We start from the raw sequence: 72,089 nt of genomic DNA, 5'->3' as shown, positions 1-72,089 counted from the left end.
TTTTATCAATGACTTTCAATGAGTGTTCTCTGTATTACAGGAGCCGACAATTCATAATAGCTGCGAGTGATTTTAAAGGACTTTTTTTCCTGCATAAATGACACTTTGTGCAGGGACAGTTCTAAGCACCAGAAACATGCGCCCCCTCACAGGCATACTATAGACACCCCCCCCCCCCCCTCTCCCTACGAAATTTAAAGGAATATTACACTTTTATTATTTCACTTTAATCATTATTAAAATCACTGCTCCCGAAAAAACTGCCGTTTTTAAAACTTTTTTTTGCATTGATACATGTCCCCTGGGGCAGGACCCGGGTCCCCAAACACTTTTTAGGACAGTAACTTGCAAATTAGTCTTTAAAATTAGCACTTTAGATTTTAAACGTTTGAGTCCCATAGACTTTAATAGGGTTCTAAAGTATGCTATATACTAGCTCCGTCGAATCTTCTTTATACATTCGACAGACACCATAAGCCTTCAAAGACAGATTCGACCGTAATTCATGTGGATTTTCGGACGAATGCAATTTTTGAACGAAAAACGAGTAACTAAATAAATTAAGTTTTCGGACAAAAACGAAATTCCGAAACGAAATATTTTACTCTGCACATGTCTACCTTAAACTACATAGAGGGTTCTTTACTGTAAGAGCGGCAAGAATGTGGAATTCCCTTCCACAGGTGGTGATATCAGCGGGGAGTAGGGATGAGCTTCGTGTTCGAGTCGAACGTATCGGCTGTTCGTCCGTTCGGCGAAGTCTGAACATTTTGGTTCGTTCGCGCCAAATTCGTGTGGCGCTCACGGCCCACAATGCACTGCGATGGCGCAGTGCATTGCTGGCTCATGATTGGCCAAGCATGCACTGTGACCCCGCATGCTTGGCCAATCACAGCGCCAGCAGCGAGGAGAGCCATGATTGGCCACAGGCAGGATGCCTGTGGCCAATCATAGCTCAGGCTGTGTAGTGCACGCCCCACACTATATAAGGCCGCCAGCACGGCGGCCTTGTGTAGTGTGTTGGCGTCTGAAGCAGTGGGTGTTCTGTGTACCTTCAACACAGTACACACCGATCGTTTTCGGCCGATTTTCGATCTTGCTGTTGTGTAGTGGTTATTGTCTGCGTGCCCTGACCGCAGTATACACCGCTATATTCACCTCACCTATATAGCTAGTGATCTATCTTTTATAATAGAGCTTGCAGTCAGTAGTGTTAGGAACTAGTGCGTGCTGTCTGCGTGCTCTGTACCCAGTACATACCGCTATATCCACCTACATAGCTCTTCTCTATTTGAGCCCACTTGCCATCTGCAGGAGTTATTGGAAGTTGTGTGTGCCTCCAGCACAGCACAGTATACATCTGTATATACCCCTTTATCTCTGGTGTTCTATAATAAAGGCATCTGCAGGAGTTAGTGGGTGTTCTGTGTACCTTCAACACAGTACACACAGATCGTTTTCGGACGATTTTCGATCTTGCTGTTGTGTAGTGGTTGTTGTCTGCGTGCCCTGACCGCAGTATACACCGCTATATTCATCTCACCTATATAGCTAGTGATCTATCTTTTATAATAGAGCTTGCAGTCAGTAGTGTTAGGAGCTAGTGCGTGCTGTCTGCGTGCTCTGTACCCAGTACATACCGCTATATCCACCTACATAGCTCTTCTCTATTTGAGACCACTTGCCATCTGCAGGAGTTATTGGAAGTTGTGTGTGCCTCCAGCACAGCACAGTATACATCTGTATATACCCCTTTATCTCTGGTGTTCTATAATAAAGGCATCTGCAGGAGTTAGTGGGTGTTGTGTGCCTCTAGCACAATATACACTACCCAACTGCTTTTTTACCCAACTCCCTTCCAGGCCATTACCATGTCTAGAAGGCCAGCAAGGAGAGGCAGACAGGCGCGAGCCGATAAAAGAGGGCAAGCAGGCTCTGTGTCTAGAGACAACAGTGCTGGTTGTGGACGCGGTGCATTGTCATCAGCACGTGGCCATGGGACACGCTTGTCCTTCTTTTCGGCAGCTGGACATGTTGAGCCGCAACATGCCAACGACTTGGTAGAGTGGATGACCAAGCCCTCTTCATCCTCCTCATCCTCTCTCACCCATGCTCAGGGTACTAGCAAAGCAGCTGCCAACATATCGTCTTCCCTCCTCTCAATGTCATCATCAGTGACTCCTTCCCTAGACCCACCACGTCCTCCTGAGGAGTCTCCTGAACTCTTTGAGCACAGTGTTGGGTACATGCTCCAGGAGGATGCCCAGTGTTTTGTGGGCTCTGATGATGACACTCAGCTAGAGGAAGGCAGTAGCGTGAGCGCAGAGAGAGGGGATGCTCAAGAAGGACAGCAATCTGGCAGTCATGTTCCACAAGCTGCAGCATACTGCCAGGTTTGCTACAGCGATGAAGAGGGAGGGGATGAGGAGGGCACTGACTCCATGTGGGTGCCTGGAAGGAGAGAGGAGGAGGAGAAGGAGGAGGAGGAGGCACATGTCCAACGAGGCAGGATGCCCTCCGGGGGCCAGCTTAGGGGCAGCACACCGACTGAATCACACCGCAGAGCTCCGCCTGTGCAGAGCGCAGCCTCTGCGCGTTATTCTAAAGGTTCTTTGGTGTGGGCCTTTTTTGAGACGAGTGCATCAGATCGCACCGCTGCTATTTGCAACATATGTCTCAAGCGTATCTCATGTGGCCAAAACATCAGCCGCTTGGGCACCACATGCTTGACCAGACATATGTTGACCTGCCATGCAGCTCGTTGGCAAGCGTACCTCAAAGACCCACACCAAAGAACAAAGCGGACCTCTCCTTGCTCCTCATCAGCTGGCATCTCCAACCCCACTAGACCTTCAGTCCTCTCTGAAACCTGCTCTGAGAGGAATGAAGGTGTAGAATTAGGTGTGTCACAGCCAAGTGCTTCCGGGAACTCTGCTAGCGGTACACCCACGTCCGATTATAGCAGGCAAATGTCCCTGCCCCAGCTGCTGGACCGGCGAAAGAAGTTCACTCCCAGCCATCCACATGCCCAGCGGTTGAATGCTAGCTTGGCTAAATTGCTAGCACTTCAACTGCTGCCTTTTCAGTTGGTAGACTCGGCCCCCTTCCGTGAGTTTGTGCGGTTCCTCAGTGGCAGGTCCCCAAACGCCACTTTTTCTCACGGAAGGCGATTCCGGCTCTCTACCGGCATGTGGAAGGCAATGCCCTTGCCTCGCTGGACAGGGCGGTCAGCGGTAAGGTGCATATTACCGCTGACTCATGGTCCAGCAGGCATGGACAGGGACGTTACCTGTCTTTCACGGCCCATTGGGTCACTCTTCTGGCAGCTGGGAAGGATGCAGGACAAGGTGCAGTAGTGCTGGAGGTTGTTCCGCCACCACGCCTCCAAAATGCTACTATTGGTTGTGACACACCTCTCTCCTCCACCCCCTCCTCTTCTTCTTCCTCCATGGCCTCTTCCAGTGCTCTGTCCTCAGAACCAGCGGTGCTCCGTAGGCGTTCCAGGGGCTACGCAAGTACGCAGGCAAAACGATGCCATGCCGTGCTTGCGCTGGTTTGTTTGGGGGACAGGAGCCACACTGGGGCGGATGTTTTGTCAGCTCTGCAGGGGCAGGCCGAGAGGTGGTTGACGCCATGCCAGCTTAAGCCAGGAATGGTGGTTTGCGACAATGGCACCAACCTCCTCTCCGCCATCCGACAGGGACAACTGACCCATGTGCCCTGTGTAGCTCACGTCCTTAACCTGGTGGTGCAGCGGTTCTTGGGCAGGTACCCCGGCTTACAGGATGTCCTGAAGCAGGCCAGGAAAGTCAGTGTGCATTTTCTCACCATGCCAGTGGGGCATGATCAGGGATGTATGCACTGTCCTGTCACTGTTTGAGGAGGCCACAAGGATGGTGAGCAGTGACAGTGCATGCATCAGTGACACTGTACCTCTTGTCCACCTCTTGGAGCATACCCTGCGTGGAATAATGGACAGGGCACTTGAGGCAGAACAGAGGCAGGAAGAGGAGGACTTCCTTGCCTCTCAAGGCCCCCTTTATCCAGACAGTGTTCCTGCTGTGCCACTCATCACACAGGAAGAGGATGAGGAGGAGGAAGAGGAGGAGGAGGATGATTGTGTCAGCATAGAGGTGGAGGCTGGCACTCAGCATCAGCAGCAGCAGCAGCAGCAGCAGCAGCAGCAGCAGTCTTGTAGGGATGATTTACAGTCCCAAGAAACACGTGGACTTGTACGTGGCTGGGAGGAGGTAGCTGCGGATCATGTTGTCCTTAGTGACCCAGAGGACTCCGGACCGAATGCCTCAGCTAACCTACGCTGCATGGCCTCCCTGATCCTGCAAAGCCTGCGGAAGGATCCTCGTATTCTTCGAATCAAGAAGAGGGACCATTACTGGCTGGCCACTCTCCTTGATCCACGGTACAAGGGTAAGGTTGCCGACCTTATCTTGCCATCGCAGAGGGAGCAGAGGATGAGACATCTCCGGGAGGCCTTGCAGAAAGGTCTGTGCAACGCGTTCCCAGAGACTGGGAGGTTACAAACTCCTGGTCCTGGACAACGTGTTGCTGAGGCATCGGTCAGAAGGAGCGGTGGAGAAGGTGGCCTTCTGACTGATGCCTTCAGACAATTTTTTAGTCCGCAGCCCCAAGGTATGATCGGTTCCAGCACCCATCGCCAGCGTCTGATTTACATGGTGCAGGAATACCTAGGGGCAAGGTCAGACTTGGACACCTTTCCTACCGAAAATCCTCTGGCTTACTGGGTCTTGAGGATGGATCACTGGCCAGAGCTTGCACAGTATGCAATTGAGCTACTGCCCTGTCCTGCATCCAGCGTTCTTTCGGAACGCACCTTCAGTGCTGCTGGTGGCTTTGTTACCGATCACAGGGTGCGCCTGTCCACCGAATCAGTTGATCGACTGACCTTCATCAAGATGAATCAGTCTTGGATCACCCACAGCTACCAAGCACCTGAAGCTGATGTAACAGAATAATTTTTTTTGAAATATCACATCCCTTCAAGACTGCCTATGCTGATGCTGAGTGACTGTCCTGTTATGTTGATTGTCTATCCTCTTCCTCCTCCGCTGATATGTTGGAAGAACATTTCTGGTTCTGGTTGATGCCATCAGCCCAATTTTTCTGCCCCTGTTTAACAGGGGCGTTTAAGTACAATTTTTGATGCAATGCTTTGCAGCAGGGCTAATTCCTGCAATCAAACAAGAGTATATGGGAGAGGTTGCAGTGTGGTGGCACCAGCACCAGTGCCTAAGGCCCAATTTTTCTGCCCCTGTTTAACAGGGGCGTTTAATTACAATTTTTGATGCAATGCTTTGCAGCAGGGCTAATTCCTGCAATAAAACTAGAGTATATGGCAGAGGTTGCAGTGTGGTGGCACCAGTGCCTAAGGCCCAATTTTTCTGCCCCTGTTTAACAGGGGCGTTTAATTACAATTTTTGATGCAATGCTTTGCAGCAGGGCTAATTCCTGCAATAAAACTAGAGTATATGGCAGAGGTTGCAGTGTGGTGGCACCAGCACCAGTGCCTAAGGCCCAATTTTTCTGCCCCTGTTTAACAGGGGCGTTTAATTACAATTTTTGATGCAATGCTTTGCAGCAGGGCTAATTCCTGCAATAAAACTAGAGTATATGGCAGAGGTTGCAGTGTGGTGGCACCAGCACCAGTGCCTAAGGCCCAATTTTTCTGCCCCTGTTTAACAGGGGCGTTTAATTACAATTTTTGATGCAATGCTTTGCAGCAGGGCTAATTCCTGCAATAAAACTAGAGTATATGGCAGAGGTTGCAGTGTGGTGGCACCAGCACCAGTGCCTAAGGCCCATTTTTTCTGCCCCTGTTTAACAGGGGCGTTTAATTACAATTTTTGATGCAATGCTTTGCAGCAGGGCTAATTCCTGCAATAAAACTAGAGTATATGGGAGAGGTTGCAGTGTGGTGGCACCAGCACCAGTGCCTAAGGCCAAATTTTTCTGCCCCTGTTTAACAGGGACATGTAATTACAATTCTTGATATAATATTTCACAGGAGGGCCCCTTCCTGTGCCCACCCAGAGTAACGGTGAGGACTTATAGTGTTGTGGCACCAGCACCACAACCACCAAAGGTCAATTTTTCTACCACTGTTCAACAATGGCATGTAATTACAATTCTTGATATAATCGTTCACAGCAGAGTCACTTTGAGGGCTTACAATGTTGTGGCAAAACCAACACCTTGTTCCGCCATTTCTGCAGAGCATATAGGGCAGGCCCCTACTTTCAAACATCCAATTTACAAACATCTCCTACTTGCAAACGGAAGGAGACAACAGCAAGTGAGATGAAAAAAGATGGATGACAAAACAAATTATACAGGGGTGATAACCCTTCCCTATGTTTTCCAAAAAGCTTAAAAATATTTTTTTTGACTGGAGCTACACTTTAAAAATGTACCAGTTGAAAATTACAAACAGATTCAACTTAACACAACAAACCTACACAGTCCCTGTCTTGTTTGTACCGCCTGTATACTGCTGTTCTGAGTATATAGGGCCTGGGGGCCACACGCATTTCCTTTTTTTAATATGGGTACGGGGTTCCCCTTAATATGCGTACAAGACCTAAAGGGGCTGGTAATGGGCAGGGAGGGCTACCCATGCCATTTTTCTCAATGATTTTCAACCATATTGCAGGAACCAGATATAACATTAAAACCGCAAGCAGTTTTAAATGGTGTTATTTCCGTTTAATGTCATTTTGTGCAGGGACTGTTCTAAACACGGGAAACACGTGGCACTTCACAGGCATACTACAGACACCCCCCAGGCACCATATTTAAAGGAATATTTCACTTTTTTTCACTTTAATCGTCATTAAAATCAGTGCTCCCGCCAAAACGGCCATTTTTAAAAACATTTTAGGCATTGACCCATGTCCCCTGGGGCAGGAGCCAGGTCCCCAAACCCTTTTTAGGACAATATCTTGCATATTAGCCGTTAAAATTAGCACTTTTCATTTCGAACGTTCGAGTCCCATAGACTTCAATGGGGTTCTAAAGTTCGTTCGAATTTGGGGTCCGTTCGAAAGTTCTGGTGCGAACCGAACCGGGGGGTGTTCGGCTCATCCCTAGCGGGGAGCATTGATAGTTTAATAAAATATTAGACAAGCACCTGAACGACCATAACATACAGGGATATACAATTAAATACTGACATATAAGTGTCTTTTTTCAACCTCACCTACTATGTAATTATGTACTTTATGTAACACTTTCCAAAAAAAGTTTTGAAAAAAATGACATGTTATAGTATATACGTTGGGGTGTTTACTTTCTAAAATGGGGTAATTTTTGGACATTTCCATTGTCATGGTGCTCCAGGGCCTTCAAAATGTAATATGTAGTCAATAAAATTTAGGTGTAATTTATGTCCCTAGAACACCTGGTGGTGCTCCCTGCATGTCGAGCCTCTGAATGTGGCCAGGCTGTGTAAAAGTCTCATACATAATCAGGAGGAGTAGCAAAATATATTTTGGAGTGTAGCTGCAAACATGTATATGCTGTGTGTGAGAAATAACTTACTATGACAATTTTGTGAAAAAAAAATCTTAATTTTTCAAAGAATTGTGGGAAAAAATTACAACTTCAAAAAACTCACCATGCCTCTTACTAAATACCCTGGAATGTCTACTTTCCAAAAAGGGGTCATTTGGGGGTTACTTGTACTTTCCCGGCTTGTTAGTGTCTCAAGAAATGAGATAGGCCATCAGTACATCAGGTGTTACCAATTTTCAGTGATTAGGACCATAGCTTACTTTCCCAAATAATGTACACTGATTTAGGTTATTTTTTTTACCAAAGATATGTAGCAGTATACCCCCATACAAATAACACAATTTCTACTGTAAAGTACAGTAGATGACACCTGTGAGCCCCGTTGTGGGAGCCAGCGCCAAGCTCTGTCGCTCCTCCTGCTCGCCGCCCCCAATGGATTCCTATGGATTTGCGGCATCTTGTGGGGGTGGCAAGCGTGAGAAGCACAGCCTCTATGTCAGGATCGAAGAAAAATGGATGGGGAAAAATACCATCAAACTATTGAGGAAAATCTGTTGCCCTCTGCCAGAAAGTTGTCAATGGGAAAAAGTTTTATCTTCCAATATGACAATGACCCAAATCACACAGCAAAAATGACCACACCGTGGATGAAGGAGAAAATGTGAATGTTCTTGCATGGGTTAGTCAAAGCCCAGACTTAAACCACATTGAAAATCTGTGGAACGACTTGAAGACTGCCGTCTACAAATGGTCAACATAAAATTTAAATGACCTTGAGCAGTTCTGCAAAGAAGAGTGGGAAAAGTCCAGATATGCAAAGTTAGTAGAGACATATCTCAATGGACTAAAGGCTGGAACAGGGGCAGACTGACCATTGGGCCACTCAGGCACTGCCCGAGGGCCCCATGCCACTAGGGGGCCCCATCAGGGTTGCCAGCCTTAGTAAAACCAGGGACAGTATGTAAAAATTAGTGTTTTTTTTTTTTACATCTGTCTCTGAAATGTCCCTTACTGACATCCTTTTGGCCTAAAAATCCTGAGAGTATAGCTGCCCCACCTCTTCAGTACCTTCCCAGCCAATAGAAACATGTCTGTGTATACTGTGTGATTTTATAATGTGTGTGTGTTTGTGTCTACTGTGGCCCCATAATCTCTGATTGCCTGGGGCCCCATAATCTCCTATTGCCCGGGGGCCCCATGAATTGTCAGTCCGTCCCTGGGCTGGAATTAAAGCAAAAGGTGGTTCAACAAAATGCTGACATGGGGGGGGGGGGGGGTGATCCTTTTTCTAGCTCAGTGATTCTGTTTTTTTTATTTTTATTTTTCTGGCATATTGTATTGGTGTTATATCTTTCACTTGCATGTTATAAATTGCACTAGTAAACACAGCTGGGTAAAACAAAAACTGTACCTGTCTTCATTTCAGGCTGCAAAGCAACAACATGCTAGTTTCTTTAAAGGGGTTGATTCTTTTCTATACCCACTGTATATGCTTCCAGCCTTCCATGAAGGAAGAAAGGAAAAAGGGAAGAAAGTTAAAGGTATTGTCAGAAAGAGTACTGTAAGACTTTTTTGAGAGGTAATAAATACCTGACAGTGTTAAACATACAATGTTTAAAGAAGTGACTTCTATTCTGGATGGAAAGTAGCTAAGCTTCATTTAAACACATGGGAATTGCCAGCAAATATGTGGTCATGTGTTGGGGGGCAGCAGCAAGGGAGAGGGACTGGGTGTGCTGCACATGGCCTGTGTATTTTGATGCATTTCTTTGAACAAATGTAGCACGCTCACAGCTAGTTAAATATTGCAGCTGATCAGATTTCTTTTTTTCACCCAGGCCTAAAACTGTATTGAAGCCAACACACTGGTAGTCTGGTAACTGCAATTAATGAGCCATGAAAATGTGCAGCCAGGTGTTTCCAACTCTAATAACTTCCATAAACTTTCACATTTACAAAAAAACATTGCATACATTGCACATTATAAACAAACCACAGACTTAAACTTGTTCACTGGCCTACCACACAGTAAATAATAGAAAAAGAAGACAGTCCAGAGTCTCTGCCATTTTGTGTCTACTATATTTCCTTATAAATGTATATTGTCTTATTGTAATTTAAAAAAAAAGTGTCCCATAACTGTGTAAGTTACAGTCATTGCTTCTGTTATAGAAGCACAGCACAGTATCTGTTCTTGGAGGCTTGTGTCATATGGGGTAAGCCATTCAAGGTTATCACCATCTACAAATGGTTTTAAAAAGCTAACATTACTCCCAATTTCAAGCATTTCCTGTGATGATCAGGCCATTTCTGTTGACCTAGGGGCAAATGCTTCTCTTCATGTTGTACACAAAGATGTCCCCATTTATTGGAAAAGCTCCCAGTGAGCAAGCCTGAATGTAAATGAAAATATGGACTGCTTCTATATTTATTAGATGTGTACTGATTACCCATGTATCTAGATCAGCTACTGGCATCCCAGAACAATAAATGTAGGTTAAAATTCCAAAACAATTTTTTTTCTCAAGAAACATCAGAACAACATACTCAAAGAGGCACTAGGTTTGAGACTTGCTTGTGCATTCAGATTTGGGAATACTTCATACATAGCTCTGACGAGGATGCTCCACACACCAGGTTTCCCTCAATGGGCAGAAAAAAGTGACCCAAACCTCAGAAATATAGAAATGAGCACCAGACAAAAACTGCATAAAAGTGTTCAAGATCATTTTAATTGTCTGTAAAAAAAAAGTCATATAAAACAGCAAACACTTTTCAGGAGCTGAAACACTCCTCCTTCATCAGGGCTCAATACAGGATAAAAACATGGATGCAATTAGAGAAAACAGTGACTATATTAGAAACAGTATTGAAGTTCTGCTCCATTGTTGCTCAGCAACCGCTGTTAACTTGTTACTCTGTGTAAAGTGTTCAATGTTGGTTCTAATATAGAACTGTAAAGTCACTGTTCTAAATGTTATTATTAGTCGAGTCATGATGAAGTGAGAGTGCAATTGCTCCAGGAAACGTGCTGGCTATTTTTATAAGACTTTATTTTTTTTACCAACAATTAAAATCATTAAGGATTCTGAAGGCATGTCAGTCTATTGTTATTTTGGGAAACATTATTCTGTGCTTCAATCTGCTATGAAAAGAAGGATTATAGAAAGTGTCTACTACTGTATTTTTTTAAGCAAAAAAATATTTATTTCATTTAGCATCTACACAAAAGAGCAGTTGGCATTTAGTAAATATACATAGGAATGAGACTGCATACACAGCATTAACACAATTTCCTTAAATCCTTACTGCTGCCACAACTTGGCCCATTAAGTGGATCTAAATGCTGTGAGGTGGAAGTGGGCATTCCAATCATGTGAGCGCTGTGATTGGCACTCACAATGATCACAGGATCGGAAAGCTCCTAATCGCAAGTATGCATCAGGCGCTTTCTGGTACCCGTTTGTTACTGTGCAGGGAGGACACAGGGAGTGCGCTCTCAGCACAGTAAAGTGTTTACTTAGGGTTCAATATATGTGGCCATTCTGCATTAAAGCCCACCCACGGAGAGACCACATACAGTATCTCACAAAAGTGAGTACAACCCTTACATTTTTGTAAATATTTTATTATTTCTTTTCATGTGACAACACTGAAGAAATTAAACTTTGCTACAATGTGTAATAGTGAGTGTACAGATTGTATAACAGTGTAAATTTGCTGTCCCCTCAAAATAACTCAACACACAGCCATTAATGTCTAAACCGCTGGCAACAAAAGTGAGTACACCCCTAAGTAAAAATGTCCACAGGTGTGAACGGAGAGAAGGTGTCTTAAATTTGGTGTTATCGTTCTCACGATTTCATATTTGTCATTGGAAGTTCAACGTGGCCCCCTCATGGCAAAGAACTCTCTGAGGATCTGGAAAAAGAACAGTTGCTCTAAATAAAGATGGCCTAGGCTATAAGAGGTTTGCCAAGACCCTGAAACTGAGCTGCAGCACAGTGGCCAAGACTATACAGTGGTTTAACAGGACAGGTTCCACTCAGAACAGGCCTTGCCATGGTCGACCAAAGAAGTTGAGGGCATGTGCTCAGCGCCATATCCAGAGGTTGTCTTTGGGAATAGACTTATAAGTGCTGCAAGCATTGCTGCAGAGGTTGAAGGGGTAGGGGGTCAGCCTGTCAGTCTTCAGACCATACGCCGCACACTGCATCAAATTGGTCTGCATGGCTGTCATCCCAGAAGGAAGCCTCTTCTAAAGATGATTCACAAGAAAGCCCACAAACAGTTTGCTGATGACAAACAGACTAAGGACATGGATTACTGGAACCACATGTCCTGTAGTCTGATAAGACCAAGAAAAACTTATTTGGTTCAGATGGTGTCAAGCATGTGTGGCAGTAACCAGGTGAGGAGTACAAAGACAAGTGTGTCTTGCCTACAGTCAAGCATAGTGGTAGGAGTGTCATGGTCTGGGGCTGCATGAGTGCTGCCAGAACTGGGGAGCTACAGTTCACTGAGGGAACCATGAATGCAAACATGTACTGTGACATACTGAAGCAGAGCATGATCCCCTCCCTTCGGAGACTGGGCCGCAGGGCAGTATTCCAACATGATAACAACCCCAAACACACCTCTAAGATGACTGCTGCCTTGCTAAAGAAGCATGTGTAAAGTGCAAAGGTGATGGACTGGCCAAGCATGTCCCCAATCCTAAACCCTATTGAGCATCTGTGGGTATCCTCAAACAGAAGGTGGAGGAGCACAAGGTCTCTAACATCTACCAGCTCCGTGATGTCGTCACGGAGGAGGAGTGGAAGAGGACTGCAGTGACAACCTGTGAAGCTCTGGTGAACTCCATACCCAAGAGGGTTAAGGCAGTGCTGGAAAATAATGGCGGTCACACAAAATATTTACACTTTGGACCCAATTGGGACATTTTCACTTGAAGGGTATACTCATTTTGTTGTCAGCTGTTTAAACAATAATGGCTGTGTGTTGAGTTAATTTGAGAGGACAGAAAATTGACACTGTTATACAAGCTGCACACTCACTACTTTACATTGTAGCAAAGTGTAATTTCTTCAGTGTTGTCACATGAAAAGATATAATAAAATATTTGCAAAAATGTGAGGAGTGTACTCACTTTTGTGAGATATTGTATATGCATCAGGTTGGCGGGAAGAGGTTAAATAACAGCCTTAAATAACAGCGAGATGAATCAACATTTGTTTTAAAACAATTGCCTTAGCTGACCATTGGCTGCAGGAAGGTGACATGGATCGCCTGTCTTTTGCCTTTCACAAGATATGCTTGTAGGTGTCTGGACTTGTTGCCAATTTTAAAGAAATCTGCATCCTTCCAGGGCCTTATGTAAATATAATATTGTAAGACAATTGTAACAAACTGTTTTGCCTAAAGCCAGCTCTTTCATTTCATCTCAGATGAATATTGTTAAACCATTTACGTACCATAGTACCACAGTGCATCTTTCAGTGGTAGATCTGTGACCCTTTATTTACGCAGTACCGTTTATGAACAACACTGGATAAATAGCCCTTGGGTGGCAAATCTGCTGGGTGATCACTGTGTATCCAGCCATCATTATATGACTGGGCCTCAGTTGAAGACCTTTAAGTGTCGAAACATGTCGGTTTAGCATTTACTGTACCCCGCATTACTTTTTATATATTGTTTTACATTTTTTGTGATCACTTTTATTGTGTCATTGTTAATACATGACAATGAATAAACCTTCTGGTTTGACCTGCACTCTGGAGCCCTCCTTCTTTTTCCTCACATGTTTTTTGGAGTCTGCTTGGGGCAACATTCTTTTCTGTGTCTTTGGAGCCTCAGGACCGAAAGTCGGGGACCCCGTATTGGACCAGCTTGACCAACATTTGTGTGCAGCATCTGATCCAGACCCCATAGGATCTTGAGCCTTTCTGACCCACTGTCGTATGCCATGTGTGTCCATTCCAGTCGGTAAGTGTATTAATTTACTTACCTTCGAAGTGTGCCTGAGAGTGACTACAATTTTTTTCCTGTCCCCATTGGTTTGGTGTCACCTCATCAGGAAGAACTCCTTCCCTTCACAATTGTGTGGACTATTATTTTTTGATTTACACACTTGTGTTTTAGCACATTTATTAATGTTTTCTATTCACAATTTGTTTCTTTATATACATATTGTATATAGACATATGTATTTTTTCACTTCCCTCTGTATATTAGCGCTACACTGTTGTTTCACTATTCACGTTAAACTTTGTTTGAGTGTTAGCAGCTCTTCTCACTTTTATTTATTTGTTTTGTGTTGTAGCGCAGTCTTTTCCCCACATCATAAAGTGGTTGTAAAAGCAACATGTTTTTGCATAAAGGTCAACAACCCTTTATGTGTAGCAGCCCCCCCCCCTTCAGCTCCACCTAATATTTACCTGAGCCCCCTCTCGATGTCCATGAGATCCTTGGCTTTCCAGCAACTTGCACTCCTGATTGGCTTTTGGCAGTAGCGGGAGCCATTGGCTTCCCATGCTGTCAATCAAAGCCAGAGGGCCAATCATGAGACAGTGGGTGGGAGAAAGCCATGAGTGAATGGATTCACAGAGCTATGGCTTGGGAGCATGCCTGCTTGGGTGCCCCTGTAGCAAGCTGGCACCCAGCAGGAGGGGGGGTCCAGGGGCGCCGGTGAGGGACCTGAGAAGAGTAGGATCCAGGCTGCTCTGTGCAAAACCATTACACGGAGCAGGTAAGTATAACATGTTTGTTATTTAAAAAAAAAAAACAACAAGACTTTAATTTCACTTTGAGGTTAGCTGTGTAGAGTAAAGGATATGCAATAGAGCAGTTTTATGTTAATAAAATGAGTGTACTGAGGTATGTCTGTTACATACTTGTTTGTGGCACAGTCATTGAAGCTTATGACCCTTTAATCCCCTTTGATGCAATCTGACCACACCCACAGTTTTCGGCGCGGCGCCACTATATAGCCACATACCATTTTTCTTGGGGTGGGGGGTGCTCATCATTCCTTGGGGTCTTCTCTGTGATTGTACCATGAGGGCTGTTTCGTGGTTTGTGAACAAAATATTTTCTCTAAATAAATGCATTTTTTATGATACATGAGTTTCTTTCTGTCTGCCCATAAAGTCCCAATTTACCGGGGGGGGGGGGGGGGTATTTGTGTGCCTTCTGTAGGGTCCTCATCTATCAAATGTCTGGGATGTTGACAACACTCTAGTGAGAATAAGAACAATTCCCCTTGTGATTCACCACTTATACTCAAAAACATGACCAGCCCCTGGTGCCAGACTATGCCACTGGAGAGGTCAGCATCTTCAGTCAATATATTTACAGTAGCTCAGTGGTTTAAGCAGAGGATGTGTCCTAAGTGGCTTTTGGGTTTGGGATTTAGTCTTCTTGTGGTGAGAGAAAATCACTTAAATACCTTCCTATGATTATACTATCTCTAACTTAATTAGATAATGTGAGTTGGAGATTCTGTTGGAAGAAGAGCTTTTTGTTGAAGTTACTGCCACATGAATCATAGACAGCGATCTCCATTTTCCCCACATCCAAGGTTAGGTACACTCATCTTCTCTTTTGTAGGTCAGTGCCTTGATTTAATATATGATTTCGAACTTAAAAGGAAATTTTTTATTGTGAAGTATGTGTGCTATCTTTATGGCATGGGGGGGGGGACATACCAACACAGGATTTCTTTATTAATTACATTTCCTACCTTTTTCAGATGGGATTTTTGAAATAATGCCTTGCCTTCCTTTAGACTTTTCAGATGCATCAGTATCTGCATGCAATTGTGTAGGGTATTGTGGAGGGTTTTGAAATTCTAATTGACAAATCTCATATATACCAATGAATAAAAATAGTAAGGTTGGCTTGGGGTCCCTAGATCACTGACAGTTGTTAGCATCTCAGCAAAGCACCACACTCTCCACAGACGGATATAAAATCCAGCTGGGAGTTGCCACCAGAAAGTCGGGAATTGCCTGTGATCATCACAGTTTAACATGGATGGAGGTACACTGTGGTGTAAATTCAAAGCAAAGCTGAAAAATGGTAATAGGAACAATGAAATACATTGAAAAAAGAACTGTTGAGCCTCATCAGGGTCTACTTTTTTTCTCAGATGGAGGGGAAATAGAATTAAGCCCCATACACACTATCTGATTTTCTGCTGAGTTTTTCCTTCAGATTTACCAAAACCATGTAGTAGAAGGGTCTGCCTGATTGCATACACATTGAAACTCCTAAGGTTTGACCTCATATTATAAGGTTTTGGTAAATCTGAAGGAAAAACTCAGTAGAAAATCTGATAGTGTGTATGGGGCTTTAAGCAAAGTGGTCAGGTATTGCCATTTGCAGTGTTCGCCTCATGACTTCAACAGTTTGAAGTCATGGAGTATTGCACCCGACTGCACATGGAGGGAACTTATAGTATTACAAATATATATAATCTGGACTTAATGTGTATGGACTTGAGTGATGTTATCCCCCAAAATATGCCCATAATACCCTTTTGTCAGAAAATACTGCAATATATACCAGGTTCAGGTCTCTGCATGCCTCAGTGGAAGATGGAAAGTTGCTATTCTGGCTTCTTGGTGGGCACATCTAATACCTTCTGTGCCACTTATTGAGAAGCAAAAGATCTCATTGAGCCATGTGGTATGTGTACTCATAACAATGAAAAGTACACCAGAGCAAAATGGACTTGCTTGTGGACGAGCCATTGGCATATCCAGTTAAAAAAATTTGTTGGTCTTCATGAGGTCATGAGGTCTTCCATGGAGTAATCTGAGAATAGTAACAACTTACACCAATCAGTTAAAATGTTTTATTGTGCTCTGTAAACCCATACAATCTGCACATCATCAATGAAATCTGGGTATCACAGTTCTGGGCTGAGTTAAAGAGGAGCTCCAATCTGGGCAAAAAAATGAAATGTCAGCAGCTACAAATACTGTAGCTGCTGCCTTTTAACATAAGGACACTTACCTTTTCAGGGACCGGCGATGTAGGCACCCAAACCAATTCTTCAATCAGCTTTGGGTGCAGGCGCCATTATTTTAGGTAAAGGAAATGGTTAGTGAAGCCTTCCCGCTTAAAAAACAGTTTCCTAATGTGCAGCCTTGAGTTGCACTGCGCTTTGTGAATGGTCCTGCAGTCTTTTGGGACCTGTGTGTGTCCCAGAAGGCTTCCGGGGTGAAGGAAAAGGGGCTGGATATACTGGTAGATCTGACCCGGAAATGGTAACAGGTCAAAACGAAGTACTGGTTCCTCCCCAAAAAGTGCCAAATGTGGCAGTGGAGAAGAGGAGGGTGCAAACAAGTGGAGCTTCCCCTTGGTGAAGTTGCGCTTTAACTCCTTGAGTAAGGGTATAAGGCTGTTTTCTCTTCCACTCTGAAGTTCACAAATAAGCCTAGTGCTTGGGGGATGGTGTCTGTACAGAAGCCACAGAGTTATATATTTAGACAGGCTGAAAAAAGACACAAGCCCATCTGGTTCAAACAAGAGGCATGCCAGATGGGCCAGGTGGATGACATCTGGCAGTCTCACTAGTCTAAGGTTATTTCAGTGCGAAATATTTTCAAGGTCAACAAATATTTTGAGTTGGGTAAGGCTCAAGTATATAGCTGTAACTGATAAAATATTTGGCTGTTATACTGAGTCATCTACTTAGTCAACCGATTCCACAAGTTGCTTGGCAGATGTTGGTAAGTTAGCCTTAAGAATTCCTAGTTCTATATGTGCCATGTACTGTGGTTAGTGCATGACTGGTACTAACTGCATCTTATAGCAGGACAATGATTCAAAGTAAAATAATAAGGCATGCAAATTTGAAAAACGAAGTAGTCAATGTATATAAGGGTTACGACCTGTCTCAGCCTGGAACTATACACCAAATAAGCCTCCATCCCTGCATATATATGTATAAAAACGAAGGGGGATAGGAATGGGACTTTAAATAAGGCATGTAGGTGTGTATAATAATATAGATGTGTCACAATCCCCTAGGGGCAGTTCATGGTAGTGATATTAAGAGAACATAATTAAGCAATATAATAAAGCATTTATGATGTAAAAATTCAATCATAAAAATTCAACATAAGTTGACGTAATCATAAAACATTTAATAGTTGAGGATTAATCACTGGTACATGATTTGTGACAGACAGTAAAATTCATGAGAATACAATTCAAACAAAGATAATGTTTATAAAATTCACATGATTAGTACAAAGAACATGATACGTTGGGGTTGATTAGAACAAGCATAACTTTGCAACACTAGATGAACACTCTACTAGACATGGGCGCCGTCAATAAATTAATTTCGTTCTGTTCCGTTATGGTTCGTATTAAAATTAATTCGTACTTCGTATTTCGTGTCCAAAATTTTGTTTCAATTCATACGAAATACGAATTGTCGTTAGGTTCGTTAACTTGTACAAACGTTCGTTACAATGAATTTAACGGCAAAAATATACCTCAACATGACAGTCGATGCTGATGGAAGTTTGGTTTTTATCCGAAATACGAAATTCCGTCGAAGAATTTCCTATACGAAATACGAATTTTCGTTAGATGAGGGACTCCCACCATCCCTGTGCTGTGCTGACTTCCTCCTTCGGATTTGTAAACAAAAGTTTGTATTTCGTACAGAATTCGGACGCATGGCAATTCGTATTTCGGATCCTCCCAAACCTACGAATTTATGGAAATTCGTACGAATTTGAGATTTGTACGAAACGAATCGCACATGTCTACACTCTACATGTGTCATGGCCTTGCTCCAATCTTCAGGTGTTGGATGCATGCATTGTACTATAAAGTAATGAGATGTGGAATTCTTTTAATGGTTAGCTAGGTATTAGGCCCAAGAGATGAAAAATAGACAAATAATTACTTTGTTACTTACAAAGTGGCCCATAGATGGAAGGCAGTTCCTGGGGTGGAGTTATGCGGGGGTCTGTTAAGAGTGCTCTTAACCGGGACTGAGGCGGGGAATAACCAGATGAAATCCAAAGGGGGTGCAGCTACAGGGGCAAGTCAACGGTCACTAAATATACAGTATGTGTATATTGCATGCTGAATGCAAGATTAACATTGGAGGAAATCTGTGTGACAACAAGGAGAAAAATATATTAAAGAAAATAAAAGGTTTAATTGAAAAAAAGGAAAAAAAAAAAAGAGAGAAAGAAAAAAAAATGTAAAAGGGATGTGTGTGTAAGGGGAATCTATGTTGAATGGATAAGTGAGATAGAAGAGTGAATGAAGGGTCTAGGTAAATGTGTGGCGTAAAAAAGTAAAAATACCAATATGATGGAATACAATTATATATGCACCTATGAATAGGTGTAGGTTATCAGGAGTGATCTGGTAGTAGTGTTAGTGATAATAATAAATAGAAAATGGTGAAAGTAAAAATAAATAAAAATATAAATGAATAACACTAAATATTACAGTGATGGGAAAGTGTTTATATGTGATTGAAAATAAAAATAGTGTATAATAGTAAATAAACAAATGGTAAATGTTTTGAGCTATAAATGAGTCAATGAGTGTGTATTGAATGTCTGTGTATGTATGCATTGAATAGAGATCAGTGTATTGAGGGATAAATGAAAATAACTGTGAGTGTATGTCAGTATTGGAAGGAGAATGAAGGAGAGGACAGATAAAGAAAGTCCTTAATTACCTGTATGGTTGAATGAAAGTTAAATGGTCTGCTCCTCAGATGGAGTAGGGGTAGAGTGAAACCATCGGGCCGCTCCCGTTCTGGGAACACCCCAACTCTGGAGGTGTATCCCCGCCAGCGTCATATATACCACATGAATTGGCATGTGGGAGGGACGGCGGGGCTCCACAGGTGTTTGGGAACACACCAAAGGATACCCGCCTCCTTCTGCCAGAACGGGAGATGATTACAGTGTGTTTCCGTCCACAGGTGTCTCTGACACCGAGGACAGGATACATGCATATGACCCCGATGCGTCAAGGTCAAGCTCCACCCCCCCTATGTTGTTGGGTGGGCGGAGAGAGAACTGGGCGCAGAATGAGGACAAAACCATACACAGTCTGTCACTCCTCCCCATGGACTGAAAGGGTGACCAAGTATTAATAATGTGAATTTTATTTACATTACCTTTGTTTGAATTGTATTACATCAACTTATGTTGAATTTTTATGATTGTATTTTTACATTATAAATGCTTTATTATATTGCTTAATTATGTTCTCTTAATATCATAACCATGAACTGCCCCTAAGGGATTGTGACACTCAGGTTTTTTTCATGCGATGCATCTATTATTATACACACCTACAGGCCTCATTTAAAGTATTAGTATCATTTGCAGACTACTTTACTACGAGTGTAAGGAGAAACGTGCCCCAAACTTTTGCTTTTAGTGCCAGTTTAAACAGGGCCTTAGGGAATGAAAGGTACAAGTGCCAGATCTCAACCCAAATGATCTTTTGTGGCAAGAGGTTTACCATAAGGTCAGAGATAAAGTGCACATTTGCAAAGAGCTTCAGAAGGCTAGGTTGAAATGGGCTAAAATTCTGAACATATTCAAGAAGTGAACTAGAGTGGGAAAGGTCTGAAAAGCTGAGATTGTTGCAAATGGGGGATTATTTGATTAATTTATAGTTTAATAAATAGAGCAGTTATGTCAAATAAAAATAATTTTATGACACACTCAGTGTATTGACTATAATTTCTGAACATAAACATAGAAGTCATAATGTTGGCTACCATGATTTGTAGACCACTTTTTGTCTTTTCTACTGAACTTTACCAATAACAACTTAAAAAATAATGTTCTTTAGCAAGAAACATACATTCCACATTAATAATCATGAGTCAAAAATTAGTGTGTGCTGTAAATTGCCTCCAACATAGCTCCTGTTTCCTCTTTCTGGAGGCTGTCATTTTGCTGAAGCCCAGAGCCCCTGAACAGCAGTAAGTCTTTAGACTTCCAGCTGATCAGCCTATAATGGCTCTGATTTTCTGCACAGTGCCAAAAAGTAGAGAGCAATGAGCATGTGAAAAGTGGGATTAGACAGCATATTACTGGATTTTAAACAGTATAGGCACTTTTTTCATGTTTTACATAGCTATATCTGCAAAGGGGGCCAGCCTGAACTGATCTAGTAGAATTTTCTGACTAAAGTTCCATTTTAAGAAGTGGTTCTCACATTTGTCTTTAGGCCTTACCATTAGTACATAGGCCGTTTGGATCCCCTCATAGAACTCCTGAAAATATACTATATAAACACAGAAGAAATTAGCTCAAGGTCTGGATTTGTCATGGGTCCCAGTGACATCAGTGACCCTATATTGTCATGTCCATATAGGGTCAATGTCCAATGACAATGACCTGTCATTCAGTAAGAAGCAAGAAAATAGACCGGAAATAGACCAGATGTGTCTCGTAGCATGGTTTTTTTGTATTTAGGCATTGGATGTTGTGATAGATGTCGATCTACATCACTGGGTGAAGAGATTGATGGTGAATTCATATTGTCTGTCTTTTTTTTTTAGTTTTTTTTTTATCAACCACTTCAATATAGGGCACTTATACAACTTCCTGCCCACACCAATTTTCCCGCTTTCCGAAAGGTGCATGGATGGGCATGGATAGGCACTGATAGGTGGCACTGATGTACACTAATGGATGGTACTGATGGGCATCAAGAATTGGCAGGCATTATTGTTTGGCACTGATTGGCATCCATTGTGGGCACTCATTGGCATCCCTCGTGGCCATGGGTGGCATACCTGGTGGTTACTAGTGGTGGGCATCCCTGGTGGTTCTGGTGGCATCCCTGGTGGTCCAGTGTGGGCAACCTTGGGGTTGCTGCACTGATAATCAATCAGCATAGACCCCCCATCAGAAGAGCAGCCAAAATGCTTTCCTCTACTTGCATCTGACAGACCCGAGTGAGGAAAAGCTGATCAATGGCTCTTCCTCTTTACACTGTGATCAGCCGTGATTGGACATGGCTGATCACTTGGTAAAGAGTCTCCGTCAAAAAAATATAATAATAAAAATGCCATAAATCTATCCCCTATTTTGTAAACACTATAACTTTTGTGCAAACCAATCAATATACACTTTTTGTGAATTTTTTTTAACAAAAATATGTAGAAGAATACATATCAGCCTAAACTGAAAAATACTTTTTTTGGGGATATTTATTAAAGCAAAAAGAATTGCTTATTTTTCAAAATGTTCGCTCTTTTTTTGTTTATAGCGCAAAAAAAAAAACACCTCAGAGGTGATTAAATACTACCAAAAGAAAGCTATATTTGTGGGAAAAAAGGACATACATTTTGTTTGGGTACAACGTCGCATGACCATGTCAGTTAAAGCGACGCAGTGCAGTATCGCAAAAAATGGCCTGGTCATTAGGGGGGTAAATCCTTATGGCCCTTAAGGGGTTAATGTTTAAAAAAAATTGTGAATGAGTAGAGGTATAATGTATTCCATACTCATTCAGTTAGGGGGGCCCTGGGTGCCCCCTTATTGATAATGGGTGCTTTCATATTCTTTTTTTTTTAAATTGTAATTTTTATTGAGAGAAATTTTACAGAATATAAAGATATACAGAACTGACAATAGACAAGGAATGTCTGGAGCATACCGTATTGGAGAGACTGAAATAACCTCATGGTGACTACAGGTATACAGTAGCAGTCAAAAAATAAAAATAAATAAATAAAAGAAAACAAAGCGAGACAAAGCACATAAAGGAAAAAAAAAAAAAAACAACAGAAAAATAGTATGTAAAACAATATTAAAATAAAAAGAAAGACTGAGAGCCATCATATATTTTGTAATGCAGAGGTTTTGGGTCTTGAACTGGTGCTTCAATAACATGACTAAAATCTGACAGAAGAGGGCTTCCTACCACTATAAATTTCTTCAAGAGATAAGGTAAGCTTCGAGTGGCTGTTGGGCCAGTAGAAAAAGACTTAAAGTACCGACCCGATACCAAACACTGGGGATCGAGAAGGTTAGGGAACACTAGGGGATAGCTAATGACTGGGTGGCTAGGGGTACCAAGGGCACCTGCGGGAGCCCAAAGGTCGAGGTGTCCCAGGGGGCCCAAATCACGCCAAACCGGTCAGTCCCATCTTCCACCATAGCCATCAGATGTTCCATTCTGCGTATGTCCTTGATGGTTTGTATCAGCTAAGTCTGGCTTGGGGGCTGAGTAGATAACCAATTAGAGGGAATAGCTCTTTTAGCAGCAAGCAGAACATAGGCTAATTTATTAGCTGCCTTCCCCAACCCCAGGAAGGGAAGGCCTAGGAGAAGGTGGACAGGATCCAATGGAATGGAGGAGTCAAAAATCTGCTGGAGCATGTGAGATGGGTGCTTTCATATTCTGATAAACCCCTTCCTGCAGACCCCCAGAACCACTGGGTCAGGATTGTGGGACAGAGGTTCTCGCCCTCCTCAGCAAGGTACCTCCCCATGTTGAAGACATGTGGCCTGATCTGGTTCATGAGGGGTATGCTGCATGCTTGCCCCCCGCACCCCCCCATTCTGGCCAGTCAAACTGCATACTTGGATTAAGGGTCTGAGATTTTTTTTTTTATGGAATTTCATTTAAAATCTGTACAGAATTGAAAGGTCATCAGGGGCCTCACATTTTTTTGCATGAGATGGACATTTTTGAATTTACAGATATTGTTCCTATTGATTTCAATTGGGTAAGAGTTCAATTTTGAGCAGGGTTCAGTGAACTTTAAATAAGTTCAGATGCCAAACCCAAACACCCTTGAAATCAATTAGAGCTGACTCTGGGGAAAAGGCAGTGAAAAAAAATAACATGGAAGGCAGTGAGCACTGTCTTGGGGAACATGTACCAAAGCAAAAAATTGGCAAGGGGGCAACATTTCTAAGGAAGAAGTGCACAAAATCTGCAAAGCCTGAAAGACAGATTTGAGAACCTTTACCATGAGGCAAAATTTTGACTTGCATCTCAATCTGATGCTATTGTGAAGAATGATCTGCATTCGGACTGATCTTCAGAGGCAACTGACAGGAGGCAACAATGATGAATAAACATTGCACGCAGTTGTGGGGCATTTGTGGCAGCATTTGTGGCACTTCCTCATTCACTTGAAGGAGTCGCATTTGGCGATCACAACATGTTGGATAGTTTTTGCCATTGTTGCAGAGTATAGCAACTGTGACATGTAAACACCCCTGTCCACCGCCATTGCATTTAATTCAGCTTAGAGTGGAAGTCCATGCTAAAACTAAATTCCCTGCATCTATAGACATCCATGATGTAACACTAACTTATCTAGCCCAAAGAAAAAATTAGTATATATACCTTTTCTGAAGTCAATCCGACCTAATCTCCAGTGGTGGAACCTCTGCAGAGGACACGGCCAACAACGGCTGTGAAATGAATGGAACGTGACGTCACCCATAGACTTACTATGGGGCTTCCATTGTTGGACACTTCCTCTGCACCCACCTACACAGCGAAGCCGCTGTTGACAGCTCAGCGTGGGATCAAATATGATTAGAAAAGGTATTTATATTAAATGTATTTATCACAGGGCTAGATAGGTTAGTGTTGGATCGTGGGTATCTATAGATTTTAGTTTTTGCATGGGATTCCACTTTAACCAGTTCAGCTCTTTGCTCTAGTGCATACATAGTCCAAAGAGTAAAGAGTTAAGCACACACCAATGGCTGCACAGTGTGTGCGGCGTTGTTCCCCCCCAGACCTCCCTTCCCCCAATATTTGAAAAAACCCTTGTTATGCCAATAAAGTTAAATAAAATATAAAAACATCAATATGTTTAAAAAACATAAAACTATAATGCAATATATTAAAAAACAAAAACATTTAATGTAGCACCCATTGCCCTTCACACAAATATAAACACAGCCCAAGGTGCTCACATATACTTAAACCACAATTAAAACAGACACATTGCCCCCAACTGTCCCTGATTTCGAGGGACTGTCCCTGATTTTGAACAAAGTCCCTCTGTCCCTCTTCCCTCCTCATTTGTCCCTCATTTTGGTCTGATCTATATAGTTGCATATAAAATGCACACTATTTTTTAAAAAGTGTTTCCCAGTGCTAAACCTTTATCCCAATTTCTAAATTGCTGCATTTGTAAATTTTAAAGGCCAGTATAAAGAAAAAATAGTGGTATAAAAAAGCACTTGTGGGTTTAACTAATCACTTTTTCTGTAGAATTCTCATTTAAGGGGGCGTGGCGGGGGTGTATGTCCTATGCCTACATTCTTTTGCTAATAGGTGTCCCTCTTTCGAACCTCAAAATTTGGGAAGTATGTAGTTCTATATAAAATGCACTACTTATCTATCAAAAAGTCTTTCCCAGTGCTAAACCTTTCATCCAATTTCTAAATTGCTGCATTTGTAAATTTCAAGAGCCAGTATAAAGAAATTGCATTAGTATAAAAGCACTTGTGGGTTTAACCAGTCTTTTTTTTGTACAATTTTCCTTTAAGGGAGCGTGGCAGGGGGCATATCCTATACCTACATACTTTCGCTAATAGGTGTCCCTCATTCCCATCTCAGAAGGTTGGGAGGTACGCACACATGTGAGGTATCACTGTGGATTCTGAAGCAAGATCAATAATTCTAGCACCAGAGCACACAGTTAACTTTAAACGGATGAGCTGTGAAGGATTTTAAAGCATTGCTTATGGAGTTTTTTGTGTACCATTGATTTTCACAATATTACGGGTGCACACAGTTTTAAGATTTGCCATGTTTGATATCTATTTACTAGCCGCAACCCCGTCTTTTATATTTTTATAAACCAATTGGGTATTATATGGTGTTTGTGTGTACTAAAATAATGTCATTATATTTTGTCCTGCAAACATGTAGTTGTGCAAATATTGTGCAACATAAAAAAATGCAATAGCTATGGTTTTATTCTACAGGTAATGGCCAACTATAAGCTGACTCTGGGCTACAGAAGTACAAAATGAAGTGCACGCCTGTGACCGACAAGAGAAGTATGGCCATACTTTTTTTTAATGCATTTACCAAATTGGGTTCCTCAGTTGAGAAGGAGTAATGCACTGATAGAATTTTATGTTTTAGATCTAAATGTGTTAGGGCCTGCATTTGTACAACGGCTTTAACAAAAACGAGTTTCTCTTAGAACTGGCCAAAAATATGTCTGATCCTAGGAAAACACATTGGAAAAAATATCTATTTTGAATTAACATTTGTTACAAAGTCTTAAAAACAGCACAGGGGGTGGAACCATTTTAGCATGATTAGGGTAATTCTGGTTAAGGCTTGGGGAATGACAAGTTGAAATACTGTATAACAAAGCATCAAGTACCATTTCCACATCAGATAGCTATATGACATTAAGGTATTCGGGGAGGAGTAATAGGTCACAAATTATAGCTGAATGAAGCAATTTCTTGGGTAGCAATTACTCTATAAAATGTTCTACATAGGTAACCCAAAGAAAGCAAGACAAAAATGTATCAAAACAAAATGCTTCCATATAAGGATAAGTATTTCTGTCAAAACAAAATATGGATAGGCAAGACATTGGACAGCAAGAAAGACTTAGGCAGGTATCTACCTAAGAATTACAAGGAAGGAAGGAAGGAAGGAAGGCGTCTGCCTCTAGTAAGTAGTGGTACTGTCTTCTAAGTGATGCATGCATGGTTAACATCTTCCTTCCTACTCTTCATTGAAAAGTAGGTAGGATTGTTAAAAAAAATAGAAAAATCACTGTGAGTGGCCATAAGCTCTTCTTTATTAACTTAGGAGTGTCAATTACTAATGAGGAGTTATTCTCAAGCAAGTTCCTTAGGTTGGCTCCCTATGTTGGCTGGTACCAACAGTTTCATTTTGTTTCTTGCAAGGAAAAATGTCCTGAGGATCTGTAAAGTAATTTGACAGTGTCAAACAAGCTTAAAGGTTACCTAAATTCTTAGTTAACCTACTTTTATAATACTTGCTACAGGGGTCATATAGAATTAAGAAGGTAGAACATGGCATGCAAACATGGGAAGCAGCTAGACCTGAGCAGGGCGGCACAGTGGTGTAGTGGTTATCACTCTTGCCTAGCAGTAAAAAGAGTCACTGGTTCAAAACCCAACCACGACACTACCTGCCTGGAGTTTGCATGTTCTCCCTGTGCCTTTGTGGGTTTCCTACAGGCACTCCAGTTTCCTCCCACACTCCAAAGACATGCAGATAGGTTAATCGGCTTCTGCACAAAATTAGCCCTAGTATATGAATGGGGACCTTGGATTGTGGGCTCCTTGAGTGTAGGGACAGATGTGAGTATGCAATGTACAGGGATAGGGACAATTGTAGACACTCACTCAGATTGGAATGGTGACTTTATTCAACCTTACTTTTTATGTAACAATCTTGAGTCCAAAGGATTAATATTTGTGGACATTTTCTAAAGGTGTGTCTCTACATGCAATAAAGTTGAAGTAAATAGGTTTAAAATGGGTAATATGACATGGGCTATCTGCAGTGTTGTTTTAACAGAAGCCATTCTGTAGCTGCCACCTTAGGAGTCTCTATTGCATTTAGTGGATTGGTAGGTAACCAAAAATGCCAAATTTCATCCAAAATTATTAACAGAATTATATAAAAACATTTACAGTTGAAATATATTATATACTAATACACTGTCTTTCATTTTTTTAGCGATAAATATTGCAGTGACATATATGCCATTTGAAACCATTAAGATATAGAAAATACCAAAATATAACATGAAAAATAAAATGCAGAGTTTGTGATTTTAAAAAGTGTAAATTTAAAATTATGCTCTTAAAGATAAGACGAAGCCATCAGTCATGTCTGTGGGCAAATTAAGCTGTTACATATTACACTCATCTCATTTTAGTATGGTAAGGCTCTTCTCATTTGCATTTTGTTGTGTTACTATTTTGCTGCAGGCCTGTCTCCACAGTGAATAAGGTGGCTGTGCATGGCAGCTTCTGGTTGGCATAAAGTGTATGTCAGAGTCAAGCTGCTTCACTAATCAGCTTGCTGGGCTGGATACATGATAGGCCATGTGAAGACATTTAAACGGCGCTCTCAGTTAAAGAATATATGGAACTAGTGATGGCCGAACGGTTCGCCCGGCGGTCGTTTCGCGGCGAATTTCCGACTTTCGCCGTCCGCGGGTTCGAACGCCTTTTTCCGTCGTTCGCCCCGGCGGACTTACGTGTTTAATGTATACAAGAACTTTAACCTTTCGTGACACGTTTATCATGTGTTACAGGACAACCAATTGAGACATGACAGCTCATGGACACTTGGACATTCCCCCTAACCTATAAATACACCCGATCCGGTGGCCATTTTACATTCTTTCTTCTGTCACTGTAGGGAAAGGATCCTGTGTGGAGTAGGGACAGAGAAAACGCTAGCTATTTGGTACACAAAAGTTCTTTTCAGGACTGGTATAGGTGTTAGGTCAGCAGCCTGAGTTTCTTTTGTCAGTTTAGATAAAGGGACAGAGCGCTGTATGCTGCTATTTTAGGGACAGCTCAGCCAGATTAGTCTTTCTTCATCATCATCATCATCATCATCATTAGCTGTTACTATCAGGTCCACAAAAGAGCTGTTCCAGCTAATCGTTCCAGCCTACTCTTTTTTGCCAATTTGTATAGGGACAGGCAGGAAGCAGTGTTGTCAGGCAGTGAGGATAATTTTAAAGACTTGCTGTTACTATTAGTTCCACAAAGGTTCTTTTCAGGACTGGTATCAGTGGTACGGTAATAGGCTTGTACACGTATAATATTCTTTCTTCCAAATATAGAAAGAATATTATACTTGACTGCTGCCCTTCTGCTGCAGTCTGCTAATCATTCACAACTCACTTGTTCCACAAAAGTTCTTATAAGGACTGGTAACTTGGTCTGTCTAGGGTGCTACGGTACATAGGCTTGGGTGCGGTACAGTCTGCTGTTCTGTAAGGACCGCTATCGGTCCACAATAGATAGGGTTGCCGTGCACTACTGCTGACCGCTGCCCTATACTGCAGCAGTCCTTCAGCGGTATAGGGACTGACGCACAGTCTGCTAAACACTAATACACAACCTGCTTGGTCCACAAAAGTTCTTATAAGGACTGGTAACTTGGTATAGGGTGCTACGGTACATAGGCCTGAGTGCGTTACAGTCTGCTGTTCTGTAAGGACCGCTATCGGTCCACAATACATAGGGTTGCCGTGCACTACTGCTGACCGCTGCCCTATACTGCAGCAGTCCTTCATTGGTATAGGGACTGACGTACAGTCTGCTAATCACTAACACACAACCTGCTTGGTCCACAAAAGTTCTTATAAGGACTGGTAACTTGGTATAGGGTGCTACGGTACATAGGCCTGAGTGCGTTACAGTCTGCTGTTCTGTAAGGACCGCTATCGGTCCACAATACATAGGGTTGCCGTGCACTACTGCTGACCGCTGCCCTATACTGCAGCAGTCCTTCAGCGGTATAGGGACTGACGCACAGTCTGCTAAACACTAACACACAACCTGCTTGGTCCACAAAAGTTCTTATAAGGACTGGTAACTTGGTATAGGGTGCTACGGTACATAGGCCTGAGTGCGTTACAGTCTGCTGTTCTGTAAGGACCGCTATCGGTCCACAATACATAGGGTTGCCGTGCACTACTGCTGACCGCTGCCCTATACTGCAGCAGTCCTTCATTGGTATAGGGACTGACGTACAGTCTGCTAATCACTAACACACAACCTGCTTGGTCCACAAAAGTTCTTATAAGGACTGGTAACTTGGTATAGGGTGCTACGGTACATAGGCCTGAGTGCGTTACAGTCTGCTGTTCTGTAAGGACCGCTATCGGTCCACAATACATAGGGTTGCCGTGCACTACTGCTGACCGCTGCCCTATACTGCAGCAGTCCTTCATTGGTATAGGGACTGACGTACAGTCTGCTAATCACTAACACACAACCTGCTTGGTCCACAAAAGTTCTTATAAGGACTGGTAACTTGGTATAGGGTGCTACGGTACATAGGCCTGAGTGCGTTACAGTCTGCTGTTCTGTAAGGACCGCTATCGGTCCACAATACATAGGGTTGCCGTGCACTACTGCTGACCGCTGCCCTATACTGCAGCAGTCCTTCAGCGGTATAGGGACTGACGCACAGTCTGCTAAACACTAACACACAACCTGCTTGGTCCACAAAAGTTCTTATAAGGACTGGTAACTTGGTATAGGGTGCTACGGTACATAGGCCTGAGTGCGTTACAGTCTGCTGTTCTGTAAGGACCGCTATCGGTCCACAATACATAGGGTTGCCGTGCACTACTGCTGACCGCTGCCCTATACTGCAGCAGTCCTTCATTGGTATAGGGACTGACGTACAGTCTGCTAATCACTAACACACAACCTGCTTGGTCCACAAAAGTTCTTATAAGGACTGGTAACTTGGTATAGGGTGCTACGGTACATAGGCCTGAGTGCGTTACAGTCTGCTGTTCTGTAAGGACCGCTATCGGTCCACAATACATAGGGTTGCCGTGCACTACTGCTGACCGCTGCCCTATACTGCAGCAGTCCTTCATTGGTATAGGGACTGACGTACAGTCTGCTAATCACTAACACACAACCTGCTTGGTCCACAAAAGTTCTTATAAGGACTGGTAACTTGGTATAGGGTGCTACGGTACATAGGCCTGAGTGCGTTACAGTCTGCTGTTCTGTAAGGACCGCTATCGGTCCACAATACATAGGGTTGCCGTGCACTACTGCTGACCGCTGCCCTATACTGCAGCAGTCCTTCATTGGTATAGGGACTGACGTACAGTCTGCTAAACACTAACACACAACCTGCTTGGTCCACAAAAGTTCTTATAAGGACTGGTAACTTGGTATAGGGTGCTACGGTACATAGGCCTGAGTGCAGTACAGTCTGCTGTTCTGTAAGGACCGCTATCGGTCCACAATACATAGGGTTGCCGTGCACTACTGCTGACCGCTGCCCTATACTGCAGCAGTCCTTCATTGGTATAGGGACTGACGTACAGTCTGCTAATCACTAACACACAACCTGCTTGGTCCACAAAAGTTCTTATAAGGACTGGTAACTTGGTATAGGGTGCTACGGTACATAGGCCTGAGTGCGTTACAGTCTGCTGTTCTGTAAGGACCGCTATCGGTCCACAATACATAGGGTTGCCGTGCACTACTGCTGACCGCTGCCCTATACTGCAGCAGTCCTTCAGCGGTATAGGGACTGACGCACAGTCTGCTAAACACTAATACACAACCTGCTTGGTCCACAAAAGTTCTTATAAGGACTGGTAACTTGGTATAGGGTGCTACGGTACATAGGCCTGAGTGCGTTACAGTCTGCTGTTCTGTAAGGACCGCTATCGGTCCACAATACATAGGGTTGCCGTGCACTACTGCTGACCGCTGCCCTATACTGCAGCAGTCCTTCATTGGTATAGGGACTGACGTACAGTCTGCTAATCACTAACACACAACCTGCTTGGTCCACAAAAGTTCTTATAAGGACTGGTAACTTGGTATAGGGTGCTACGGTACATAGGCCTGAGTGCGTTACAGTCTGCTGTTCTGTAAGGACCGCTATCGGTCCACAATACATAGGGTTGCCGTGCACTACTGCTGACCGCTGCCCTATACTGCAGCAGTCCTTCAGCGGTATAGGGACTGACGCACAGTCTGCTAAACACTAACACACAACCTGCTTGGTCCACAAAAGTTCTTATAAGGACTGGTAACTTGGTATAGGGTGCTACGGTACATAGGCCTGAGTGCAGTACAGTCTGCTGTTCTGTAAGGACCGCTATCGGTCCACAATACATAGGGTTGCCGTGCACTACTGCTGACCGCTGCCCTATACTGCAGCAGTCCTTCATTGGTATAGGGACTGACGTACAGTCTGCTAATCACTAACACACAACCTGCTTGGTCCACAAAAGTTCTTATAAGGACTGGTAACTTGGTATAGGGTGCTACGGTACATAGGCCTGAGTGCGTTACAGTCTGCTGTTCTGTAAGGACCGCTATCGGTCCACAATACATAGGGTTGCCGTGCACTACTGCTGACCGCTGCCCTATACTGCAGCAGTCCTTCATTGGTATAGGGACTGACGTACAGTCTGCTAATCACTAACACACAACCTGCTTGGTCCACAAAAGTTCTTATAAGGACTGGTAACTTGGTATAGGGTGCTACGGTACATAGGCCTGAGTGCAGTACAGTCTGCTGTTCTGTAAGGACCGCTATCGGTCCACAATACATAGGGTTGCCGTGCACTACTGCTGACCGCTGCCCTATACTGCAGCAGTCCTTCATTGGTATAGGGACTGACGTACAGTCTGCTAATCACTAACACACAACCTGCTTGGTCCACAAAAGTTTTTATAAGGACTGGTAACTTGGTATAGGGTGCTACGGTACATAGGCCTGAGTGCAGTACAGTCTGCTGTTCTGTAAGGACCGCTATCGGTCCACAATACATAGGGTTGACGTGCACTACTGCTGACCGCTGCCCTATACTGCAGCAGTCCTTCAGCGGTATAGGGACTAAGAGTTTTGTCACAGGGTGATTTAAAAAATGACAGGCAGAGGAAGAGGCAGGCCCTTCCGCAGGGGTGGTAGGGGTAGGGCAGGAGCAACAGCCTTGAGCCAAAGTGGGAAGTTGCAGAAGGTGCGTTCAATTACTTTAAAGGACGCACCAGACTTGGTTGAGTGGCTCACTCAGCCTTATTCTTCTGCACCCTCCTCATCCTCTCGATCTGCACCCTCTTCTTCACTCTCTGCTATGTGCACCCCCAAAGACACTACCACCAACAACACGACCACCACCACCACCACCACATACCTTCCGCTTGAGTCACTGGAATTATTTTCCGATCCATATCAAGAGGACATTTCTGATGCGCAGCCACTCTTGGTATTGGATCAGGAAGAGGAGGCAGCAACAAGCGCTACTCAGCAGTCTGACGCCAGTACCCAGATCAGCCCAAGGAGGAGGTTGGTCCCCGGTGTTGCTGCCTACTCTACTTATAGCGGTGGGGAAGGTGACGTTGATGATGACGTGTCTAGTGATGTCACGTGGGTGCCCACAAGAGAGGAAGAGGAGGGGAGTTCAGAGGGAGATATGGACCAGCAGATAGGGAGGAGAAGCAGCAATGACTTACATTGCACAGCAGGGACAAAGCAGACTGCAAATGTATCAGGAGCGAGTCATCGACCATGTACGGTCACATCTGGCGCTCCCAGGACACCGGCACATGGCTCCGCAGTGTGGGCTTTTTTTAACGTGTCCGCTGCTGACAATAGCGTTGCCATCTGCAATCTTTGCAGTCAACGCGTTAGTCGCGGTAAGCCCAATACTCACCTAGGGACGACCGCCTTAAGAAGGCACATGAGCAGCCATCACCGAGCCCAGTGGGAGCAACGGAACACACAAAGCCACACTGCAGGCTCTCACCGTCCAGCCTCGTCTTCTACTTCTCCTTCTCCTCTCTCCTCACAATTGTCCTCCACTCCACCTTCCATCACGCCAAGCTCACATTTTTCTGCAAAAAGGCAGGCTTCCGTGGGCCTAATGTTTGAGCGTAAAAAAATGATGACGCCGGATAACCCTCTTGCCCAACGGTTGGCGGCTGGCTTGTCAGAACTCATAGCCCGCCAACTACTGCCATATAAACTGGTGGACTCGGAGGCCTTTCGCAAATTTGTGGCCATTGGAACACCACAATGGAAGGTCCCAGGAAGGAAGTATTTCTCAGAGAAGGGCATCCCAGAGCTATATGGCCATGTTCAGCGGCAAGTGAATGTATCTCTGGCACACAGTGTCGGTGCCAAGATACATCTGACCACAGACACGTGGTCTAGCAAACACGGGCAGGGAAGGTATATCAGTTTTACTGCCCACTGGGTGAACCTTCTGACGGCCGTCAAGCATGTAACCCGTGGCACCCGTGTAGATTTGGTTTTACCGCCACGGATTGCATGCAGGCCTGACTCTTCTTCTCCTCCTCCTACTCCATCCTCCTCCCTCTCCTCCTCAGCTGCCTCCTCCTTTTCCGCTGCTAGCGTCTCTTCCACTGCACCGCCCAAGCTCCCCAGAACCTATTCCACATGCCAGGTGAGACGTTGCCATGCCGTGCTGCGTCTGTTGTGCCTGGAAGCAAAGAGCCACACTGGCCCGGCACTCCTTTCAGCTTTGCGTTCACAGGCAGATGAGTGGCTAACACCGCTCAATTTGACAGTTGGTAAAGTGGTGTGTGACAACGGTGCCAATCTGCTTAGCGCATTGAAACAGGGCAAAATCACGCACGTGCCGTGCATGGCACACGTCTTAAACTTGGTCGTGCAGCGATTCCTTGTCAAATACCCTGGGGTCCAGGACATCTTGCGGCAGGCAAGGAAAATCTCGGCCCATTTCAGAAGATCTTACACGGCCATGGCTCGCCTTGCTGACATTCAGCGGCGACACCATCTGCCGGTCAGACGTCTTATTTGCGATTGCCCGACGCGATGGAACTCAACCTTCTATATGCTTGATAGGCTGCTCCAGCAGAAACGTGCAGTTAACGTCTACCTGTATGAACTCTGCGAAAGAAACGGTTCTGGGGAGCTGGGTTTTTTTTCACCGCGCCAGTGGCTGCTCATGCGCGACACATGCAGACTTCTGCGGCCATTTGAGGAGATCACCAAACTGGTCAGTCGCAGCCATGGCGCCATCAGTGACATGGTACCTTATGCCTTCTTTCTGGAGCGTGCATTGCGTCGTGTCATTGATCAGGCTGTGGAGGAGCAGGAGCGGGAAGATGAGGAAGTCGCAATGCTGGATGAATTCCCAGGGGGGGCTACTCTATCTGAGACAAGTCAACAACAGGAGTCTGATGAGGAGTCAGAGGAGGATGGTGCCGGGGCGGATGAGCAGGAGCAAGAAGAGCATGCTTTAAACCTTTCTGGGATCCCTGTTGTGCGAGGATGGGGAGAGGAGAATGAAGAGGACGACATTATCCTGGATGATGAGCAGGAGCCAGGCCACCACACCGCTTCCACTTTAGTGCAAATGGGGGCCTTCATGCTCCAGTGTTTTAATAGGGACCCCCGTATAAAAAGCATGAGGGTCAAGGACCAGTACTGGGTGGCAACGTACTTAGACCCCCGGTACAAACACAAAATGGCGGAAATGTTACCGCCGTCGCAGAGGGCTGTCAGAATGCAGCACTTCCAGGCCTTGCTTCGAGAAATGCTGCATTCTGCTTTTGCGTGCGCTGGCAGAGGAGCAATTCCCACTCCCAGAGAAGGATTTGCGGGTACCAATCCAACAGCGCCTGCAAGAAGAGGCCGGTTTGAAGATGTGTTGGTGACTTCGGATATGAGGTCATTCTTTCAGCCGACCCATCGACAGGTGTCATCCGGATCCAGCATCAGGGAACGCCTAGACCGTCAGGTGTCCGACTACATTGGGTTAACGGCCGATGTGGACGCTCTGAGGAGTGATGAACCCCTAGACTACTGGGTGGGCAGGCTTGACCTCTGGCCAGAGCTTGCCCAATTTGCAATCGAACTGTTGGCTTGCCCCTCATCCAGTGTCCTGTCCGAAAGGACGTTCAGCGCAGCAGGGGGGATTGTGACCGATAAGCGTACTCGCCTAGCTCACCACAGTGTTAACTACCTCACATTTCTAAAAATGAATGAGGCATGGATCTCGGAGGAATTCAACACATGTGATCAGTAGACCATGTATATGTCTATAAACAATTTTTGGAATCAAGCACACAGACCTTCTTAATTCATTTGGCTCACTTCCCTGACCCAAAAAAGCACACCGTACTATATGCCCCTACCCTCCTCTTTGAAGAGGTTGAGCAGTGTCATATTTCTACTGGGGCTGCTTATTATGAGGGGTTCCCACCATCCCTGTGCTGTGCTGACTTCCTCCTGGGTGTTCTTATTATGAGGGGCTCCCACCATCCCTGTGCTGTGCTGACTTCCTCCTGGGGGTTCTTATTATGAGGGGATCACACCATCCCTGTGCTGTGCTGACTTCCTCCTGGGGGTTCTTATTATGAGGGGATCACACCATCCCTGTGCTGTGCTGACTTCCTCCTGGGGCTGCTTACGGTGCTGCTGTCAGCGCTGTATGTCACGGAGCTGCTGTCAGCGCTGTATGTCACGGAGCTGCTGTCAGCGCTGTATGTCACGGAGCTGCTGTCAGCGCTGTATGTCACGGAGCTGCTGTCAGCGCTGTATGTCACGGAGCTGCTGTCAGCGCTGTATGTCACGGAGCTGCTGTCAGCGCTGTATGTCACGGAGCTGCTGTCAGCGCTGTATGTCACGGAGCTGCTGTCAGCGCTGTATGTCACGGTGCTGCTGTCAGCGCTGTATGTCACGGAGCTGCTGTCAGCGCTGTATGTCACGGAGCTGCTGTCAGTGCTGTATGTCACGGAGCTGCTGTCAGCGCTGTATGTCACGGAGCTGCTGTCAGCGCTGTATGTCACGGAGCTGCTGTCAGCGCTGTATGTCACGGTGCTGCTGTCAGCGCTGTATGTCACGGAGCTGCTGTCAGCGCTGTATGTCACGGAGCTGCTGTCAGTGCTGTATGTCACGGAGCTGCTGTCAGCGCTGTATGTCACGGAGCTGCTGTCAGCGCTGTATGTCACGGAGCTGCTGTCAGCGCTGTATGTCACGGTGCTGCTGTCAGCGCTGTATGTCACGGAGCTGCTGTCAGCGCTGTATGTCACGGAGCTGCTGTCAGCGCTGTATGTCACGGTGCTGCTGTCAGCGCTGTATGTCACGGAGCTGCTGTCAGCGCTGTATGTCACGGTGCTGATGTCAGTGCTCTGTATTACGGTGCTGCTGTCAGTGCTCTGTATCTCCTGCACCCTCTTGTTTGCCTACCCTGGTCCCTGACCTTCCCTCTCCTCCATTGCCTTCATTAGCTCCATAGTCCTGAATTGTCAGAACAATTTCCCAAATAAAAAAAAAATGCTTGTAGTTATCGATCCCAAATTCACCTCATACATGTATTATGCTATTGTCCAGGTGGTGGGACTACGTGCTACCCCCTAATAATTACCACGTGGCCGCAAATTCGACCTAAAGGTTTGCGAAATTCGCCTCCCATTGAAGTCAATGGAGCCCGCGGCGAACGGTCGTTTTCGCGAACGTTTGTGCCCGTTCGCGTTTCGCGTTCGCGAAACGTCCCGTCGGAAGTTCGTCCATCACTATATGGAACCATCCAGCTATCACATTCTCTATGAAAAGTCTGTGCAGTGAGCTTCTAGTGACCTCTAAAGGCAGATGACATAAGATCTGCAAACTGTACTATGCAAGTTTTTACAGATGTTTCTGATTATCATAATTTGCATATTCTGGATTTATTTTATTATTACCAGTCTTCGTCGTTTAATTTCAATCCTAGTGTAAGAATTTTAGGTTTCTTATCAGAAACACATGTGTATTCATTTTATAAATTATATGAATAGTATTAATATATATATATATATATATATATATATATATATGTATATATATATATATATATATATATATATATATATATATATATGTATGTATATATATATATGGATATATATATGGATATATATATATATATATATATATATATATATATATATATATATATATATATATATATATATATATACAACATATATGGATAATATATAATAATATATAATATAGCATTGTGGTTTAAGTGCCTTTCTTAATTTATATGTGTATATATATTTACACATATTTGTATATTTGCTTACATATGTGTTCATAATATATATCTGGAGCGAGAACATCTTATTTTATTTTATTTCCCATGGAGGAGGCGAATTTTAAACTTGCCCAATACAAGACCTATAAAGTTGAATAGTGGTAGAGATAATAACTAGAATAGTAAAGGCCCTTGCATATGTATACCACCCTGCCTCTGGCACTAATCCTGGCTTTAGGGATCTGAAATTTCCTAAAGATGTATTAGTGTCTTATACACATGTGCTCTTGTGCACTCATAATCCCTTTCACTAGGTTCTTAGCTGCATGCTTTGTATTTAAATTTTCCTTCTGACCAAGTAAATCCCTTTGGATGAAGTGACAGGAGCTTTTCAGCACCCATAGCTGGGTGACAGCTGGTGTAGAGGCTCTGAAAGACTGCAAAGTGTTCCTTACTAGCTTTTTTCAAGACCAGTGTCAGCCACCAGCTGAGCGATTTGTTAGTTCCCCTTTGGGCATCAGTCAGCTGAAGAGCCTCACACTAATGCTAAAAATCCACAATACATATATAAAAGACAATATCTGAGCTACAGCTTAGCTGTGCCTTTAATTGGGCACTTATTTCTTAAAAAAGTGAATACTGCAGGACCATAATTAGTGTATCATTATTACTTGGAAAAAAGTGAGAAAATATCCAGTTTCTACTCATCATTATTTGATTATATGTAAAACTGAGATATTCTATGAAGCAGACTCATATTCTACTGCAGTACATTCAGAATTAGTTTTATTTACTGTATTTCTATTGTCAATCCACTGTAAAAATTTAAAGAATCCCTTTACAGAATATTGAAACCATCACATTAGTCCTTGCCTTAAAAAGATGACTCTTGTACACATTCTGTGTATACATTCCACAGCCAGATGACAGCTAGCCAACCAGTATGTTTTTGGTTTGTGGAAGAAAACCAGAGAAAATGGAGGAAACCTGTGCAAACACAGGAAAAACGTTATAAACCATGAAGAAAGTTGTCTCTGTAATGGACCAAAGCAACAACGCAAGACTGTCAATCACAGTAGGCTGTGCACCCCACAGCTCAAACACATATGCATGTGTGCATGTGTATATATACACTAACAGTCAGTAGAGCAGTGGACAGTGGCAGTAGTTTTTATTTTTTTTTTTATTTTTTATTTTATTGTTATGTATTTATTTTTTGCATTTTTTTTAGAAGCCCCATTTGGGGTCTTTGGTGAAATATCAGGGGTCTAAGCAGGGGGAATATGCACCATACCAGGTGATTCGGGTGTGCCCAGGCACACCTGGTATACCCTGTGTGCACACCTATGGTTGGTTCATTCATTAACGCTGATTAGCCAGATAATCAAGTATGATCCAATGTATGACTCTATTCCTGAGTGATTACCGTATTTGCCAGCGTATAAGGCGACTGGGCGTATATAAGACGACCCCCTATTTTTCAGGTGAAAAATAGTTTTGGGCAATACTCACGGTATAAGACTACCCTCCTTCTGAGGCAACACCATTTAAAAAAAAAAAACATTAGAACCATTAAAAAACACAAAGCAAGAATGCCAACTACTCATCCGCCATGCTGTGATATGTCATAAAGTAAACCAAACAATAATAACACAAACAGAGATCTATTGAATGCCACAACTCTAGAAAGTAGAATTTTTCACTAACTAAACCTATACCACTTTTGGGTTACAGTCTATGGGAATTGTCCACCAAAATGCATTTAATAACCCCCCTGTCATCTGTCCCAGATTTACCTGTCCCTCTTGGGTGCCTGGGACCTCAAAGGCAAACAGCAGGATGTATAGTACTAGGAGATCAGTGAATGGATTTACCCAGGGAAGTATGGTGAGCGGTGTATTCTTTTAATTAATACAACGCCTGCTTGGATTGACAGAGGCTGTAGCATCATCAGCCCTTGCCTCTCTCTCTCTCTCTCTCTCTCTCTCTCTCTCTCTCTCTCTCTCTCTATCTCTCTCTCTCTCAAAGCCAATCCGAGCAGGCTACTCTATGCAGCCTGCTCGAATTGACAGAGGTTGTTACTCCAATCCAAGCAGGCTCTGTATTCATTAATAGAATACATCGCTCGCCGGGATTGGCTCAATGGCGTATACTGTTTGTAGCTGAAGCCACATACAATATTAGCAGACATTTGGGGGCTGACATCCAGTGGGCAGCATTGTATACCCGGCGTATAAGACGACCCCTGATTTTTGGGCATTTTTTTAAGTGTAAAATGTAGTATTATACGCCAGAAAATACAGTAAGTGCTTGTTTACTTTACATTTCGGTGAACCCAAATTAATATTATCTATGCCTCTCTATGTAAGAATACAGTATATACTGTATATTTGATATATATTATATTTTTTAATTAAAATTACATGTTATACTTATATGCTCTCTGCAATGGTATTACACAGAGCAGCCCTGAACCTCCTCTTCTGAGTTCTCCTGTCAGCACTCTGAACTCCTCCTCTTCTATGTGCGCTACCATAGGAAGCAGTTTCCTATGGTGACACACCTGCAGGCTTTCTCCCAAACTTAGCTGGGTGCATCCATAGACACACACAGTGCAACTCGGCCCCTCCTCCCCTCCCTCCTCACATGATTTGATTGACAGCAGCAGGAGCCAATGCTTCCCACTGCTGTCTCAATGCCTGTGAGGGGAGAGAGAGAGAACCAGCACTGCTGCAGACAGGCACGGCACTGGATCAGTAGAGGAATCAGGGAAATGTTTAGGGAGGTAAGTTGGCAATACAACTGCAGGGACATCTTTTCCCCACATGCAGGGAATGCATTAAAGTAAACAAGTGTCTTGCCTTTACACCCACTTTAGAGTGTTGACAAATGCAATAATTGGTAAAAAAAAAAACACCAACTATTCTTTAACCACTTCAGCCTCGGAGGATTTTACCCCCTTCCTTACCAGAGCACTTTTTGTGATTCGGCACTGCGTCGGTTTATCTCAAAATTGCGCGCTCATGCGACGTTGCACCCAAACAAAATGTATGTCCTTTTTTTCACATAAATCGAGCTTTATTTTGGTGGTATTTGATCACCTCTGCGGTTTTTAGTTTTTGAGCTATAAACAAAAGAAGACCGACAATTTTGAAAAAAACACAATATTTTTTACTTTTTGCTATAATAAATATCCCATTAAAAAAATAAAAAAATGTCCTCTGTTTAGGCCGATACATATTCTTCTACATATTTTTGGTAAAAAAAAAATTCCAATAAGCCTATATTGATTGGTTTGTGCAAAAGTTATAGCGTCTACAAAATAGGGGATATATTTATGGCATTTTTTTTTTTTTACTAGTAATGGCGGTGATCTGCGATTTTTATTTTCGTGACTGCGACATTATGGCGGACACATCGGACACTTTTTTTCCTCTGTACTGGGAACACACCATCAGTCTCCTCTCCACTGACAGGACATGGATCTGTGTGTTTACATACACAGATCCACAGTCCTGCTGTGTTCCCGAGCAATCGCAGGTGCCCGGCGGACATCTCGGCAGTCGGGCACACACACCGGTGTCCCGAGCGATGCAGCGGACGCGTGCGTGCCCCCTAGACGGCCAGGAATGAGGGGACGTCATATGACACCCGCCCAGGATGGGAGATCCCATCTGCGGGCGTCATATTACAATACCCTGGTGCTGAAGTGGTTAAACCAGTTCTAATAACTAATGAGAAATTCTCCAACTTTGTTCCTTTCTAATAAATGTTATTTAACATGGCAAGGCAAATTTCTAAATGTGTATTATATATCTTTTTCCCAAGTGCATAGGGTTATATATATATATTTCCCCCTTGTGTCTCTACAAGTCTTTAAATGTTACATTGTACCCAGTGAACAGAATAATTTGATTATTTCCCACTGAGTACCATTTATTTAAGACTTCAGTATAGCAGGACAAATTAGATAATGACTACTGTACACCTAGTAAGCTTATTATCGTGTGAGTTAATGTTTTAATAACCTTTAATATCCTGCTTGCATGTAGTTTTAACTACCAGTATATATGTGCATGGGGACATATATATTCCTACTTATATATGTAGGTTGTGCTTTTTGCTTTTTGCTTGGTAGTCCTGCACAGTGAGTTTACTTTGCTATTCCTCCATTCATCTCCTTACACTATAGAACCTTTATAAATCAGTTTTTGTAAATGAGCAGCTGTTTTCATTTAACAGCCAAATTGGATAAAAACTCTTGTATTATATATAGATAGATACAGTAGATTTCAGAAGAAATATCTACAAATCTGTATTGGAATTACAAATAAATAAAGCACTAAAAGAGAAACAGAAATATGCACGTCTTTACATATTTATTTAAAGTTCAGATTACAATAATAACTCAAAACATATAATGAGAATATGGTACAATTTACCTTTAAGGTACAATTTCAAGAACAATTTAACCACTTCCTTACCGTGCTTTACCCAAAAGACAGCTACAGCGCGGCTCTGTTGAATCTGACCCATCTGGCGCTCTCTGTGATCCCTGTATCTTTCGGACACAGTCGATCACATTTTGTGGTAAAGAGCCAATCACAGCTGATCACAGTGTAAACAGAGTTGCTGGTTATCGTCTCTCTTTTCCTCATGCACTGTCGCAGCGCAAAGAGAGGAGAGCTGGTAACCAGCAATCCTGACAGGGGACATGTACACAGATAATCAGGGCACTGATCATCAGTGCCCTGATTATAATTGCAGCCCAATCAGTGCCAACCGGTGCCCATCAGTGGTGCCTATCAGTGCCCATCAGTACTGCATATCAGTGCCCATCAGTGCTGCATATCAGTGCCCATCAATGCCCATAAGTGCTGCATATCAGTGCCCATCAGCACCCCCTGTCAGTGCCCATCAGTGTCACCTATCAGTGCTCATTAGTGCCACATATCAGTGCAACCTTGTCTGTACCTCATTATTAGTGCCCATCAGTGCAGCCTATCTTTGCCCATCAGTACAGCCTATCACTGCCCATCAGTGCAGCCCCATAAGCGAACATCAGTGCACATAATTTTTTTCTCAAATTTTCCATCTTGTTTTGTTAGTTTAGCAAAAAATACAAAACCCAATGGTGATTAAATACCAACAAAAGAAAGATCTATCTGTCTTATGGAAAATGAAATGAGTACAGCATTGCATGATCACACAACTCTCATTCAAAGTGCGATAGCGCTGAAAGCTGAAAATGTGCCTGGACAGGAACGGGGTGTAAGTGCTCAGTAAGCAAGTGGTTAATCTAGCTGCACATTAATCAAAATCATTAGATTTATTTGAATGCCATTCAGTTTAAGCATTGAGTATGACTTGATACTAATATTTGTAACACAGCAGATCACTGTTTGAGTAAGGGTCAGTATTCTAAGCCAATCAGAACTTTGTTGTTTCATTTCTGTACATGATACACAATGGGGAGAGCACAGTGATGACCCCTTTGACCCCAGTAATGTCCCCTAGACCAAACAATATCACTCAACTACAGTAGTCCCCGGAGAGGTCTAGCACCTAGAAGTGATATCTGGCAATGCTGCATGGATCACAAGACTGACTGAACAGATTTACAAATCTTTTGTCTAATATACCAGTACTGTATGCAATGGTTTACATTTGTAAATCTCAACGGTGTAATCAGCTGTTAGCCTACACATTTTCCACAAGCCTCCTGAACCTCTGCTCGCTCCAAAATAGTTTTTTAGAATGCTTGTAAAACGCATGTCTTTCATGTCACCAATAAAACGGTGTTCAGCCATTCACAACACCAACCTTTTTCAGATACAAACCAGTGGCCCCTGAGGATTCCCCTGTGGTCCAATGCTGAAGACTGATCATTTTCCAATTTTTATGACTGGCAGCAGAAATTTAAAAAAAGAAGAAGCAATTTCTACATTATTTCAAACAGCTCTAACATTTCATTTTTTTATCATATATACATGTATTTTTTTTTTTTTAAGATTAACACAAACTACCAATGGTGCCTTAGTTTAATATTTAATTCTTTAAAAAAAAAAAGCTATACACAGTATAGACAAGACTGCACAGCTTGGCACATAGGATCTAAATTATTACATAATTTGCGATAGTTTATTTAGTAAATGTTTTGGAGGTCTTTGAATGGCATTATCTCAGAAAGATATGCTAAACAATACAGCATGGCATCTCATTATCACATTATTTACAGAAATCGATCTCTCTGTTCATTAATTACTTCTGTGGAAGCCACATATGCAAACAGTTTTTATTGATTTTTTTTACGATGAAAGTTAAATCATTATGATCACTTGAAAGTGTATGGTATCAAATTTTTTCATTCAAATACACTATATATTGATACATTGTATGAACTACTTTCAACTTAAAATGATGATTACAATGCAGTGCATGTACATCTGAAGTCAATGGTCATGCATTTTTTTATCTGTATAAAAATATGCACTTCTACTAATTCTTGTCATCTGTTTATTCATCCTGTGGGGGCATAACAAGTACAAGACATTTGATCATAAAGAAGATAGAGCATGTGCCTAAAAAAATAGAGCTTTAGATTTTTTTTCTTTAATAAACATACAAAATAACTCAAGTAAAAAGGAAATAGGAAGTTTTGCTGAATTCTAGATTTGTTGCATGGCATGTGTATTTATTTGCAGTAAAACTGAGTATCAATAATAAGGAGAATATCATTTATCTTCTTTTTCGAACGCCTGTATTTACAAATAAAATATAATTTCGAAAAGATGAATGTGACATACCTTTTATTATACAATCGTATAGTCACATACTCTAGCATTAAAAAAAAAACAGCCTTGTCACATTGCATGGAAAAAAAATAAAAGTTGTCAAATGGTCGTTACCCTAGGCTTTATTTGCAGACATCCACAGACAAAAAAAGATACATTTAATTCTTTAAAAAAATACCATTTATTACAAAGTTTATAATTACCATACAACGATCTACTAAACAGATTATTAGTTGTCCTATTAAAATGATTTTGTTATTATTAAATATGAAAAACATTAGAGAGACTAATATTTGAAAATAAAACAAATATAGTATACAGGGATATTTTCCTACAATTACAAGGAATTTGGTAGTCTCATAAGTGTAAAAAAAAAAAAAAAAAAAAAAAAGATAACACTTCAGCCTGCAATGGTATCATATAGAACAACAACCTGCATTGGCTCACACTCCCTCAAACTGATTGAGTGTGATTATATGTACCTACAACAAGGCTAAGCTGGTCATGCGTTGATCGAAATATGGCTGATCCAGCAGGAACAAGCCAAATTTCAATCCATGTATGGCTATTCCTGCTCATGAAAAGTTTTTGAAAAGTTTTTGAAAGGTTTTCTTTTGATCAACTTTTTTATGAACGGGCTTGTCTGTATATTTTTACTTGTTCAGCGCATGCAGCCAATGGTGAGTCCTGTTGTCATAATACAATGACACGACTGGGAGGATTTCCCCATCCACTTCGAATGTGGCTGGGGAAATGAGTTCAGTTTTTTTTTTGTTCAGCTGACTGGCTGAACGAAAGAAACCAGAGCCAGGCATGGCCAGCTCTAGTGTCTACATTAAACATACAAAAATAATAGTACATTTACTTGGAGTGCATCCATATTGTGTTATGCTCTAGATCAGGGGTGCCCAACCTTTTGAAGAGCGAGGGCCACTTAAACGATTTGGTAATTGGTTGTGGGCCACAGTGAGCAGAGTGGGTGGATGGCAGGTCTGTGTCCATTCTGCATATGCAGAGCGGACACAGACTCAGCACTCTCTACTGTATAGAGTCTGTTTACATCTGCCACTCCATAGAGGTGAATGGAGGGTCTGATTGGGTCAGACCGATCGTGTGAAAGGGGACTAAGGCTTCTTTCACACTAATGCACTGTGGTTAACTCATACCACGCAGTGCACTTGTGGCCTTCCTGTGGGTTAGCTTCACTTTGCCATAGACTTCTATTATATCCTGCAGGTGTGGTGCACTTTCAGAAAGCCCCCCAAACTTGCAGGTATTAACAGAAGTTTATGGCTCAGTGCAGGTAACCCGCAGGTGTACTGAGCTGTACCTGTGGATCAGTTTAAGAGCAGCCTAGTAACCACTGCAGAATAAATCTGCCCATACAGTATATACACTGTGATTTTAGTAGTAAACTTACCTTTAACCACTTTCAGCCTGGCCTATAGCAGAATGACAGACGGGCGATGGTTCAGTTATCCTGATTGGACATCATATGACATCTTTCAGGATAACAGCCGGCGCTCGGTGGTGCAGCGTGTCAGTCTGACACAACGCAACACCGATCTTGGTAAACAGAGAACGTATGGGCTTTCAAGTTATACTGTCAGCTGAGCACTTTTAATGGACTCGCATGCTAAAAACAAACTTTTTTTTACTGTGGCTTACTAATTAACAGAAAATTCTGTACTTCCACTCTGTATGCGCTGCAGCTCTACAAGTAACAGTCCAAACCTATTTTATTTGGATGGCAATCATTGCAGATTCACTCGTTCGTTCATATGGGAAATGTATCTGTGTGAACTTTCTAATTTTTGTGGGCAAAAATGACAGTCCAACTTTGCTAGTCATAAAGGCTGCTTTGCTAAAGGAGTTGAGAATGTTCACAAACAGTGTTCAATTCAATTATCCAATCATGTGCAGATGATCTAGATCAGGGAAATGCAATTAGCGGACCTCCAGCTATTGCAAAACTACAAGTCGCATCATGCCTCTGGGTGTCATGCTTGCGGCTGTCAGAGTCTTGCTATGCCTCATGGGACTTGTAGTTCTGCAACAGCTGGAGGTCCGCTAATTGCATATCCCTGATCTAGATAAACAGTGATTTTCTTTTCATATGATTGCATAACTGAGGTGAATTTTACTGTGCAAACGTTCTCAAATCCTCTAGTACATCAGCATCACCATGTGTAAAATGGGATGGTATTGTTCCCCAACATTCTATTTGCACTGCGGAGTCAAGCACCACTATGGCAATCAGAGGCTGCCAGAGTGGAAATATGCGGTGTGATTGATATGTATGAAGTGTCCTATAAGTCTTATTTCACATGTTTGTGTGTGCAGGAGCCAAATGTAGTAAGTCTACTTATGTGTATAATGATTTTGAATTGAAAACATATTATTTGATATAACATTTTAATCTTATGCCACTTGAATCCTAACCTATTCCCATTGTAATGTTTGAATAATCATAGTTTTGTATTGTGATTATACATGTTTTAACACACGCTAATAACACATCCTGGCATACGTTTGATAACACATTGTAGCATAGATATGTAAATTAAATAAATGCACATTTTAAGCTCTTACATAATTTAAGATTAAAATAAACATTTAAAAATGCTTTAAATTAGCCCGATAAGCATTATAGAATGTGTTTTTCCTATTGTAATAACAAAAAAAAAATCACTAATATGCACATGTTTTTAATATAGGTTTCCTTACATGCTTCACATTTTTATGATCTGTTTGTTTTCCTCCCATTTTAAAAAGCTAATTGTTTGTCTTTTTGTAGAAGGAAAAAATATGAAGCATACCTGTATATTTGGTGTCTGTTTACATTTCCTGTAATGCAGTCATTAAGCATACAACGTAGACCTAAAGGATGTCAAAACTGACAAGCACACAATGATTGATGATGCTGTGCTAGACTAATTCTTACCAGGTGTAGTGTGATGTGAATTCAAATGGGGCTCAGAGTTCCTAGTTGGATTGGTTAAGTTGATATTTGTCAAAGTTCCTTGACTTTCCAACCCATTGAATCCATATTCCACTTCTAGATTTTATTTTCCCTCTTTATGCAGAATGCACACATGACCTTGTGCCATGTACACATTTTTTGATCTTGATTTTTTTTTTTTTTACAAAACAGAAGGATTGAGGGCTGCCTTGGTTGTTTGAAAATATACTAACAGATTTACTTTATATGTTTATTTCATAATTCATTAGGAATATATTTTGCGTAATATAAACTATGATATAAAACACAAAGTCAATAGATTATACAACTATTGCTCCTGGAAAAGACCATACAACCTGCAAAAACACATGCACATTTTTGCTGTTTACAGTAATACATGTTTAAAGTGTGCTTGGGCATAGGGGTATTTCTCATGATGTCTAAGTTGTGGTAAAGCCAATATAATTTTAAGATAAGGCTGAAATGAGGGGTCATTAATCTTTAATAATAAACACTAAAGCCATAAGAAATAAAGTGAAAAAAAAAAAAAAGATTAAGGCAAATTGAAGCAGACAATTTGGAGTCTAAAAGCAAAAGTAATGTACTAATTGTTTTTAGACTGCTTTGGCTACTTTATGCTGCATTGTTTTGTAACCATGTGAATGGCCAATAAATGTATTGTAGAGGTTAATTTTTCCTATATGACATGCAATTATTTTGCAGTTACTCCTGCTAAACCACAACGAGACATATCATAGCACAATGCAAAGGATTGAAGGCCGGTTTTCTCATTACCTTATTCCAGCTCATAATGACAACTGTTCCATAAAGGTTAGAATAATATAAGCAGTTTATTTAATGAAATTATCATTTCATTTAATGTTGTAAATAATATGCCATCAGCATCACATAAACAACAAATTCCTTTTTCACTGTGTGACTAATTAAAATGGAATTAAACTCCACAATTAAAAAAAAAACTGGGCTCCCAGGAGCTCTTAGCCATAATGTGTTAGCATGCACATCATAATAGCACATTGTTGCAGTCTTATCTGGCAAGCAATCCCCTCCCACTGGTCATAGTCTTACATCTTCTTCCACTCTTCCTTGCAGATTCGGACTGTTTGGCTGTGATGATGTCATTCCCGCACATGTGCGTGGGAGTCACATCAATACAGCACTCTGCAGTGCCATAAATGTACACGCTCAGCTCAGGGTACAATAACGCTGACTGGCAAGGAGATGCAGTTATGAGAGAAGAGACCAATAGGGTCATAAAATCTCACCCTTCAGGGTTTTTTTTTTTTATTAGCTTCAATTCTACATTAATGAAATCCAGGTACATATTGGGGAAATTAACTCAATACATACTAAATTAACAGATTTTGCCATTGAAAAGGGTACACATGTGGTCAGGCTATAGAACAGTTTGGGTTTGGGTCCTCAAGGAAACAAAGGGAAGCGACTTCACACTTGTCAAACTTGGATGTGCAGCTCTGCATTAAAAAAAAAAAAAAAAAAATCCTGCTGTATGGGTCTCAGTGACCATGTAAATGAGACATAAGAGTAAACACGATTGCTTTTCATAGCCAACCTCTTCTGTGGTGGTCTTTGATTAGATTCACTTGTTACTGGGTTCTGATTTGCCCAAACTTCATGGCTATGCTCAACTAACTGCTTCACCCCTATCAAATGAGAGTGCTATTACTGCGCCTTATGGCTAAGTGTAGTACAATGAAACTGAATATTTGCCTGATTTTTCTGGATTGCATTGAGTAAAAAGATAAGCTGGGACTGTGCCAATTCACTCACCAGATATAATATACGCTTTCAGTGTTAATGTTTTCATTAATATATTCAAAACAGCTTATAAATGACTTGAGCCCCCGTTCACACCTCAGTGTATTGGAATCACAAGCAGAATTGCATGATTCTGTCTGTGATTACAGAATTGCAGCAAAATGCAGGACACAGTTGTGGTGCCATTATTTCTTAATGGCAACCCAAGCGCAGTCCAATTTTGCTGCAATTGTTGTGTTGTTGCGACAAAACGTGCAAATATTTAGGCAAAATACACAACACCAAACAAGCCTGGCTCAGTGCCAGAATTCTGTACATGAGCTTCTTTTGCGTGTTTTTTGGAGTGGAGGGGGGCCCAATCAAAAATCAACGATGCAGCTTCAAAAACACAACACACAGCAAGTGTGAGCGGGGCCTTACATACACCAAACTTCTTTTTTGTTAATTTCTCACAACAAAACTGAGTAATGTTTTGGCATACTGTAATGTTATAATAGACCAATACATCATTTCATGCTCTGAATTTGGGTTATCCGCCTCAGGGCACAGAGATGTTTTTCCAGAGCTGGCACTCCATATACAAATTATAATACAATTATATAATTCTTTCTATCCAAATGTCAGTTTTATGTTTTCAAAAGGTTTTTCTTTTATTATAAGAGGCTCTATATCTTGTAATGCAGCAGATATAAGCCTGTATAGTAGTTGTCAGAACATAAACTGCATGAGTAAACTTTATAATAAAGACAAGCTAAGCACCACATGTAGACTCTAAAATGGCTGCTGTATATGAATAATCCTGAATCATGTGAGCAGATATACTGTGATGTATGATTTTATCACCATTTGCGATGAACTGAGCGTTCCTGGGTTTGGTTTGGAATGGACGCAGTGAACTTTGCTGAGGTTTAAATGCTGAATCTGATCCTTGTTGAAGTCAATGAGAGTGAAATCGTAGAGATCAGTAATGGCAATTTTCTAGGTTAAAGTGATATTAAAGTGATATCAAAGTCTTAAACAAAAATGTCATACTTACCTGCTCTGTGTAGTGGTTTTGCACAGAGTAGCCGAGATCCTCCTCCTCTCGGGTCCTAGGTCAGCACTGCTGGCCCCTCTTCCTGCCGGGTGCCCTCCACAGCAAGCAGCTTGCTATGAGGGCTGAGTTGAGCCATTGCTCTGTGTGTCCATTCATACATGGAGCCACAGCGCAGCCCCGCCCCTCTGTCTCCTAATTGGCTAAGATTGACAGCAGCAGGAGCCAATGCTGCCAAAAGACAATCAGGAGTTCGAGTCCCTGGAGAGGCAAGGCTCTCCTGGACATCACTGGATTGAGAGGGGGCAGGTAAGTATTAGGGGGCTGGGAGGGCTGCTGCACACAGAAGGTTTTTTAACTTCATGCATAGGATGGGATACCTTCATGCATAGGGAATTACAACCCCTGATTCTTCCTTCTGTTTATAAACAAGTGGCCACAAATTTCCTGTATCTATACCCAAACCTTAGTGCAGAATGGGTGTCTGATAAGATATTAATTGGGCACCCAAAAAAAAAAGACACAGGGTTTCCCCTAAAAATATGCACCAGACCTAATCTTAGATGAGTATCTGGTATAGAAGTTTCACTGTACCCAAACAAAAAATGTATTCTTTTCTTCCCACAAATAGAGCTTTTTTTTGGTGGTATTTGATCACCTCTGCGGTTTTTATTTTTTGCAAAACAAACAAGACCACCATTTTTTTAAATAAAAAGTTTTTCTTTGTTTCTGTAATAAAATTTTGTTTTCTCCTTCACTGAGGGGCACTGGCACTGATGGGCACTGATGAGGCAGCACTGATGGGCACTGATGAGTTGGCACTGATAAGGTGGCACTGATGAGGAGGCACCGATATGTAGTATTGATGGGCACTGATGAGGAGGCACTGATATGTAGAATTGATGGGCACTGACAGGCGGCACTGATATGGAGCACTGATGGGCACTGATGGGCACTGACAGACGGCACTGATGGGCACTGACATGCGGCATTGATGGGCACTGACCGGCGGCACTGATTGGCGCTGATATGCGGCACTAATTGGGCAGGTACTGACAGGTATTAATGCTGAACACTGATTGGCACAGTGATGGACACTGATTGGCACTGTGAAGGGCTCTGATTGGCACTGTGGTGGGCACTGGCAGACTTTATTTTTGGGGCACTGCTGGGCACTGATTGGCACATCTGATGGGGTTGTGCTGATAATAAATGTGCTGATTATCAGCACAGACCCCCCTCTCTTACAGGGAGAGCCGCCGATCAGCTCTCCCTGTCAGCACGAACCGAGGAATGATGTTTACCGGTACTTCCTGGTTCTCGCAATGAAAATTATTCTGGTCAATAAAATTAATTAATATGAAGAAATATATATATATATATATCTTTTTTAATTAAATTAAAACCAACAAAGAAAAATTCCATCTTTATAGCAGCAGGTGTATTAGACATAGTGGAGGACCAAGCTTTTCAAGAATGTTTATTTTTCACCAATTTTATAAAAAAAAAAACTTTGATATATTTAGAAGATAGAATACTTTATATAGTTTGTTCTCAAAAGTTAAACTTAGCCTGGCATTCATGTATATGGTACATGTTAATAAAAGTAAACTCTGGGGTTAAACATTCCATCATTGTGTCTAATCATTTCCTACAATAAAAATTATACTTTTTTTTAACAAATTTGCATAGTTTTTCAATAAATGTACCTTTTAAATCTTTATAAAATCATCACTTTATACATTACAAATAGATTTGGGTGAACTGTTCGGGCTGAGCCAGAACATTGCCTGTTCGCCCGTTCATTGAACACTCAAACTTGCAGGGCATTAGATGGGTGTTCGCCCCGCCAAAATGCCCTGCAATGCACTGTGCACTGCACAGTGCATTCTAAGCTCTGACTGGGCAAATTTTTCTCCAATTAGGGCGCAGTTAATAACTGGTTATTAAGGAGCGGGGCCAGGAAGCTGGCTGTGGCATCAGTGATCAGCTGTCAATGAGCTTCCCATTGACAGCTGAATAAAAAAAAATATTGCCAGCAATAAAAAAGTGAAAAAAAATATGCCCCCCCAATCCATGCTAGGCCCTATGGATCTGGTATGGGTTTTAAGGGGAACACCACGCCACAATTTTTTAAAAAACTGCATGGGGTCACCCCCAAAATCTATACCAGACCCTTATCCAAGCATGCAGCCTGGCAGGCCAGGAAAGGGGGGGACAAACGATTGCCCCCTCCTGAACCATACCAGGCCACATGCCCTCAACATGGCTCTGCCCTCCTCACCCCAAAGTACATTGTCCCCATGTTCGAGAGTTCTGGTGCAAACTGAACAGGTGGTTGTTCAGCCTATCTCTAATTACAAACCAGCTAATTCCAAGTACTGGGAGGGGGATGGAGGAAGCACTGTTTTGGACTACAATTCCCTTACCGTCCTGCAATGGGAATTACAAAAACAAGTAAGCCAGCCACACACTGTTGTACAAAATATCAAGATTTATTCCAGGGATAACAACAACCAAAAACTCTGCCTAGAGGCCCCTCACTCTAATGTTCTTCACTGCATTGGGCTTAGTCTGAAAGCCCTCTACGACTGAGCCTTAGGGATGGTGATCCTTAGGTGGGGACTAGGACAGTAGTCATCGCAAGCATAAACCTTTGATCTTTTGCAAGTAATTAGTGGCAGCTTCCTTTTAATGTGGGGCACTTGGAGTGGGGATGGCTTCCTTTGAGGCTGCACCCAACTTCCAGGAAATAGTGGAAAATTGTGCCTTTGAGGCGCAGATAGCTACACTTGCAGAAGGGTTTATTGTAAATAATGAGCATGCATGTGGGCAGTATTATTGGTGAGTTTATGATGGATTGTAAATGTATCTCCTGGATTGTCAATGGTTGGTGGGACAGACCAGGAGACTGAGATGCTCAGGTCCCACTCACTACAGCAAGTGGCAACGTAATGCCAACTCTGCTTTGTTAAAAAAACTACACTGGGCAAGTTACGAGAACTGAGGCTCAGAAAGAAGCAGGTACAGTGGTCCAAAGACCAGTTTTACATACAGCAGAAGTAATCTAAAATAAGCCATGGAAATGCTGAATTACAATAAGGATGTATCAGTGGTTGCTGCTTTGGTGCAAAAAAGGAAGACCATATTTGATAAAGACACTTTAAAATATTATATCTTTCTGTAAGTATATGTATTGCAATTTGCTCGATACAGCACTCTTACTTTATTTTTTGGTTGTTACAGCAAAAACAAAACAAATTTGTTCTCTCAATATTTATTCTACTGAGATTACTGGGTTTTAGAAGTTCACAAACAAGAAAAACATTTTTGTCGTGTGCCAGTCAGACCTGTGACTTGCAAGTGCTGCAGAATGGCATGACTAGTTACTGTAAAATACAAATATAGAGAATAACTTCACAAAAGTCACTGAAACAATAGTATTATCAACCTCTTTTGTTCAGCGCAACCAAGAGCATAACACAATTCATCGAGAAGTCATATATCATGCTCAGTATTTTCAATCATATCAGCTAAATGATTTTGTTCTTGTTTTATTCATTTTATTTCATTTTGCTGAATCTGCTCAATCTGACAAAAATATATTGCATATGTTCAGGACAGTGGTAATGTATTCAAAGAATTATTTACCCTGAATTCTTAAAAATATGGATTTTTCTTATGACTAAAACGCCTTTAAACTTACATCTAAAAGGAGAATGAATAGTATTTGGAAAATGGCAGATCAAGGCATAACTGTAGACATTTTTGCAGCTTTTCCAAGATTCTGATGAGTGGAAAGTCTTACACTGAATGTGAAAATGTAGCTGAGAAGAAAATAGATCTCTTTATCCATGTCACCTGTTTCATTTCATCATAGCCATGCATTTCCATAGCAGCATGCTGCCTAATACCCTTAAAATGCATAGAAGAGTTTGCTTTTATGAGTTGTCATTAAAGTATTATTGACCTAGTCAATTAGCTAGTGAAAAAATGCATAAAGCCATTCTTAAAAATAAATGACTTCATAATAAACAAATGGCCAATGCATGCATTTACAATAAACAATATATTATCATACTAAACAAAAGAAAAGAAGACTTCTGTTTCCCACCTTCTTATTTATTTGTCATTGGGAAATACTCTACTACCTCTGTATTTACACACTCCTCTCCCTCCTTGATTCTTTTTCTCCATGCACTGACTGGGTCCAAAATCTGATTCCCTCACTTTATTTTTGTACAAGACAAGTGCAATATACCACCTCTTTCTCACAGACCCCATAGGCAGATAACCTGAGCCATGCCTTTTTTTTTTACAGACTTTCAAATAATTTATTTGCCCCGCTGCCCCTGTGTGTATAGCACAAAGAATTGACTTGAGTTGTCCACCAAGACTGGGGACACTGTAGAGATAGTCCCATTTGACTCTATGGCTGATTATTGCACAGGCACAACCATTGAGGGGTAGAAAAGTGCTGATAGGATTTAAAAAAATCAGATCTTTGGGCACTTTGCAATAGCATAGCAGAATAACCCCAACATGTTTCGTCTAAAGAGACGCCATCTGATGAGAGACATTATCTGATGTCTTTGATACCCCAGATGATGTCTCTTTAGATGAAATGCATCGGAACAAGCCTGTTGATGCCATTGCATTAAATCTTTAGTCCATTTTATAAACACTTTTTTTATCTGCTCAAATGTGACTAAACTCATTTGTCTTATTTTTTTTCTACCTTGTTGCTTATTTGTTGTTTTCATATCTCAGCTTTCTAATGTTTAAAGCATTTCATGAAAGGGCTGCAGGGTAAATCCCTGGTTCGCAGTTATCTTTACAAACATCACTCATAAAATTAGTTTAAATCCAAGGTCCACCCAAAACTTTTTTATTTTTGCCTTATATAGAAAAGGGAAGGGTCAGATCCTCTATAAGTTTTTGCTTATGATCCGTATCCCTATTCCAGAGACAATTTCTCAATTCCTGTGACTGAAAGGCACTGAAAATCTCTCCAACAAGGTCACAGACAAAAAAAAACACAGTACAGGCATAACCCACTTTTAAGTACACAATGGGGTTTATTTACTAAAGCTGGAAAGTGCAAAATCAGGCTCACTTCTGCATAGAAACCAATGAGGTTTTATTACCAAAGCTTAATTGAGCCAACTGGGGTTAGAAGCTCATTGGTTTCTATGCAGAAGTGAGCCTGATTTTGCACTTTCCAGCTTTAGTAAATAAACCCCATTGTGTACTTAAAAGTGGGGTATACCTGTATTAGAAAAATGGGGCAGATTTAAAACTTCCAACTGTGTCTTTTTGCTGACTGTGCCAATCATTAATGCATCACCCATTTTTTTGTAGCTTATGGGGAGCTATCTCCTTATTGTGGTCACAAACAGAAATAAAAACCTGCTAGAAACTACTAGTTTCACCATGCTATATCCAAAAGAAAGATAAAAAACTTGCATGCAAGCACAGTCATCGCCTGCTTACCCACTACAGTAGGTGCTGCCGATATTGTGTCAATCTCGCCGCTGTTAGAGGCAAGATTGATACCTGCAAGCCCCGTGGTGGGAGCCAGCTCCGATCTCTGTCACGCCTCCCGCTTGCCGCCCCCAATGGATTCCTATGGATGTGCAGCATCTCATGGGGGCAGCGAGCACGAGAAGCACAGCCTTGCAGCGGTGATTTCCAGCATCCAGATCCCATCACGCTGGAAACACAATAACGGTGGCGGATATGGTAAAAAAATTAAGGAATATACCAGCTGTGTCTGCAGCACATGAAAGAGTTCATCACAAACGGCCCATTCACAATATTTTTCAAATTATGGGCCCTGAAAGTTTCACAGCAACTCATTAAACATTATTTTAAAAGGAAAACTGTATCGTTGTTACAAGTTGTCCTTTTAATAATTGCACCCCCCCCCCCCCAGTGCAGCCTAACAGGTACTATACTAACTTTCACGCTTACTTCTCCAGTCTTTGAGGTGCAGCTATACAGAGTGTTGCACTTCCTTGCTTATGAAAACGTCCTCACTGGACCCATGCATTCGTATGGGGAGCTGTACCCAAGGTGGCCTTCAGTTATACCGCAGATTATGGCTCATCCCAAAATAATAGCATAAATGAACACTGGACATTTATGCTATTTTAATTACAGTGACCACACTACAGTTGTAAGTTGGCATTAGAACTAGATACTAGAACCCAAGTTGATATTTTAAATTTTTTATCCCAAAAGAATGAATGGGACCTCAACTTGTATGTGCAGGCTGAATGCAGGGCTAAAAACATGGCTACACATGAATTTGTTTTCAGACTTGTAACCATTGTGGTGCAAATACTGAATTCTGACAATTGTGATCGCTCCCTGCTACTTGCATAAAATCCAGGAAGGTTATTTTGTTCACAATGCAACAACAACATCAGCATGCGTACAGTGTAGGAATGCCAAATCTCTGCTTGTGAAGCTCTATTTGCATTAGCAGCTTCTGCACTTTAATACTTTGCATTGGCAAACTTAGTGACGTTTGAAGTCACGTGAAGTCTCTGCATCCAACATCTGTGCAGAACCCTCAAAAAATGTTTTAGTCGCTACAAGAGAAGTACAGTGCATCCTTAGATACCTGAATGTAGCTACTAGCTTGTACTTATAATGCGTTCATTGCTTTAGCATTCTCTGCATATAATTTATATGCAGGAGGGAATGCACTGAAGTCTGGGGACCTCTAAATCCTCCAAATCATTCATTAATGTACAGATCTCTCAAGAAGCAAGAAGTCCTTTGTTTCTGCAGGTAGTGCTTAAGCCTGAGCATTAACCATCCCTAGATACCTGAATGCAGCTACACTATTTGAAACCATGTCGTTTTACAATATCATATCTGTTATGTTTAAAGTTACGATGACCAAAGGAGTTACAATCTAGAATTTAAAGATGTAAATACCTATCAAACTTGCATACAGTAGTTCCTCTATACACCAAGTACTCAGTATCTAGCTATTATAGGCACAAATATCAGAGGGGCAATTTTAGAATGTTAAACACTCAATAGGAATCCTAATTTTGAAGTTTTCTTCTCTATGACGTTGTGGCTCTCTCTAGAGTCCATGCCCTTGCCCCAGTGTTGTAATAAGAAAAAACGGTTACAAGGAAGTATTTTTTTAACATTTTTCTAACATTTTAAATATCCTACTGGCTGCAATTTTTTATTACAGTAAATTATAGAATGGCTTGTGCAGCAATTATATATCCCGTTTGTACTAAAAGTGGAAATACAATTAGAAGGATTAAACTCTCATAAAGTGTTTTGTAAAACACTGTGTGGTTGATTTACTAAAACTGGAGAGTGCAAAATTTGGTGCAGCTCTGCATAAAAACTAATCAACTTCCAGGTTTTTTTTTTTGTCAAAGCCTATTTGAAGAAGCCTAAGTTATAAGCTGATTGGCTACCATGCACAGCGGCACCAGATTTAGAATCTTCCAGTTTTAGTAAATCAACACCTGTAAGTCAAGCAGGATCACAATTTTTTTGTTAAAATAAATAAATAAAGATTTTCCTCCTTTGCTCATGTTTTACTGTGATGACTTCATTGGAATGTGTTAGTGAACTATGGGTTTGATTTACTAAAGGCAAATTCACTGTGCACTACAAGTGAACTGCAAGTGCACTTGGAAGTGCAGTCGCTGTAGATCTGAGGGGAAGATCTGAAATGAGGGGAATCTCTGCTGATTTTATCATCTGATCATTTGCAAGCCAAATTGCAGTTTTTTTATTTTCATTGTATGTCCCCCTCAGATCTACAACGACTGCACTTCCAAGTGCACTTATAGTGCAAAGTGGATTTGCCTTTAGTAAATAACCCCCAATGTGTTAGCCCAACTGCTTGTAAACCAACTCAGGATTACTCTGGAAAGAGTGAAAACACTTCAGCTAAGCTGAATAAGCATTGTCACCCTAGAAAAAGAATGTCTGTATGATTTAACTGAAAGATGAAGACATTACCATTATAGGAACATGCAGCAACATTTTTGGCTGAAGTGTTTGTCATTGCAGAGGTGTAACTAAGAACCATCAGGGCCCCAGTGCAATAAACCATGAAGGGCATCTTGACCCCCCTTCCATCCTGGCTTCCATCCCAGGCTTCCAGTTCTGGGAGGGCATCCATGGACATCCTCCCAGGACCCTTTCTCTTGTGTGCCCCTTGGGGTTTGCATCCAGCATGCTCCCCAACTGCTGTGTCCTTCAGACACAGCTGATCACAGTTCACGGTAAAGGGCCAATCACAACGCCTCTTTAGCATGTGATCGGTTGATCACATGTAAACAGACTTGCTGGTTATCGGCAGTCCTTTCCTCCCACACTGTGTGTTTGTGTATGGAAAGGAGAGCCATTAACTGTCAAGAATGTCAGTACATTGTTAACACTGATAATCAGGGCACTGATCATCAGTGCCCTGATGATCAGTGCACCCCAATCAGTGTTGCCTATCAGTACTGCCAATCAGTACCATCTATCAATGCTCATTAATGTCGCCTATCAGTGCCTATCAGTGCTGCCTATCAGTGCCACCTATCAGTGCTCATCAATTGCGCCTATCAGTGCCACCTATTAGTGCTCATCAAGGCCGCCTATAAGTTCCCATCAATGCCACCTATCAGTGCCCATCAGGGTCGCCTATCAGTGACACCTATCCGTGCCCAATAGTGCAGCCTATCAGTGCCACCTATCAGGGCCCATCAGTGCCATCTATCAGTGCTACCCATCAGTGCCACCTGTCAGTGCTCATTAATGCCGCCTTTCAGTGTCATCCATCAGAGCTCATCAATGCTGTCTATCAGTGCCCTTCAGAGCTGCCTATCAAGAATGCCCAATCACATGCAAGGAAAACAAAAAAAAATGCATTTTGCTTGCACATGATTGGATGATAGAAATCAGAAAAGCTTCTCTTTATTTTAGAGCTTGCACTCAGATCTAGAGCAACTGAACTTACAGTGCACTTCTAGTACACAGTATAATTGCCTTTAGTATATCGACCTCTATGTGTGTATGGCCTGGCCAGCTTTTAAGCCTGGTACACACTGTGATTTATTTATTTTTTGTTCAACCAACTGTCAGCTTCGATGGGAGCCCATGTACTAGCTATTTGGTTAGTACAGAAATCTCCCCCCGCTGGGCTGTTAGGGAGACAACTGACCCCGCCAGAACACTCTGATCGTCTGACTGCTGATTTTCCAGCATGCTCATCTGTCAGTAGCTGGCCAAAAAGTCATCTGCTTTCGGACAGGGTAGCATACACTCGGGTCAAATGTCAACTGTTTTTTTTAACCTCCCGACAATCGGCCTATGTGTACGACTTAAGGCTTGTCATGTGTTGTAAGAATGTATAGTCAGAGAGCTGTTTTTCTGAAATCCTTCTGAACAGCATACTGTGAAGCTAATTGACCTAAAAAATAGCAGTAGGAAGGATTACTGCTAATTCAAGCTAGTGCCTTTGTATCATCGATCACTATCCCTGATCAGGGAGCCAGTGAGGAAGGATGTTTGGGCTGTCAAATAGTCCTATGATATAATTGCCTATATTTATTACATGCATACATACACAAACTAGAGCCCATTGGGACAGGAGCCTATTAACCTATCAGCATGTTTTTGGCACATGGGTCAAAACCTATGCAAGCACAGGGAAAACATGCAAACTCCATGCAGATGGTGTCCTGTCAGGATTCAAACTGAGGACCTTTGTGTTGTAATGCTGAAGTTCTAACCAGTACGTCACTGAACTGTCTATAGGTTCTTTATTGGATTTAAAAGCATGTATGAGATACCTGGTTATGGGGTACTATGTCCATGCCAAGTTGGGGTGGCAGTGGACTGGGAGGGGTGGGAAATGTTGTGGATATTCGTTTTTCTATACCAACATATTTACAAATGCTTGTTTATGCTAAAGGTACTATGTTATTGTCATGCATGCGTTATCGATATTGGTTGTCAATAGGGATGAGCTCGGTGTTCGACTCAAACGCATGTTCGACTCGAACATCGTCTGTTCGTCTGTTCGGTGAATTCAGAACTTTGTGGACCATTTGCACCAAATTTGTGTGGTACAATCGGCCCACAATGCACTACACCATCGCAGTGCATTGCTTGCTTATGATTGTCCAAGCATGAACTGTGACCCCGCATGCTTGGCCAATCACAGCGCTGGCAGTGAGGCAGTGAGGAGAGCCATAATCCATCCTGCCTGTGGCCAATTATAGCTCAGGGGGTTTAGCACACTCCCCACACTGTATAAGGTGTACACCAGTGTGGCGGCCTTGTGTAGTATGTTCCGGTGTGCAGGGAAAGAGCAAGATAGGCAGGGACAGTGCTCTTTTCTCAGGCATCTGCAGGAGTTAAAGTGGGTGGTGTGTGCCTCCAGCACAGTATACACCTGTATCTACCCTTTTTTGCTGGTGTTCTCTAATACTGGCATCTGCAGGAGTTAGTGGGGGTTGTGTGCCTCCAAGCACAGCACAGTATACACCTGTATCTACCCTTTATTGCTGGTGTTCTCTAATACAGGCATCTGCAGGAGTTAAAGTGAGTGTTGTGTGCCTCCAGCACAGTATACACCTGTATCTACCCTTTCTTGCTGGTATTCTCTAATACAGGCATCTGCAGGAGTTAATGGGTGTTGTGTGCCTCCAAGCACAGCACAGTATACACCTGTATCTACCCTTTATTGCTGGTGTTCTCTAATACAGGCATCTGCAGGAGTTAAAGTGGGTGCTGTGTGCCTCCAGCACAGTATACACCTGAAGATACCCCTTATGCTGGTGTTGTCTGTTGCATACCTTGCATATTAGCCTTTAAAATTAGCACTTTTGATTTCGAACATTCAAGTCCCATATAGACTTTAATAGGGTTCTAAAGTTCGTACAAATTTTTGGTCCGTTCAAAGGTTCTGGTGCGAACCGAACCGGGGGGTGTTTGGCTCTTCCCTAGTTGTCAATGTGTTTTATGCTAAAAGCATGTATGAGCTGGCATGAGCTGGCATATTCACTGGTTTCAGACATACTAGTTTCCCATATTCCAAAATCTTTGTAAACGTTACCAATAATAATATTTTCTAATCGTTACAGGCCCAAATAGCATTAAAGTCTTTTACTGAGCTGTTGACTTTCATGACTTTTACAAAGGGCAGAAACTTTATGTATTGTACAAGGATGAGTCATATTTGCTTATTATATGGGCAGTGGGAATCGTAAAGTGTAGTGCTAAATAATTATGCGTGAATCTATGCACACATTAAACTTGTGACAAAAAAAAGTACAAATGTTTCCAGTTTTCCAAAAAACAGTGCACTCCAATAGTACTGTGTATTGGTGTCTATTTCTATATATGCAACAGTAAAATAACCAAACACGTGAATGTAAAAAAAAGAAATATTCTGAAAAATTGGTGAAAAATAAAGTCCCAAATGTGAAATGAGGATTCTGAAGAAATAATCCAAGAATAATTCTGCTGAAATATTACCCAGGTGCCGATACCACCGCCTTAGCAGATGTAGGCTTACTGGACGGTGTTGACCCAAGTGAACATATCAAAGGGTTGTACGTGCTCATCATGTGGGGGACACGCTTCCCAGATTCTAAGGTGATCACTCTCACTATGGAGCTTGCCTTTCTCCAACTCCTAAATATGTTTGATCTTTGCCACTTAAAAGAGATCTCCGACACCAACCAAAATCCACATACGGGGTGAAAAAATATAGCCAAAATAGAGTGATACCGTTTAAAAAGAAAATTTATTAAAAATGGTAACAAACTTACATTTATGTAGTTACTCAAGCACTTATCAATAAAATGTAGGCAGTAATGGAGTCCTCACGACGTGTTTCGTCCACTAGGACTTGATTTGCATACCCCAGATGAAGTCCTAGTGGACGAAAGCGTCGGGAGGACTCCATTACTGCCTACATTTTATTGGCAAAGGTCAAACATATTTAGGAGTTGGAGGAAGGCAAGCTCCATAGTAAGAGTGATCAACTTAGAATCTGGGAAGCGTGTCCCCCACAACAAAAGTGGTGGTATCAGCACCTGGGTGATATTTCAGCAGAATTATTCTTGGATTATTTCTTCAGAATCCTCATTTCACATTTGGGACTTTATATTTCACTAATTTTTCAGAATATTTATTTTTTCTTCATTCACGTGTTTGGTTATTTTACTGTTGCATATATAGAAATAGACACCAATACACAGTAATATTGGAGTGCACTGTTTTTTGGAAAACTGGAATCATTTGTACTTTTTTTGTCACAAGTTTAATGTGTGCATAGATTCACACATAATTATTTAGCGCTACACTTTATGATTCCTACTAGTTTTAAGCTAAAATTTCCATGTTTAGCGTGTTAGCTGCTTTGTTTGGATAGCGCAGTGTTTCTTCTTTTTTGTTTTACAGTATGTACCAGTGCCAGGGCAAGATCATCCAACGCCAAGATGCCAAACTGTGCCCCATCCCACCTTCATGATGTGCAAGCTTGGAGGATTCTACACCCAATAAACTATTGCCCAGGCCAACCGCCTCTCCTGCCCTTCCCCTTGCATATTGCACAAGGTCGGCATCATCATTCAGAATAAACACTTTATACATACAGTAACTTTGTATGAATAACATTTTCCAGCATTGTTTGAAGAGCATTAGGAATTCACAGGCGCATTTTAAAAAAACTGCACTGAATGAAATAATGCAAGTAATGAACAAAGAAATGGTTTAGTTTAGCTATAAGAGGTAAAAAAATATGTATATTTTTGCATTCAACAGAAAACATTATTCCAGCCACCTGCTGAACGCTATATGGTAAATATTGAGGTTATTTATATTTATTGTAATTGGATATCATGGTACAATAAATAATGTTATGATTTGTAACTGTATTCCCAGTGGTGCCATCCTAGCTCGGTAAATGGTTCCATGTCACTTGCTGCATCACAATCCCAGAGCCATGAAACTCTGTGGCAGCTAATCCTCTGAGCCTGTTAATAAGCTTAGGAGCACGTTCATTGAAGACTGACGCGTTAGTCACAAACAGGGAGAAAATATCTACTGGGGAAAGTTGAATTGGTTTTAATCATCTGCTAATCACCAGTAATGAGACCTACTCTGGGGAAGAATAGAAAAACAGATAGTCAGAGCAGGGTTTTGTTCCTCGCTGCAAAGAAACAGGGAGTGAGAGGGCAGCTGTTATTAGAACAGAAAAGAGGCAAAGAAAGGAAGGATTTGGTCAGAGCAGATGAAGCTTCTTCTGTGGCCCAGTGTTTTGTTAGCTGAGTGTTTCTTTTATATAAAGATCCCAAGACCCTAGTTATTTCAGTAGCACTGGTTTTCCTCTAAAGTTATTCTCATCCTTCATCTTGACATGGTCACAGGTCTATGGTGTCCATTACCTGCAGAAACTTTTGCTTGAACTCTGACACTGGCAAGCAGGAGGCATGTTTATACTGTAAGTGAGTTTTGAAGTCTCGGCAATGTGATGCTGGAGTGTGCAATCTCACAGGCTTGTAAAATAAAGCAAGTCCTTGATGTAAACTTTTGAAAAAATAACAGTGGCCTTTAAGAGTGGAAAACAATTCATTTTGTTTGACCATCTCTTAACATGACTCCGTTAACCCCTCAAAATTCTGTGTACTAGTGATTTTCTTGCCCTTGTACAGACTATTTAACTAGAAATTGTATATTATACCAGTAGTCTACAAGGATAGATAGCAGAATTGTATTGCCCCCATCTCTATTTTTGTAAACATAGTTACATAGTTAGGTTGAAAAAAGACAAAAGTCCATCTAGTTCAACCATAAAAAAATAAATAAATGAAAAATATCATACAATCCCATATACCCAATCCTATACCCACAACTGTAGATTATTTATGGAACTTGTCTTATTATAGTCTACAACCTAAAAGGTAAGGTACTGGTGTTTTTTTACCTGAAGGTATTCTTTTTTTACTTTTCAGTTATTCCTTACCAAATATTTGTTGGGCAAGCCCTTAACTGACACGTGGGGGATTTGTGGAAAGGTAATAGAATGTTAGCAATGAAATAGGTTGAGATGAAATACTTTTGTAGTGAAAATCAGTTGGGAACTTGGACTTACTGTGATTTCTACTACAGTTAGGCTAGCCAAAAATGGTCAGATGTCTAACTAAGAACAACGGGCTACAGGATAACTGCATGTCTGTGAGGATTTGTTCACTCTGGCCTGCACAGTAAAATACAGAATGCTTTCAGGCAATGGGTATTTCTGTGTATTGCTTTTTTTTTTTTTTTTTTTTTTTTACTTAATATTATGTGTGGTCATGTGGGGCAGTGGCATGTAGTGCCATCTAGTGCATCACAGAAAAATGCAGCATGCATGTATTTTTTCACAACACAATGTACATATCAGCGTTATGTTGTGAAGAAGGCACAAAGAAAACATGTGCCCTAATAAAGTTTTTCATTTACTGTAAATGTAACCTAAAACTAATGCTGTGCCACTGGGTCCCACTGCTTTGTAATCTTTGACTCAACCAACAAGGTATATGTGATGTACATGCTGTAGAAGGGTCTATAGAAAAAAGAAAACATTCAGAGCTTGTTCATTCAGAGATCTTTTTTCCTACAATTTCTCTGTGTTATGCAATCAGCACTGTTAAAATTCAGAGATGACCACTTTTATCCGCTAGGGAAGCCCTAAATATGGCAGAATCGTAAAAAAAAAAAAAAAAAAATCCCACTCACTTACCAGCTAGCCTGCAACAAAACCAAATTGACCCTATCTAACAGTTCACGTGCAAACATATGTGCAAGCTGTATTGGCCACGATAAGACACCCCAGTTTACTGTGGTCCTAACGCTATAGTTAAAAGCACATTGGAGTACATATTTTGTTCAGTATAACAGTTAGATAGATTAAGGGCTGGTTTGCCTGGAGGGAGCTCATGCCTCTTTAAAGTTATAGGGATGCACGGGACACCCAACAAGGGCACAATGGCAAGTGAAGGTATCCTGTGCATGCCCACACCAAGTCACAAACTGTGCAAACAAATGCCAGAATCCTCAACCAATCCTTGCAGGTATCTCCCAGATTAAACAAGAACCAGATGCCCTTATGAAACCTCCATAAGGCAGCCAATGACTCTTCGTGGTTGGCATGACAGAGTTAAAGCGGGCCTTTCAGTAACTTTTCTAATCTGCACAAATAAATTCCTGACTGTCACTTTATATAACAACAGTATTATAATTCATAAAATCTCTATATTTTACCATTAAAAAGCGCTATTTAATCTCAAGTAACTTTTCAAAGACTTAGGTGATGTCATCAGTCTGCCGCAGCCAGAAAAAAATGCCTTTCCTCAATTTCCTTCCCCAATGATCAGAATGCAAATCTGTAAGTAAATATGTAGCCAGTCACAAAGTGAGAGGCTGTGGTGGGGGGCAAACATTTTTAAGCACAGCCAAGCCAAGATTGTGACCATATATACATATCTATATCTGAGACCACATCTGCATGTCTACATCCTAAAAGCAGATGTTGACCCTGGATAGTTTCTATACAAATATGGCTCTGTCCTTCTGGAGAGAAAAACAGAGAAGGTCATTGTCCATGAGGTAATAAACACATGCGTGTTTCAGCCTTGGGCTAAACAAGAACCCTTTGTGCTACAAAACTGGCATTATGTATTATGGAGGTATTTCTTTATTTTTCAAATGCCCCGCCACTGACAGTTTTTTAACTTTCACTTTACTAAGTTAGTTAATCTGCCTACCTTGCCCCTGCTGGACCATGGAATGGGTGATGTCACCATCCTGGCAAAATCACAGGGATCGCTGAGTATCTCATATATCACGCGGAGGAGAAACTATATATGCCATCGTATCATTTTGTAAGATTTTAGGTAATTAGCATTTGAGATCTTTTTAGAAGGACAACCTTTTTGTAAAAACTCTTGCTTCTTGCAAATCTACAGGAGTTACATTTAAATGTACACACAAATGTGCATGCAAAGTTTACTGCTGTGATTATTTTATACATTTTCAAATCCTTTCATGATTAATTAATAATAAATTCCAATAATCAGTGATACAGTATCATGCAGCAAAAAGAATGCCAACGTATTTTGGCTAAGAAATCATTAAAGTGTTACTAAACCCAGGACCCTGCATTCACTATATCTGGTCTCCCACAGTACATAGAACATGAAAATGGAATTATTTTAGTAAATGTAAACTGCTAAATACTTTTTCTCATCAGCAGTATATAGCAGTGTCTGGTTAAAGCTTGGAGGAGGACTTGTCATTCTATTCTGACTGTCCTTTGAAGCTGCAGGACCCCTGACTCTCTGTCTGGACAGTGCTGATTGGCCCTGTGCTGATCACAGGCACCCTCCCAAGAAATACAATACAAAACTCTCTAGCAATACACACTAAACTGAGCATGTGCAGAGTGACTCCTAGGGCTCTGTACTATCAGGAGGTTTGATTGGAGACAGTAAAAGAAGGGGAGAATCAAAGAAGACAGGATAAAACAGCCTTCTTACACAATGCAGAGGATTAACCCCTTAGGTTCCACAGTTAGTGTAACAAGCATGCTTTACTGCATATATGGACTGATTTTACTGTTGTGGGTTTAGTAACACTTTACTACTAGCTGCACACATTGTATTTGTCTCTGTCTAAATGTTCAGTTGCTGGCCCTGCCTCCAAACACAATTATTCAAAACACTGAACAACAAAGACAGAGTTTTGACTGACAGCACTGGAGGAGCAGGGGCATGGCAGACAGTGCAAACAAAGTCCATCCAGCCCTTGCCCTCTCCATCTGCTAAGCTGCCTGACTGAGATCTGTTATGAAGCCTTGTGCCTCCTTAACTTTTCTGTTTTTTGCAGGCTAAGCCTGTAACTCGCCTCCAGTTATTAGGGGCACTGAGAGTAAAACTCTCAGCTTCTGTTGTTGTGAATGAGTGTAGGTGAAGAGCCATGCTTTCGTTCACAAAAACACAAGCTAACAACAGCACAAGCCAGATACTACACTGTCAATGTTTTTTGGATGAAAATGTTCCTGTTAACCCACAATCATTCAGAAGAACACAAGCTGACAGTTTCACTCTCTGTGCCCTGAATGTCTGGTGGTGGGTACAGGCTCATTCTGCAATAAACTTGAGAGATGAGAAGGTTGTGCACTGTAGAATAGAAAGGGGACGGGTCTTAGTGCTGGCTGTCCTTCCCTTATAGGAACGGCCATATTTTAGGATTCAGGGCTGGTGGAGCTACAACCAACACTGACAGAAAAACAGATTTAAATTTTATTTCTAACCCACAACACAGATTTGAATTAGGGGGAAGTTCTATGTGCACCAGATCCCCTGGGGCATGTTTTTTTTTTTTTTTTTTTACATTTCTGACAATAATTCTTCTTTAATTGATCTTATGTATTACATATCATCATAGACATTTTGTATATTACATAACACCAACATTCAATCTGTGTTTCCTCCCATCGAAAGGGATATTCCAGCATAAACAATATTGTTCTTAAACACTACAAGTGCCAAAACTAGCACTCTGTAATGTATATGTTGTTAAACAAATTAAACTGTAAGAAGATATAAGAAAAATGACACTCTGGGGATCCATTTGTTTTTGTTATTAGAAGTCTTGAAGCTGATCAATCCTCCTTTCAGCATGATTATATAGCTATAAAAGTCACAAATGAATCAGCAATACTGATTTATTGCTGGCCTGTGAGAGATAACATCATGATCAATGAGGTGTTTCTGCTGGGAATCTCTCAGGAATGAACACAGAAGCCACACTGCCTGAGCTGGCTGCCAAACAACACGCAGAACAATGTAAACAGTAGCTGGAGCTAATATACTGTCCGCTTGCATGCTGCAGTAGTTAGATGTATTCCCTTTTATTAATTAGGAGGTTAAAAACAGAACTTTAGTGATCTACATATAAAGTAGAACCCCATATAAAAAAATAAACACAAATCTGCTTTTCTGTGTATCGATCTTAAAAAGGGTGCATCGGATTCTATATGTACATGTACAGTACATATATAATATATATATATATATATATATATATATATATATATATATATATATATATAATTAATTTAAGAAATTACCATTTATATAGCTCAGTTATACAACGAAACAATTACATTTAAATATAGATAATAAAATAGAGCAACAAAATCCTCTGGTATTTCAGATTTAGGAAGCTGATATTTTTGGAATACTGCCAAAAAATTATCCTAGCATTAATAATATTAAAATAAGACAGACACCGTGCTTGTTTTACATGCTCTTCTCGCAAAAGATCCCAATCAAATTATAATAGGATTGTCCAACTTGTTGAAATGATGTTGAACATAGTGGAAAAAAAAAAAAAAAAAAACCTTTACATAAAAATGTTTCATCTAACATCCTTCTCAAGTAATGTTTGAGCATTAAATATGCAAATAATTATCATTATACTTCCAACAATTACACATGTTTGCGAGCACCATGTCAAGTACTGGCAGCAGTGCAATCATTTGTAAAGACAAATATTCCATTCCAAAAGATGTCATGCTGCTTAGAACATTCCTTTTTTGTATCAGTAGCCACACTGCTGCTTCATAAAGTGTGCAAATGAACGTGACAGTGCTGCCAATAGCTGCCAGCTCCCTCCCCTTGGCAGAGCAAATGTCAATCATACATCCAAAACAGACAAGACCCCAGCACCAAAGCGGACATAAAACAAGGAGGCTGAAGAGGAAGGGCAATAACAACACAGAAAAGTACAGAGGAGCAGTGCACTCTGAACCTCTTTTTAACCTCTTTTTGTTTTCCTGCAGAGATGGGTGGGTTCTTTTAGACTTTATATTTGGTTTCCCTGCAGAGATGGGTTTTGTTTTTTTGAGACTTTATATTTTTCCGAATGCTTCATTAGACATTTATACAGTTCATTTGAAAACTGCGGCAAACATGTAAAACAAGATTTTCTTTTTAACCCACTCTTACTTCATTCTTGTTTTTCTTTTTTTTTTACATTAGTACTGCTATTTGAAAGGCAAAATGAATTAAACTAAACTTCTGTAGCAGAAATACTATTTAGAAAATACGTGGGGTATGGTCAGACTGCAGAAAAAGCACCCATTTAATTTAGCAACACATCCCAGACTGAGAAGATGAAATGTATGAGAAGAAAAAAAAGGGATTTTAACGGTGCTTAGATATAAATTTCAAAAAAGAAAATAGCAACTTTTACATATAATATTTATTAAAGTCAAAATTAAAAATAAAGTCAAACATAAAACATGCAGAGGTTTACATAGGTGGTGGTATTAGAGGTCAAAAGGGAATTTAACATAAATGTTGATTGCACATTATCCCGACATGTTTCACTGATACGCTTCTTCAGGGCATGTGCAAGCTATCACCAAAGACACTGTACAAAAATACAAAAAAACAAACACACAGAGTACACAAAAATAAATTATTAACTTGTTATAACTAAATATGGAAGCACATCAACCAACCAACATCACAGAAGCAGCGCTTACCCCAAACGATTACCACCTACTGAGAACCACAGCCTGATATAGCACACCTGCCACCAAAACCCCGGAGTTTTGTGTCCCCAAACGGTCAAAGAGGGCAGGAAAGGCCATGCTAAAACAAGAAGGAAGTAAGGAGAAGTAATCTAAGCACCGTTAAAATCCCTATCTTTTCTTCTCATACTATTTAGAAAATGTTATAAAAAAAAAAATTGTATAAGATGTTCTTTATTAATAATAAAGTTATCACATTTTCAGAAAGAACCCTGGGGAGCATGACCACTTTTAACCAAATCCGCAAAATAATGCCCCCATCAATCAATATTTACCCTCTGCCCATGTATCACAAATATGCAGTGGCAAAGAGGGTGGGATTTTAAGTGATTTGAAAGTGGATGTAAATCCAATATTTTTTTTTTTTATCTGGCACAATATAGAGTATGGGATTTCAGATCAGCTGTGCCCAATCTTGCCACAAAGAGTTAATCCAGCTCTGAGCAATCCTCATATCTTTTTTCAGTGAAATAAAATGGACAAACTGTGAAATCTTTGTCCTTCTTCCTCCTTGCTGTGATTGACATATCTCGTGCACTAGCCTAAGACATGCATTACTTTTTAATTCCCACCCCCACTCCTTTCTTCAGCAGCTCTGCAACGATTGGCTGTTCCCCACCTCAGCATGATTTGGCATGCTGAAGTCATATGGGGACTTTTCTGGGTTTTGACTGGATGATAATGATCATAGCAGAAGTTCAGTGTAAGAAATACACAGGAGAATATGCATGTTGATAAGGGGCATGTAGAGGGGGGCGGGGAGTCTACTGACATCGCTCCATCCACTGAGCCCTGGAAAACAGACCCACCCACAAAATCTGCAGTTTTTCGGGACTCATAGTAGACAGAGGGGAGACATTTTACAGATAAGTATACATGCAGGAGGCATGTATATCCTTCTAGATAACCAATATTGCAGTAGTTTAGAAAGGATGAGAGTGGGTTTACATCCACTTTAAGGTTTTTCACCATGTAGGGTACAATTCACACACACATGCTTGTTTACTTTTGGCACATGAGGTGTTTGGTCTAGCATAGTGTTTTTTGTCGGCCCAGCACAGACTTTTTTAACCAGGGTGCCTCTTCAGCAGTGCCTTGGCAAAATGCCTAAAAATGTATCAAAATGTATCAAGCCAGCAGGTGGATGAAGTGTGTTACGCACCATTACAACTTTCTAGACACGGAGTTACGCACCGTTACAACTTTCTAGACACTGGCATCCTAACAACCAATGATGTCATCAGTTGATAAGGAGGATGTCTGTCTCCTCCACAGCATCCTTGTTTGACCCTCTTGTGCTCCTCTCCCCCAGCACGGGGGCCCCATTAGCTGATGGAGAGAAATTGAGGGAGAAGAGAAACATTGGAATACTAGTCAGCACCAGTATGCAAAAGTCTATTTGTTTTGGAAGATTAAATCTCCTCTAACGTTGGGCGTTCTTAGCCTTTATCAGATCCCATTGTTTAGGATTCTGATAATAACATTTTAGGCACAGATAAACATGTTTTGGCATAATAAAATCATATGTTGCTCATAGAACACAGCTGTTGTGTTGCTAGATCTCACCTGGTTAAGAGTAGGGTAGTGTCACTTTCTCAATATGTCCTCATGGCCATTGTCACCATAAATTATAGTAAGAAAAGGAAAAAACACAGTTTTGAGTTTTCTCTAGAGCAGGGGAAATCCTCTCTGTGTATACAGGACAGAAAATGAAAGAAAACCTCCAGCACAGATAGCAGATGATGTTTTACTACCAGCCAACTGATTTTCTGAAATAGCTAAACAAATCGAATTTTGTTTATTGTAATCAAGGGAGCCCCACAATGATCCGCCCGAAGGGGAGGGGTAATGGAGGGGCGGGCATGACCGGGTGCCTAGGGAACCACAGGGAGTAGTGGGATAGGTGGAGATAAAAGTTCTGAAGGGGTAGGAGGAGCCATATAAAAAGGGGGCGGAGGCAGAGTGGGGACCAGTCACGAGAGCCGGGCATTGGAGGAGGCAGTTTTTCCCACCCTCCCTCCCTACTGTTGGGGTGGTTTTTTGGTGGGTAAGGGTGTTTGTTGCTTGCTGCTGTCGTCTGTTTTTTCTTTCAGGGGAAGATGGACGATCGTCACAACAGTGAAGTCGGTCCTTTTGGGGGCTGCAGCGTGATATTTTCTGGTGGTCTTTGACGGTGGCGGTAAAACAGAGGTGATCTAAAGGTGTGGGGGGCTCATTGGTAATAGGGGCCCCTCCGGTGTATTCCTGAACGGTGGACGGAATACTGGGAGGTTTTTCACTGCAGGAATTTGGTTGTCTCTGAGCGGTCACAGCTAGAGGCCTGGGATGTAAAATGGTAAAGCAGTGAGGTTGGTGTTGGAGTTAAAGTGGGTCACCGTCAGAGATCGCCAGACTGGAGTTTCTAAAGTTGTTCAAAATGTTTGTTTACGGTTGTATATATGTATTTATATATTTATATACATATCTTTGGAGGGAGTAAAATATATTTTGGTTTATGTTAATAAAAGGCTGTTGTGGCCAGTTTACTC

The sequence above is a fragment of the Lithobates pipiens genome, unplaced genomic scaffold (assembly GCF_037356315.1).
Source record: "Lithobates pipiens isolate NorthernLeopardFrog02 unplaced genomic scaffold, aLitPip1_a1.2 Scaffold_16, whole genome shotgun sequence".
NCBI classification, from domain to species: Eukaryota; Metazoa; Chordata; class Amphibia; order Anura; family Ranidae; genus Lithobates; species Lithobates pipiens.
Note: the sequence above shows the minus strand (reverse complement) of the source record.